Source organism: Macaca nemestrina, assembly GCF_043159975.1.
Source record: "Macaca nemestrina isolate mMacNem1 chromosome 10 unlocalized genomic scaffold, mMacNem.hap1 SUPER_10_unloc_1, whole genome shotgun sequence".
NCBI classification, from domain to species: domain Eukaryota; kingdom Metazoa; phylum Chordata; class Mammalia; order Primates; family Cercopithecidae; genus Macaca; species Macaca nemestrina.
This window is the reverse complement of record NW_027257570.1, coordinates 5,907-66,854: the sequence shown is the minus strand read 5'-3', so window position 1 is coordinate 66,854 and position 60,948 is coordinate 5,907. Positions and strand designations below refer to the sequence as shown.

The 60,948-nt window shown below is 49.8% G+C and overlaps 1 pseudogene; it reads right to left on the bottom strand.

The window, feature by feature from the left end:
* Positions 1 to 951: 951 nt before the first annotated feature.
* On the bottom strand, positions 952 to 52,633 carry LOC139361119 (SH3 domain and tetratricopeptide repeat-containing protein 1-like; annotated as a pseudogene).
* Between the last annotated feature and the right edge of the window lie 8,315 nt (positions 52,634 to 60,948).

The following is a 60,948-nucleotide window of genomic DNA, read 5'->3' as shown; positions in this document are numbered from 1 at the left end:
TATGCAGCGGAGTGGAGGCTGATAGTACTCCCAATATCCCAGAAGGTGCACACACACCTGTGATAGAGTTCCTAATATCCAGCGGGAAAGAGGCTGATTTTACTTTCGATATCGCAGTGGGTGTACACCGCCCCCAACCCTGGGGCATCGTTCCTAATATCTAGGCGGGAAGAAGATGACACGGCTGACAATATCGAAGGGGGTGGACAATTCTTCTGTGATATGGTTCCTCTTATCCAGGGGGTGAGTGGACGATATTACTCCCAATAAAGTAGGAACCTTACAGCCACCCTGGGATTTTGTCCTTAATATCCACAGGGGGGAGGTGATATTACTACCAATATTACAAGGGGTGTACACCCCTCCTGTGATACTGTTTCTTATATCCAGGAAAGGAGAAGATGGCGTTACTACCAATATTGAAGAGATGTACAACCCCCATGGGATATTGTTCTAAAGATACAGGTTGAAAGAGGTTGAGATTCCATCCAATATAACAAGGGGTGTACACCCCGCCTGTGGTATGCATCGTAAAACCTAGAAGAGAGAATGACATTGCTTCCAAAAACACGGTGTGTACACCCACCCTGTGATATTGTTCCTGTCATCTAAAGGAAGAGATGATGATGCTCCTCCCACTACCAAAGAAGGTACACACCCCCCTGTGATACTGTTCCTCATAACTTGTGGGCGAGAGTATGATATTACTTCCAATACGACAGTGGCTTGACAGCCAGTCTGTGACATTGGTTCTGCACACCAACTCCGCGCCCCTCGTTTCCCATGCGTTCTCTCCTCACTGTTGGAACCTCGGGGGAGGCTTTGTCTTTGGTTACAGATGAAGAGATGAAGGGTCTGAGAGGTTAAGTAAGTTACTGGAAAGGGGTCCCGATCCAGACCCCAAGAGAGGGTTCTTGGATCTCACAGAAGAAAGAATTCGGGGCAAGTTCATAAAGTGAAAGCAAGTTTATTAGGAAAGAAAAGAATTAAAAGCATGGCTACTCTGGTCGGGCGCAGTGGCTTACTCCTGTAATCCCATAACTTTGGGATGCCGAGGCAGGTGGATCATCTGAGGTGAGAACTTCGAGACCAGCCTGGTCCAACATGGCAAAACCCTGTCTCCACTAAAATACAAAAGATTAGCTGGGTGTGGTGGCAGGTGCTTGTAGTCCCAGCTACTAGGAAGGCTGAGGCAGGAGAATCGCTTGAACCCAGGAGGCGGAGGTGGTAGTAAGCCAAGATCACGCCACTGCATTCCAGTCTGGGCAACCTCCAAAAAAAAAAAAAAAAAAAAAAAAGAATGGCTGCTCCATAGGCAGAGTGGCCCCAAAGGCTGCTGGTTGCCCATTTTCATGGTTATTTCTTGATCATATGCTAAACAAGGGTTGGACTATTCATGAGTGTTCCAGGAAAGGGGTTCCAGTAATTCCCAGAACTGAGAGTTTCTGTCCTTTCCTTTTTAGACCATGTAGGGTAACCTCCAGATGTTGCCATGGCATCTGTAAACTGATGGCGCTGGTGGGAGTGTCTTTTAGCAGCTAATGCATTATAATTAACACATAATGAGCTATGAGGACAATCAGAGGTCACTCTCGTGGTCATCTTGGGTTTGGTGGGCTTTGGCTGGCTTCTGTACTGCAACCTGCTTTATCAGCAAGGTCTTTATAACCTGTATCTTGTGCCGACCTCCTATCTCATCCTGTGACTAAGAATGCCTAGCCTCCTGGAAATGCGGCCCAGCAGGTCGCAGCCTCCCTTTACCCAGCCCCCATTCAAGATGGAGTTGCTCTGGTTCACGTGCCTCTGACAAGTTGGCGTGGGTTGAATGTTCTCTAGTGTGTGGTTGTTGGAGCTGTTCATAGGAGTAAGAAGTATTGTCAGTAGGAAATAGGCCTCTATTAGCCCTGGAGCTGGCAGTCTGCCCCAGTAGGTCGACCTCATTTTAGTGGTGACCAAACTGGGGCTCAGAGAAATCAACTCCCTCACCCCGCACCCCCAGACTGAGTGGTGGGCTGGCTGAGGTTTGAATGTGGGGCTTGAAGACCCATCATCTCCTCTGGTCCCCCAGTCTCTGCTGCCCAAGAGGAACAGGATCCCAGGATCCAGGCCCCTCATGGCACTAGCCACGGTGGGTGGAGATGGGGAGGCACAGTTCCAAAGTCCCCCAGACTCTGAGGCGGGTCGGGGGCCGAGAGCAACCCGGACCTGCGGACCCCACCCTGAGAAGAATGGCTGCAGGCTCGGCCCAGCGGGCAGGAGGTCTGTGTCCTCAGTAAACGTGACGGCGCTTCCCGCTGCTCCAGCCAGGCCGAGCCGTCTTCATGTTTCCAATCATGCGGCCTCCAATTCCCAAGATCAACCCACAGAGACAGCGATCTGGGGTCAACATGAATGAGGCTTGTCAGCAGATCTGACCCACTGCTTCCCGCCAGCCCGGCGGCAGGTTCTGGAAAGCTCTCTGCTGTCCCCTGGTGGGGAGGCTCCGGGCAGGGCTCTGGCTCTCCCAGAACCTCCAGGCTCTGTCGTCACCTCTGCTGGGTGGAAAACCAAACCAGGACTGAAGCAGCAGATGGGTGCCTGATTCCTTCTCAGAGCTCCGCCCACTGGCAAGTCTCTCTCCGGGCCTCAGTTTCCCCTTTCATTAAACGAGGGGCTTGGGGGATACCAAGGAGGGGTAACTGCTTAGTGAGGATGGGAGGTTTCTTCTGGGGAGATGAAAACATTTTGAAACTAGATGGCGTGAGTGGTTGCACACGACTCTGAATGCACAAATGCCACCACATGATTGGCGTTGAAATAGTTAATCACATGCGATGTGAATGTCACCTCATTTAAAGTGTTTAAAAGAGGGGCCTGGGAGAGTGCAATGTATGTAAGAATCACGTGGGACACCCACAGTCTCTGAACCTCGGTTTCCTTGCTGTAAACTGGCAAAGAGACCGTGTGAGCCATGTTCCCTGGGGCCAAGAGATTCCAAGAAGGAAAACCTGGATTCCTGGGACTGGGATGAGGGCCGGGGGCCGGAAGAGGAGGGGTATGTGGGGACGGCTTGGGGGGCAGCCCAGATAAGGCTTTCAACACTGGGCAGCAGCGTCTACATAGGCAGTCTGTGTAGATCCCTGCATCTCACTTCCCGCAGGGCTGATCAGTGGCCAAAGGTGGGACTGGCCAGGCTCGGCCCAGCCAAGTCTGGGAGCAGAGGACACTGAGTGAGGGATCCCCGGGGCCACCCTCACTGGCCTGTGGCTCTCCTGACACCACAAGAGAGGATCAGGAGCTGACCTTGGGTCCTAATGGGGGACACGTTCCTGGCAGCAGGCTGGCAGGGTGGTGTGTTGGTCAGTGTACTGGGCTCTGTCTCCGCCCCTACCTGCTTTGTGACGGTGGGCCAGACACTTAACCTCTCTGTGCCTCTGTTTCTTCAATGGTGAACAGGGGCACTAGCAGCCCCCACATCCGGGCACAGTGGCCTGAAGGTTAAAGGCAAGGGTGGCATGAGACCTACAGCAAAAGCTCTGAGCAGGGAGCTGCCCAGGGAGTTCACCATCTCCCTTCTGGCCACCAAGGAAACCGAGGCTCATGGTGACCTGGCCCAGGTGTGTTGGACTCAGGGTCCTTCCCATCCCCAAGATCAGAGGGCTGCCACCAGGGAAGGAGCTGGCCCCTAGACACACCCCAGGAAGCACACAGGGAAGGATGCCCTGGGGACTTCGGTAGGTTATTGCAAAAAAAAAAAAAAAAAAAAAAAAACTTTATTGCTATTTGACCCCTGCTTTCATGCCTCCATTTCCCAGAAAATGAGCCATGGGAGGCAGGAGACCACCCTCCTTGCACAAAACCCACTCCCGCGGATGCTGTCCTCAGCGAGGGTGGCTGGGGGCCAACCTAAGGGGGCCCACCCGCAGAGTGGCAGAGGAGGCAGGTGGACCCTGCGGACGTTGAGCTCTGTGGCGAAGGTCCTGGCCTTCTGGTAGAAGAAGAGCGACTTCTCGCGGTCCAGGAGAAAGTTGTGGGAGATGGTGGCCGGCCGCGTGTAGATCTTCAGCTGTGCCTCCTTGTTGCCCAGGTCCACGGTGGCTGCCAGTGCCAGCTTGGTAGTACCTGGCTGCATCAAACGGGTCCTGAAGGGGACAGGCCATGGTCAGCAAAAGGGGGACTCAGAGTCTGTCTTCCCAGAGGGCGTTCCTGTCTCCGGGTCCTTCCATATGTCCAGCCAATCCTGGCTCACCCCATGAGCCCTGAAGCCTGTGACACTGCTGTGGTCTCAGCTGCAGTTGGGGGGGATGACCCTGACACCCCTGGAATACTTCCTGACTGTCCCTACGCCCCCACTCACATCAAGCCTCCTGCCCCAGTCCCACCCTCTCTGCAGGCAGTGGCTGCTTTTCCCATGGACTGAGGTCAGGGCCGATCCTGCCTGCTCTGAGAGTTCCATGCAGGACCCATGGCTCCAAGCCCCAGCAGGGGCACAGCGTTGAGTGACCCAGGCTCCCCTCTGGCCCCTGTCCTTGCTGACCATTTCCAGGCCCTCCAAGGGCCAGGCCAGGTACACAACCATCTCCCAGGTGTCCTCTCTGGCAATGTTCCCTGAAATATTGACGGAGTGTGACTCCCCAGACATCCACTCCTGTTTTCAATGCATCTTTGGCTCAAACTCACCATCCCTGGGTTGGCCTCCCATACCTCCTCCTTGACCGTCCCATCCCCCACCCGGCTTCTCCCCAGGTGCCGCCTCCACATGGGGGTCACCCAAGGGACCTAAGACTCGAGCCTGGCCTGTCCCCCTTTACCATCTCAAGATGGCTCCCAGGGCCAAGGACAAAGTCCAAGATGCAGCAGTCCATTCCCTGACTGCCCCACCCCACACACGGAGCAGGGGCGTGAGAAGGCCCTGAGTCACCGCCCAGCCGAACACTGGACTCTGTGCTGGGTGTATGGCTGAGCCTAACATCCTTGCTCCCAGGCTGAGGGACCTGGGAGTGAACACTGACCATACAGGGTGGCCCGGGCTGTGGTAGAGGGAAGCCCAGAAGCCTGTGGGGGGCCCAGGAGGCCCCAGACTCAGCCAGGGGTGGGAGGCAAGGGCTTCCTGAAGGAGTGGGGGCATCCCAAGTAAACAGGAAGGAGCCAGCCAAAGCATATGTCTCTGCGTATGCGTGTGTGTGCGCCTGTGTGTGTCCTCCAGGAAGGAGTTGCTCAGTGCAGGCAGGCCTGTGTGTGTGTGTGTGTGTGTGTGCCTGAGTGTGCGTGTGCCTGTACATGTCAATGTGCCTGTAGTGTGTGCAGCAACTAGTGAGTGGCAGGCTGAGCCAGGACACACCTAATCCACCCTATTCCAGGGCTCACTCTCATGTGTAGACTAGAGGGGACCCCATTTTAGAGGCAATCGGCAAGAATGCCCATTTACCCCTGCCTCTCCGCCAGCCTTCCAGGCCCCATCCAGCCCGGCTTTCTCTCCCACTCCTCTGGGCCCTGGGTCCAGAGCCTCCTATACAAGGAGGAGGGCGTGGCCTTGGAAAGACAGCCTCCCTTGGGAATTCCGAGGGGGCCTTCCTGTGGGAAGCTGGCCTGCGCTGACAGCATAGTCACAATGAGGCCCAGAGGGCTGTGCATGGGAAGGAGGTTAAAGGAGGCCTCTGCCCCTCGACCCCAACCGTGGACGTTGGCATCTCAGCTACTGCTTGGCCCTTTCCTTCCTCCTGGGCAGGCGGAGTGGGCGGCAAGCTTGACCAAGAGAGAGAAAGGCCTCTTCTGGGAGGCCCGTCCCCTGGATCCCAGGTGAGCCCCTGAGCAGTGAGCAGTGTCCCTCTGGGCCTGACACCTGGCACCTCCCTGTCTGGCTGGGACCTGGGAGGCCACCGTGACAGCTTCTGAGCACCAGGTGTCGCCAGCACTGGGCGGGGGCCTCCCGGGCAGCCCCAGGCCTGTGGTGGGGGATTCGGGGTGGGGTCTTAAGGCTGCCCCAGCTCCTCATGTTGTTCTAAGGTCCCCAAGATCTCAGTCCCTGGACTGGAGCGCCCTGGCCCCTCAGCCCATAAGGAGCACTGACACGGTGCCAGTGCGATGCTGAGGAGGGGTGGGCACCTGCTGGCCAGAGGGGTGCAGACATCCCAGGTCTGAGTCTGCCAGTCCCAGCTCTCCACCCCTGCAGGGCTGGGGGCAGAGGGAGTACAGGTCTCAGCACCTTCCCGCGAGACAGACCCGACCCAGCAAGGCCTCAGTCTGGCTGGCTTGGGCCCCACCCCATTGCACCTGCCCTGCGCTGGGGTTTCCCTGTCTGTGAAGCACATGGTAAGACACTGGCCCCACCCCACCCTTCCTGGGTGATGTGAAGATTCAAGGTGTCTCGGGACTCCAGGAAGGAGTTGCTCGGTGCAGGCTGGCACCCTGGGCAGGCTTCCTAGAGGAGGCGCTGGGATTTGGGTTGGATCTTGCAACGTGGATTCCACATGAGGATGATGCCATCCTCCTAAATGTCCTCCTCCCGACCCTGTTTTTGTTAAATGCAACTTGACACTTGATTGTCAAGACTCAGCTTTGGTGTCACCTCCTCCAGGAGGGCCTCCCGACTACGATCCCCCTTTACCCAGAGGCCACCATTGCCCGCTCATGTGTCAGCCTCCTTGGCTGAGACTGAGTTCTTGGTGGGGCCTGGCCAGCTTGGGAGCTGGGTTGTATCTGCTAACCTTGCTGGCTCCTCCAGCCAGGTGCAGAGCTCCCGGGAGGCCACTGGGCCATTCCTAAGGAAGGCTGGAACCCAGGCCTCTGGGGTCTGGGTGGAGATCCCACTCCAAGGGGGCCGGGAACACCCCGAGCCCTGCCCCTCCCACGCACCTTCAGGTCGTAGATGATGTCGCCGAGCACCAGGTACACCTTCAGGTAGTAGAGGGTCTCCTGGTCGAACTCCAGCGGTGAGTTGCAGAGCGACAGGGCCTTGAGGTAGAAGTGCTCCGCCAGCTCGCCGTCGCCCAGCCGGTGGTAGGCCACGCACTCATTCAGCTGGTCCCCTGGGGTGCAGGCCAAAGGGGCAGGTGTGAGGACGTGGCTTCCTGGGGCAGGCAGGGCACAGGCCCCTTAGGAGCAGGTATGCAGACCCCGGGCAGCCCCTGGCTTGCCTCCAGGCACCTGCAGTCACCTGGGCAGCTCTGGCCAGTCCCTTCCGGGTTCCCAGACTCGCTTTCCCATCTGCAAAGCAGAACTAATAAGGCCTGCCCCCGTCTACTGTGAGGCTTTGGCAAAGTCGGACTTGGATGGCCCAGCTCTGCCTACACATAGCCACCTGCCTTTGCTCACTGGTTTTAACCAGGGGAGCCCAAAAACCATGCAGTCCAGGTGCTCCCGGGCACCAGGGCTCCAGGCAACCCACAGACGTGACATCCGACTCCTGGGTGTGTCACGATCAGAGCCCCCTACCCTGGGGAGTCACTGCGTGCCTGAGCTCCAGGTCCCCCCACAGATGTGCAAACCCACCTTGGCTGTCTCTGATATCTTTCCCTTTTCAGGGCGAGTGCCGTGGAGCCTGCATTCAATGCATTCCCACACAGCTGCACACCTACTGTGTACTGGGCCCGGAGCACAAGGCGCTGGGGCATGCGGCCTGCCCAGGGCTCCCTGCCTCTGGAGGCAGACAGACAACCCTGGCACAGCACCAGGGGATGCCCGACCTTAAAGGGCAGGCTGCTGGAAGGGGAACTGGGACTTCATCAGCCAGAGAGCTCTGTGCTTGATGACGGTGGGAAGGGCACAAGAGAAAGGGAATATGCCATTCAGCCAGGCACAGGGACCAACGAGATGCCTGGCATGTCTGGAAGGCACAGGCCACACTGGGCAGCCCTTGTGGTCAGCAGCGGGAAGAGGCAGAGGAAGCAGAGCTCAGCCAGGCAGGGGGCTCAGCACCGCGTGAGAGACCTCGGGATGTGCCCCACAGCCAGACGGGGAAGCCAGCTGGCCAGATCTGCCTGCCTGGGCAGAAGACCAGGAAAATCTGGCAGGTGTTTCAGCTCCTTCCCTGAAGACCTGGAGGCTGGGCTCTGGCAGAGTGTGGGTCCTGGCAGGGTGGGGGCTCAGGGGACTTACCCAGAGTGATGCTGAGTGCTAGGGCCATGTGGGCAAACTCTGTGCCCTCCTGGGCTTCCTCCAGCGTGGCCAGCAGTGCCACCAGCTTGTTGCACAGCCACAGCTCCGCCTTGCAGTTGCCGGTAGTCACTGCTGGGGCAGGGCCCGGTCCTACCACACAGGCAGGTGGGGTCAGGCTTCCCGCAGCACCCACCTTGCCCAGCGCCCCCCTCAGAGCCCGAACATGTGCTTGGAGCTTCCCACGCCCCAGCTACCCCTGGATCTCGACGCAGCTCTGTGCTCTCAGATAAAGCACAATTCAAACACACAAGTTGGGGGCTGAAGAGTCACCCGAGGTCCATCCAGCTACACCCGGCAGCCTCAGACCCAGCCTCTCCCACCTGGGCACCGGGGGTCTGACGGGGGGGAGCCAGCACTCCTCTCTAAAAACATATTTATCTCTGCCCAGGGCTGAGCCACACCGTGAGCTCAGAGAAAGGGAGAAGCCGTCCCTGCTTTGGGATGCATGCAGTCCTGGACCTCCCACTGACATGCTGTGTCCTTTGACATGTCCCTGTGCCTCTCTGAGCCTCAGTTTCCTCATCTGTAAGATGGGGACAGGACTTCCTGCTCGTGGTTGCTTGAGAGCATCAGGTGCAAGGGTAAGGCCATTGCCATGTCCAGGCCCCAAGCATTTGTCCCAGGCACAGTATCATTCCCGGTGAGACCACTAGGAAACCAAGCATGTGCATGGGTGGCCCTGCCTCCAGGTGCGAGGCCTCTGCCCTGCCACACCTGTGCCTCAGCCCTCCAGGTGCCCCCTGAGGCTCACCCACATCAGCCCACAGGCCAGCTCACCCGGTAGAAGGACACGGCTTTCTCCCGCTCCCAGGCCCCATTGAAGAATATGTCTCCAGCTGCCTCAAACAGCTCCAGCCCCAGGTTGGGGTCGCCTGTGTACAGGGCCACATTCTGTGCCCCCTGAAAGGAGGCAGAAGTTCCCTCAAGACCCACACCTGGCGAGGTGGCCACGCCCACCCTCGCCAGCCTCCTTCCTGTCACACACTGCAGGTACACCTGAGCATTTTTCAGACCCTGGGCATTAGGGCTGCCCCCACCACTGGATGAGGACAATGAACTGATGAACCTGAGTGCCAGGAGGTGACTGAGCAGCTGCAGCCCGGGAGCCCGACACCTGTGAATCCTACCACCAGGGCTAGCCCTAGCCCACTCTCCCTGCATTCAAACCAGTCTCCGTGGCCCCCAGCTTGCTGGGAGCCCATCCCCTGGCTCCTTTCTGCATTGCCACATCCCTGCCACAGCTCCGGACTGCACACCAACAGTGTTTGTGGGTGGGCCTGGTCCCCTCTTGGCCATGAGCTCTTGATCCCTCTCCTCAGCTCAAGGAGGTATACAGCAGGTGCTCAATGATGAAAGCTTCACCAGGTTCATGGGCTTCACAAGTTGTTCCAGATCACACTGTTTGGGAAAGCCTCTGAAAACAGCCGCTACGATAGATGCATTTTGTAAGGAGATGTGCCACGTGTCGCCTGGAGCAGGTTCTTCTGTGTGTTAACTGAGTGGCCACATTATTTGAGCATGTGCTGTACACCAGCAGGTGCTGGGCACTGTGAGGGGCCCCGCCTCTGCCCTCAGGGAGAAGATGCTGGCCACTGGGGGAGGATATGAGGGAACCAGTTGGACAGAGGGAAAAGGCATACAACAGATGCTCAGTAGTGGCTTAGGAATGAGTGGATGGATGGATGAATGGATCAATAGATGTATAGACATGGATGGATGCTTGGATGGATGGATGGACAGATGAATGGGTGGGTGGTTAGAATGATGTGTGTATGTATGGGTAGGTAGACAACGTATGGATGGGTGGAGGGTAGATGATGTATGTACATATGGATGGATAGATGGGTGGATAGACAAATGTATAAACATATGGACAGATGAATGGAGGGATGTATTAATAGGTAGACTGGTGGGTAGATGAATGATGGATGGATGGAATGATGAAGAGGTGAATGGATGGATAATGGAAAAATGGATGAACAGGTGAACAGAAGGATGGATAGAAGGATGAACAGTTAGAAGGAGGAACAGTTGGATGGATGATGGAAAGACAGATGGAAGGATGGATGATGGATGGACCCACAGGTGGATGGGTAGATGATGGAAGGATGGATGGATGAACAGGTAAACATGATGGACGGATGAATGGATGGGTGGATGGACAGGTGAATGGATGGATAGACGGGTGAATAGATGGATGATAAAAGGATGGATGGACAGAGAGTGAACAGCACAGGGGCCCTCCTGCAGCCCTTGCCACTCACCTGGATGTACAGGTCCACCAACTCGCTCTGCTGCAGGATGTAATAGATCTTCCCTGCTTGCAGCCAGGCATGTGCCGCCACCTCTTTCTTCTGGAGGTCAATGAAAATCCCCAGACTTCATTTGGTGTAGTCCAGAGCGGATTTGTAGGCCCTGGAATCAGACACAGGTGTCAGAATAAGGGCTCTCATCCTCCTGGAACCAGTCTGCCTCCTCCCATAGGTCTGGTGACACATGAATCTGGAATGTGGGGACTGGGAACGGCCCTCTTGTGTGTGCAGTGTTCTGCCCTTCCCAGGCTGCTGGGAGGGCCAGGGTGAACACACACGGCATGGAAAAGATGAAGGACATCCTTCTGAGGGAATCGAGCATCATGCTGCCCTGTGGCAGGAGGAGTGTGCTAGTCCATCTCCCCTGCCTCCCAGACAGGGCCTCTGTCTTCTCCAGACGCACCAGGAGCCGTTAGTATTCAGAGGCTATCTAGGCCGATGGTTCTCAAGATGTGCAGGCATCGCAGTCACCTCGAGACCTGTCTGTATAGCTTGCTGGCCCTGCCCCCAGAGCTTCCGGCTCCACAGGCCTGGGGCAGACCCTAGAACTCCCACTTGCCACAAGCTCCTAGGTGACATGGATGCTGCTCTGCTGGTCCAGGCACCACACTTTGAGAAGCATGGCTCTAGCACACTGGCCCATTTTCCTTCTGTGAACCTGAGGCCAAGACTGCAGCCAGTCTCCCAGGTCCCCATGGAATCTGGCTCCTTCTCTGCTCTCTCAGTAAGTCCGACAGTCGAGAGGGTGTGACTGCAGCAATGTCACCGGGCCCTGTGAGTGGGGTGGCCAGGGCCATGGTTACCCCACCAGGTCAGGATGCTCGGGGGAAGCCAAGTGGGCCACATATGGGACGTGAGACCTTGAAACCCTGCCCCAGGGAAGCGGGTGACACAACGGGCTCTGGCTGCTGTGGTCACATTTAAGGGGACAGATGAAGGCCAGGAGTGAAGACTCGGGGCAGGCAGAGGTCAGATGATGAAAGCCACCCTAGTAGGAAGAATAGCCCAGACTGCACGTACTGCCTCTGCTGGGGTTGAGATGACCTTTGGGGAGATGTGCAGGCAGGGATGGGAAGACGTGTCACCCAACGAGAGGCTCAAGCTGGGACTCGGGCCATCCGCAGCCCTGGGACGACCCCAGGCCCAGCAGCTCAAAGAATCTGATGCCAAGAAACCAGATGATCCCAAGGACAGGGGCTGCTGGGGCCCTGGGCCAGCTTCCCTGTGCTCCCCTCCCTGCCCTGCCCCCCCCCCCGCCCTCTTTGTGCCCCTCCCCGCAGTGGGGGCTTGGGCGCTGGGTTCCTGGAGGGTCTCCTTCTAGTCAGAGAATGCCCCTGGGGAAGAAGCCTGGGTCTGAACCCCCCACCCCTCCTTGGGCAGATGTGTGGGACCGGGGCCCCTTCACACGGTCCTTTCCAAAATCTCATCCCTCCTAGGGCCAGGAGTGGGTGACAGGCCTGTGCTGGGAAATGGGCAGATTTGGCCACAGCCCCTGGGGCTCTGGGCCAGGCCACAGGAGGCACCTCTGAGTGGTCTCACTATGCCATGACGTCCATCCTGGGAGGATGGACAAAGCGCTGCAAGGCAGAGGGGATCCACAACAGCATCCCTTGTCTTGGTCATTTCCCTAGACTCAACTTCCTCATCTATCCTATATCCTATTCCTGCGGCCTAGCTTTCGGACAGCCCTGCCCACCTACTGTCCGTTCACTGCTCAGTCTGCAGTGACTGTTCTATAGCACTCCATGGCTCCCCAGTGCTCTTGGGGAAAAGGCCAAGCCACAGCCTGAGGCCCCAGGCCCTGCTTAGCTCTCCAGAAGAGCTTCTCACCATCCAGCACCCAACCCACCCACTCCCAACTCTGCACCTCCCTGTGTAAGCCCGGCTCACTCAACCCTGCTCACACTCCCGCTCACTCACCACCATTCACCCACCGCCACTCATCCTCACTAGCTCACCCCTGGGCCTTCACACAGGCTACACCACCAGCCCCTCTCCCCTACCACCACCATCTATTACTTGACTAAATCCTCTCAACCCTCTGGTCCCACACTAAAGAGGCTTCCTTAACCCGGGGCCAAGTGCTGCCCCGCCATCACGCCACTCACCCTTTTGTGGCTTCTGTGGCCTGAAGCTCACATTCCCACGTTCAGCCCCTGCCACCCAAGGACCCCACAAGCCCCATTTGTGGGTGGGGCCTGGCCCACTCTGCACAACAAACTGCTTTTGCATGAACCGCTCTGCGGCTTTGGGCAATCACCTCCCCCGTGTCCTCTGTGAAGTGGGATGACAGGTGCACAGGCTGCCGATATACCAAGCAGATAACATGGGCACAAGAACCGGCGTTCCAGGCCTGGCTCATGGCGGGGCCCCAAGTCCCAGCTCAGCAGAGCCTGCCTCGACCCCAGGGTTATGTCTAGGGATTCCCAGCATGCAGGACTTTCAGTGCTCAAGGCAGGATGGTCCCTGGGCAAACCGGGAAGAGCTCGCTGCCCCAGTAGGGCACAGAGGGCCTGCCCCTGCATGGGAACGGCCTGTCTCCAGGGCGCTTGCCAACATCTGCTGTTGGCCATGACGCAGCACTTTCGATGGTGGAAAAACCATCACTTGTTTCTGAATCACAAACCCCAGGTGTGCCCTGACCCAGGTGGCCCCAGAAGGTGCACAGGAGGAACTGGGGCACTCACTCTCCACGTGGCCCATCTCCACGGCGACCAGACGGGCCCACTCATAGTAGCCCTTGCCCTGCTGAGCCGGGCCCTGGTGGGTGCAGAGGTGGCCCAGCTGCAGGAGCACATGGGTGAAGTCCCGGCCACACTCTCCACAGGGCAGTCTCGAGAACAGCCTCATGGCCTCCAGGAGGTCGTGCTGGGCCAGCCTGCTGGCACCCGCATGCAGGCACCGGGCCCCGAAGTTGGCCAGCACCACTGCCTGGTTCCTCCGCTGGCCCAGGTCCCGAGCCACCCGTAGGGCACGGTAGTAGCCCTCGGCTGCCTGCCTCATCCGGCCCGTCCTCTTCAGAGCCACGGCCACCATGTTGGCAATCACGCCCTCCTGGTCCTCGCTGGCCACCACTGGACAGACTGCAGGATGTCCAGGCCACTGGGCTCTGCCCATGAAGCACGTGCAGGCAGTCCACGATGGCACGGACTCCGGCAACAGCACTAGCTTCCACCGCCTGCGTCAGGAAGGTGATGGCCGGGCCGTGGTAGCCACGGTGGCTGTACAGCTGGACCAGGCTGGCGTGGAGAAGGCCGCGCAGCGCCTGGCCTGTGCCCGGGGTTAGGGAGGCCAGCGCTCGCCTGAGGTAGTGGGAAGTCTGGGTGGGCAGGCTGTGGGGCTGGAGGACGTTCTGGAGCACCAGGTTCACACTCCTCAGCAAGTCCTGTGTCCTCAATGAGGCCACCTTCACACAGCTCAGCACCAGGTGGGGCAGGCACTTGCAGCTGTAGATGTCAGCTAGGAGTAGGTGACAGTCTGAGAGCCACGAAGCCTCTGGGGCTCCCGAGTCCCTGTGCAAAAGCACCAGCTGCTCTAGGAAGGGCAGGGCCTCCTCGGGCTGCTTGAGGTGCACGTGGTGCCTGGCCAGCAGGAAGCAGGCCCGGGCCTTGGCCTGCAGGCTCTGGCCACCCACCGCCTGCCGCAGCACCAGCTGCAGGAGCTCTCCCTCCACCTCAGTGCTGCAGATGTGGCCAGGCGTCCCCAGGAGCAGGGCCACAGCTTTGGGAACCACCTGTGTACACTTCTCCCGGTTCTTCTGCTTCCAGTAAATACTGGCCAGGTTGGCGGACACAGCCACCACCAGGAACAGGTCCCCAAAGCTGCCCTCCAGGGCCCCCGGTGCTTCCTCAAAGTACACCCAGGCCTGGGACAGCTTGAGCCTCCTGCTGCACAGCCGCCCCAGGAGGAAGCAGAGCCTGGCCAGGGCCATGACAAGGCCAGCTTTCTTGGCTGCCCCTCGGGCCTGTGCCAGACACCCAGTCAGCTCCTCGTCGCTAAAGCTGCAGAACACGCTGCTCAGCCATGGCAGCGCCACGTCAGCTGGCCTTGTACCCGGGGGCATTCAGGAATAGCAGCAGTGAGCTCAGGGCCTCTGGGTCCTCCCGGTCGTCCTCAGCTTCCAAGCAGAAGGAGGGCTCCTCGGGGTCCTGCAAGCTCACGTTGCTGGATGCTGGCTCCTGGGGGCAGCCTGGGCAGGTCTTACATTGTTCCAGAACATTCTTCATCTTCCGCAGGGTCTCCTGTGGCTCCGGGCCCAGGCAAGGTGGAGGTATTTCTGCAAGTCACAGAAACACCTAGACAGATTAGAGTCCAGCAGTGAGTCCTTGGTCCACTGGGGAAAGGGTCCCCGCATCCCTGCCCCCTGTGTCCCTGGTGCAGCTTGCCATGAGCCCTTGAGAATTATGCGCAATACAAACCCGGGGCCTGGAGCACGTAGGAACTCCGGCACTATGGGGACAGAACACGCAGGCCCGAGGCCCGACTATCCTACAAAATCACCCTCCCGTCCTGCTTTGTCGCCCACCTGACAGCACGGTTTTAGGGCACTATGTCAGCTCAGTGATCCCTCAGAGATGCCTTTCCCTTTAGAAAGCAAGCCTAACTGGACCCATGTATATGCAGCACTACAACTACAAATGTAACTTTTGTCAGCATATCCGGCCCCCCGATGGGGTAAAGGAATCCATGAAATCCCCAACAGCCAATCAGCTATTGATCAGCTCAAAAGTTGCTATGCAAAATTGGTAAAGCCACCGACAGCACAGGACAGAGATGTTGTACCCATGTACCCAGCTCCGTGCACGGAAACGGACCATCCCTGCAGGAAGGATGGGAAAGCTTCCAGGCCCCTGTGGCCACCTTCACCTTGGATGGTCTGAAAACCTGAACCCCACAGTTCCTAAAGGGTTAACAAAGGCCAGGCTGCTCAAGCAGCCCGCTGGCATCTGCTGACTTCTTAGCCAAAGCCCCCTCCCAGAGGTGAGCAAACAAGCGCATTTCCTGTTGGAAAACCTGGGATGAAAGGAGGCATTACTGGGAAAGAAAAAACCTAGATTTAAACAGACTCTGTTTCAAGCTCACATGTAAAAAGTATTTTCAATACAAACTGTCTCCTTATTCAACTGTAAAGCCTTGGAATTAAAAAAATAAATATGATTTAGAGACAAATGTCTGACTTGACTACACTAGATTAGCTAAGAAATCTCCCCCACCCGGCAGAGGCACACAGCCCCTCCCAGCCACTACCCTGGCCTCGAGGGCAGCTGGAAAGCCACGTGCCTTTGTTCCAGGGACTTCGGCAGAGGGTGGAACCACCCCCTCCCCGAGGCAAACCTACAACAGCCTTCCCTTCCCCACTGGCTTCGCGGGCCGCCTCTGGGACCTTGTGCCTGCATCCCAAATGTACTGGGATGGATCCCATTCCCAGGGAACTTCCAAGGGCCCTTGGGGCGTCCACATCACCAGGCTGTCCACATGCGGACCCTGTGTGAGGGGAAGAGACAAAGCCGTAGAGGGGAGACGGGAGGGCCTCCCTGAATCAGCCCCTCAGGAAGGAGCAGACCCTTCAGGGACCTCAGTTGAGGCCCCTGCAACCTAAGACTCTGAATTCTGCCACCCACTGAGGGCAGTGTGGCCTCCCACCTCTGAGGCAGAGCACAGGGCGAGCTGCAGCTTCTCCAGGTCATGAGAAAGGAACCCACAGCTACACGTGGGTCCCAGCAGTGGAAAGGATGCCCCGCCTCTGTCGGGGACCAGCATGTTCACTGGAAGAAGTGTGGGAACCCACAGCCTCCAGTGCCAGAGTAGATGGGAGGTTCAGGCCCACTTCAGGCGACGTCCCCCCAGCCCACACCACAGAAGGGTGACAGCCGGATCCAATGCCCACCGTACTCAGCTCTGTCACCTCCCCCGGCATTACCCCAAGGCCCAGCTCATAACCAGAGGAAGCCTGAGCCACGGGCAAAACCCACCTCGTTCCTGCGGCTGCTCGGTCTCAGCTTCCTCTACTGAGTCTGGCAAGGGAGAAAAGAGAAGCCATCAACACCCCCAGCCAGCGCCTCTGGTCCCATGTCAGCTTGAGTTGGTGTCGGTGTTGCAGGGTGAGAGCATTGCAGGGTGCAGGGCTTGAAAGTAATATCATTCTCTTCCCTCCTGGATCATGGGAACAACATCACTGGGGGGTGGACACTTTCTGCGATATTGGGAGTAACATCGTCTTCTGTGCCTTGGAATATTAAGGACAATATCACGGGGTGGGGGGATGGGGGCGTGTACATCTTCTGCAATATTGGGAATAATATTATCCTCTCTCCCCCTGCAAATTCGGAAAGCTATCACATAGTGGGTGTTCACCTCCTGCGATATGGGGATTAATACCATCTTCTCCCCTTCCGGATATCAGGAAGAGTATCACACGGGGGTGTACAGTGTCTGCGATACTGGGAGTAATATCAACCTCTCGACCTTGAGATATTAGGAACAATATCCCAGGCTGGGTGTATGCCTCCTGCTCTATGGGGAGTCATATCATCCTCTCCCTTCCAGGATATTAATAACAACATCTCATGGCGAGTGAACACAGCCTGCGATACTGTAATTATTATCCTCCTCTCCCCCTCTGGATACTAGGAACAATATCACAGAAGAGCTGTACCCTCCCTGCGATATTGGGAGTAATATCATACACTTCTGTGAATATTAGGAGCAATATGACCGGGTGGCTGTCCATTCATTGCTATGTTGGGAGTCATGTCATACTCTACCCCCTGGATATCAGGATCAGTGTCACAGGGTGAGTGTACACCTACTGCAATATTAAAACTAATATCATGCTCTGTGTCCCTGGATATTAGGAATGACATCACAGGTATGTGTACACCCCCAGCGGTATTAGAAGCAATAATATTATAAATTATTAAACATCAATGATTGATTTTAATAATTATCAGTCTGGTCTCGAACTCTTGACCTCAGGTGATCTGCCCGCCTCAGCCTCCCAAAGTGCTGGAATTACAGGCATGAGTCACCGTGCCCGGCCAACACTTCTTGATATCTCTTTTTGGACCTCAAATTTAGCATGCCCAAAACGCACTTTTGATTCCCCCTGCTATAACCCACTCCTCCCAGTCTTCCCAATCCCAATAACAGCATCTCTAGTGTTCCAGTTACTCAGACTAAAATCCTTGACATCATCCTTAAAACTTCTTTTTCTCTCTCTTGTCATCCAACCCATTTAAACTCTCCTTTCAAAACATATGCCAGACCTAACCAATTCTCACCTTCCTCATCATTTCCAACCAGGTCCAGCCCTCATCATACCGCTCTGGGTAACTGCAAAAGCCTCCCAATCGCCAGGCACAGTGCCTCACGCCTGTAATCCCAGCACTTTGGTAGGCCAAGGCAGGTGGATCATCAGAGGTCAGGAGTTCAAGACCAGCCTGGCCAACATGGTGAAACCCCTCTACTAAAAATACAAAAAATTAGCCGAGCATGGTGGTGGGCACCTGTAATCCCAGCTATTTGGGAGGCTGAAGCAGGAGAATCACTTGAACTCAGAAGGCAGAGATTACAGTGAGCCGAGATCGTGCCATTGCACTCCAGCCTGGGAGATAAGAGCGAAACTCCATCTCAGAAGGTTAAAAAAAAAAAAAAAAGCCTCCCAACCCACCTCTCTCCTTCTGCCTTTCACCCTACCCTGCATTCTACCTTCCACTCTCAAACATTTCAGAAAAAAAAAAAATTATATCCACAGAGAGAGAAAGAGAAAATACAAATGGGGTGAAATGTTTGGGGAATCTGAGGGAAGAGCATATGGGAATTCTCTCTACTATTTTTGCAACTTTTCCAAAATTCTGGATTATTTCGAATTCAAGAGTTAAACAAAGAAAAAAAAACAAAAAACAAAAAAACCACTATCTCCTTTTGTGAATCCATCCTGTCTTTCCCCTGGCAACTGAAGGACGTTCTCAACTAAACACATCTATTTTTTCATGAACAGTAAAAGAATCCTTGCCTAGTTTTGTCTTTCTGTGCTTGGCAGTAGAAGTGTGTGTGAGTGTGTGTGTGTGTGTGTGTGTGTGTGTTTCATATATATGTGTATATACGTGTGTGTGGTGTGTGTATATATAGAAATATATATGTGTGTGTATATATATAAATATATGTTGCATATTGACAATGATAACGTGTATATATATAAATATATGTGTGTGTGTATATATATGTAATACATACCCCATAGCCTGTCCTTAACCAGTTCTAAACTTAGTGGGAAAAATACATACCTAAGCAGAGAATTTCAAAATAATATGATGAATATTTTGACAGAGGGATGCGTTGCTATGGAACACGCTGCTAAGACACAAAACCTCCTAGATGGGACAAGGAATGAACTAAGTTTTGCACCTATAGGCACCCCCACTGATATCCTCACAAACTTTTATAGTTATATGCATTTGCTTCCCCCGGAACCCCCGTTTCATAAGGGTTAGTCCTAGAGCCTAGTAAGTTCCTACTACAGCTGGCACACGTATGCCATTCAAGAAACAGTGGCTGAGTGAATGACGAGTTAAGAACCATTTGTCAGCCAGTGCTCAGTAATACAACACGCACTGGTATGCAAATTATATTTGTGTTGAAAGCAAGGGCAGGATCACAAATTGCCTTTCCAGAGAAAGCAAACCTCAAAAACTTCTTTGCCCTAGTAAAGCACGTTATAAGAAGCTCCCCTTATATAACAGAAAACCTCCTCATTCGTTACCAATGGCACGTAAACCTAGTACGCCTCCGCCTCTGATGACATCTCTTCCATCCCCAGGGCTAGATAAAGGAGGTTCTGGAAACCCTGGTAGTTGTGAAGGTGGCTCCCAGCTCTGACAGTCTTGAACCCTGCGGCGCGGAGGTCACACAGCAGAACAACAACCGAGGGAAGCATCAGCAGGCTCCGAATATGTTTGAACCAGAGACGGCAAATAGGCTGCAACCAACTGAAAACACCAGAGATTCACGGTGGCCACCTGAGGGGTTGTGCTCTTAAAATACAAAAATTAAAAATAAAAAGTAAAAAAGTGAAAAAGGAAGGGGTCAAGAATCCATCAGGTCTGACTGAGACATGTATCAGTGACTAACACCACATATGGCAAAAGCACTCCGGTACGCTTTGGGTCCCCACAGCTTCAGCAGTATTCAAACGCGTGTGCTGCCCTAAGACTAAGCCATGGGAATACCCCCAGCAACTCTGCCAGGAGAAACAGCTCACATGGATTTGGCTAGAAATACAGTTGTCTTTAACAAATTAACACTGAATAAATCCTGACTTATTAGAGCCTGCGAGAATGACATTCTCAATGATAACAGTTATCACTACAATCTCCAAACATCTGCAATCCTGCAAGGAGGAACTGTGACAGCGCAGGCCACATGTCCAGAATGCTTCCCAGACTGCCTGTTACAGAATAAAAGAAATGAAACCCCCCCTAAGAATGTCTTCACTCACATTTAGCCAGTTGTTCCTTTGTGTGCATCTCTGTGCTAAAATGGCCATTCTTCCCCACAGCCTGAAGTCCTATGCTAAAATAAATGAGACTCACATGAAGCCAGAAACGTTCAGATGCGAGGAAACCAACACAAACGAAATGGGCTGGAGAGTGTGGCCAGGAGGATGGTACTTCCCAGGAAGCAATTACTCCATCTCTGCCCACGAAGCAGGCAGCTGTCACTGTCCCCCAGGCCCACGCCAGCCACTCGCAGTAGGTTCTAACCAAACTACCTCCAACAATCAACGTAAATACACCACACAATTGGCTTCTGAAAGGACACCTTGCAACCAACAAGAAACTGTAAGCACAACTTTGAAAAACTGTGCAACTAAAAACCTTGGAGAGGGATAAACACTGCCACATTTTGACTCAAATACTGTTACGTGGTAGCACTGCAATAATTCACTGAAACGAAAGAATGAATGAGGAATATGTTTACATAGGAATCAGGGGAAGCATGACTAATCATTTAAAGAAACAGGTCAAGAAACTGCTAGGTTCAGATGCTACCGTGAGACACTGTCAGGGCCTTAGGCAAATTCACTTCTCTTGGTCGTGTTTCCAGGCTCATCAAAAACCAGCTTTGGACTAGGGAACCTGTTGCTTTCCAATGCCTTCCTTCTGCGATTCCAGCCCAGATTGTAGGACTGCTCTCCCACTTGGTATATGAAAGCGCTTTCAGTGTATAATAGCAAGAGTACATTTCTGTGTTGAAGGCGGTCTGGGACCTACTCTATGAGGAACAATATCACCATGTAACTTTAAGCATCATGACAAGGCGCACTCTAGAGAAGGATAACACATAGGATGTGGCCTCACGCCTGTGCATGCCTGGCAGGGAGATGGGGAATAAGATGTGGCCACACGCCTGTGCGTTCCTGGCAGGGAGATGGGGAAGTCTCATTTAGTGAGGCCAGGGGGGCCGGTTGTACCTTAACATCCGCAGTCCACGTCAAGTTCGCAACGTCCTTCTGACATCAAACCACAGGTATCACATACTTTTCCATCCTTTCCACCCAAGATTAAAATATGCAGAGCATCGTGATAAAGACGCCTCCATCACCAGCATGTTGGCTCTCGTTCTGTAGAATTACATACTTTCGGTGCAAAATGATCCCCAGGCTGCAGCGGCAAGCAAGACTGGCCTCCATGGGGACAGCAGGTCCTGCAGCTGCCACCACTCCTCTCGCCACAGTCTGATGCAGCTGCAGAGAAGCTGTGGCTGAGGCCATTCACTTTGTAAGAGAACCGCACAGGAGGGAAAAGGTAGGGAAGGTAGGGAAGAGGGCAATGTGGGCCTCTGAGTCCAAGCCAAGCCATCACACCCCCTGTGACTTGCACGTATATGCCCAGATGGTCTGAAGTAACTGAAGAATCACAAAAGAAGTGCAAATGCCCTGCCCCACCTTAATTGATGACATTCCACCACAAAAGAAGTGAAAATGGCCAGTCCTTGCCTTAAGCGATGATATTATCTTGTGAAATTCCTTTTCCTGGCTCATCCTGGCTCAAAAACCTTCCCCACTGAGCACACTGTGACCCCCCCCCCACTCCTACCCGCCAGAGAACAACCCCCCTTTGACTGTAATTTTCCTTTACCTACCCAAATCCTATAAAACGGCCCCACCCTTATCTCCCTTCGCTGACTCTCTTTTCGGACTCAGCCTGCCTGCACCCAGGTGATTAAAAAGCTTTACTGCTGACACAAAGCCTGTTTGGTGGTCTCTTCATACGAACGCACATGACAGGCAGGTGCAGAGCCAGGGAAGGACCTGTGATGAGAACAGAAAGGAATTCGCCTCCCTGTACGCACACTCGGATTTTATGACAATGTGGGCAGGGGGCTGAACTGGATGCCTGAGAACATTCCTCCAAGTTCTTTTGCTGATTTTCTAAATATTGATGTAAAATCTGAACTCAGACAAAATTTTTTTAAATCGCTTTAATCAACATCTTTGTCTGGTGCTCAGCATCATGTCCACATGATCATCTAGAAAACCAACTTCTGTTCTAAGGCTCACATCTTCCTATAAAGTCCCAGGGATTTTACAAGGGAATGCACCTCTCATTCGCATCTAGAACACACACAACTACCATTAAAGAAATGCTTAATTTGCTTACACGATTTTTTAAACACCCAGATTTGAAATACAATAGAGAAGATAACTTTTTGATAGTTCCGCTTTTGAACTGCGAACTGCGAACTGCGAGTGGAGAAAATAACCTACCATGATTTCTAACCAGTCAACAACCTGTCTTCCCTGGCTGCAGTAGGAGTAGTGTTTCTGAGCTCTTTCTGGGTTCTTTCTGAAAAAGAACCCAGCTGGTTAGGGGACAGATAATCAGCAGTTGTCAGCGGGCTTCCCGGGTCCCACATCCCCACGTGATACATGGAAGTAAAAAGCTATCAATGACCAAGCATCTGAACGCTTATCCCACCTCCCCATCTGCTTCTTCTGCCACGCAAATTTAAAATTAATAAGCCTGGTATTAGAGAACAGAGTTGGTGCTGCATCCGTCTTCCTAAAATTATGGATAATTACCAGCCCATAATGGCTTCAAATCAGATTTGAGTAGTCCCTTAGACAGGAAGCTAAAGTGCCTCAGCCCTAAACTGAGAAGAAAACAGAAACTGGAAGGCTCTAGGTTTGATTTTTTCCCCCTTGTTCTAAAGTTGCTGTTCCCAAATCTCCTTCTACTGTCTTGTTTATAAAATGTATGGGAAACAGGGAATTTAAAGACATTATAGAAATGGCCACTTTTTCTAGGTACAAACTTTGTGAACATGATTTTCAGCTGCTGGGCTTTTTCTCCACAAACTGTGAGCCTGGAGTACATTTTCTCCCTCGTGGTTACACATTCAGAGTCAGGGAAGGTGGCTTTAGCAGTAAAGAGGGGACTGCAGTGAGAAGTGACTGGGCACTGAGAAGGGCAGACAGGGACTCTACCTCGGTGGCCTGCAGTGCTCCCGGGCCTCGGCCTTTACTTTTCTATCTGTACAAGGGATCTAAAGGCCCGTGATTCTAGGCCACGACAGCTCTTCATACACACATACGCAAACATCACACGCCTATGTCAAAAGCTGTGACACGCGGCTGATTTCCTGAAGAAGTTATCTTGTATCATTTCTACTCAAGTACTCCACCTCCTTCCAGACAAGTATCTGAGGATGATGGGCTATCCCACAGCAATGTGTGTAACTCTCCTGCTCACGATCCCCGTTCACACAGCGTTTTCCAAAAGCATTTGGCGTGAAGTGACAGAAGAAAGAAGAATAAGGTTCTTTCAGCCCATTCATTCATTCATTCATTCAACAAATATTGACTATCTACGTGCCAGGCACTGGTATATCACCAGGGAGATATATATAGATATAGATATAGATATAGATAGATAGATAGATAGATCTCAGATATAACAGGGAACATATATTTTTGTAGGTGGAGACAGACAACCAAAAAGCATGTTCAAGAGTGATCAATGCTGTAGAGGAAACACACCAGGAAACAGGAAAGAACAATACCCCTAGCCACCCTACACTGGGGTGATGCTAGCGTTACAAAATGGAAACAGCGGCCGGGCGCAGTGGCTCACACTTGTAATCTCAGCTCTTTGGGAGGCTGAGGCAGGCAGATCACCTGAGTTCCAAGATCAGCCTCACCAACACAGCGAAACCCTGTCTCTACTAGAAACACAAAAATTAGCTGGGCATGGTGGCACACGCCTGTAATCCCAGTTACTCAGGAAGCTGAGGCACAAGAATCACTTGCACCTCGGAGGCAGAGGTTGTAGTGAGCCGAGATCGCAAGGCTGCACTCCAGCCTGGGCCGAGACCGCACCACTGCACTCCAGCTTGGGCTGTGATCGCGCCACTGCACTCCAGCCTGGGTGACAGAGCAAGACTCTGTCTCAAAAAATAAAAAATAAAAATACAATGTAAACAGAGAATAAGATACCAAAAGAAAGAACATGAAAGATTAATTGTAACAAAAGGCTTTGTAAAAGCTGATACTTTCCTTTCTTGTCCCTTACAAATGGAAAAAAAGGGCGGGTAGGGGGTAGCATCAAAATGATGGTGATGTTTGAAGCTGGCTTCGGGTTTCAGATGTCTGACAGCCACACTCATGTACTTCAAGGAAAAAGCTCTGTAAGCCATCTGGGCAATGGTTTAATGTCTTTTTTTTTTTTTTTCCAGAGAGTTTTTAAAATACAGGAAAACGTGTGTGTTTCTTTAGCTGCCCTGTGCCCGCACACGTGCAAACTGTGCTAACAGATTTTTCCACGTTTTGCTGAATTTGCCAGCTTGCCATAAACAGGCTTCCATATCTTTTCTTAATTGTCTATAAATAGCACAAACACCCAAAAATGCAAATCAAGACAAACTGTCCCTTCAACTGCTGCTGCCATGATGACAGTGAGCGACAATTGGCCAAATCAATACGCGGAGACTGAAGCTGTTGGGCAGAGAGCACAGGGCCGACTGCTTTTCCCATAGCGCTTAAAGAAACAAGCAGAAACGGCTCTCCACACAGGACAGACACGTCCTTTGTTCTTTGAATAAATACTGCCAATGCCCAAAATACTTTCTCCATCACACCATCTATATGGAATTCAACTTCCTTCCAATACCACGAGTAACGCCAGTGATAGACTATGTTTAGCCATAATGACCCATTAGCATTCTTTTTCCTCTAAAATGTTGAAAGAATAACATTGAGTGTGCACTCACGAGGTGCCAGGCTCTGAGTTTTATCTCGTTTAGTTCTTGTTGAAATCCTGTAAGATCAGTACCATATTCTCTCATTTTTCATCAGTGAGGAAACTGAGGCCTAGAAAGGCTAAGTAAGTTGTCCATGGTCACAGGTTATTTAGGAACTTTTCTCCAAACTTTCAAAAGTTAACTACTGTCACTATTACAAATGGGTTTCTCTTTGTTTGTTTGTTTTGAAACAGGGTCTTGCTCTGACCAGGCTGGAGTGCAGTGGCGTGATGATGGTTCACTGCAGCCTCGACCTCCCGGGCTCAAGTGATTCTTGCATCTCAGTCTCTCCAGTAGCTGGGATTACAGGCATGAGCCACCACACCTGGCTAATTTTTTAATTTTCATTTTTTGTAGGGATGGTGTTTCACCATGTTGCCCAGAGACTGGTTCTGAACTCTGGGCTCAAGAGATCCTCCCATGTCGGCCTCCCAAAGTGCTGGAATTACAGGTGTAAGCCACTGTGCACAGCTCTACAAATGTGACTTATACAAAGTCCGAGCAGTGACAGGAAGAGAACAGAGACTTCAGCGAAGTCTCCTGACTGTTGCAACACCATATCCCTCCTCCATACCGTAACGTGTCTACACCCACCAAGCTCCTAGACGTTGAAGGCAGGCCAGCTCAGAGACGAAACAGCAGTAAAGAAAGAGAAGGTGCAGACATGTGTCTTGATTTCAGCGCCAGCGTGCCTCTCTGCCCTGCAGCTGCACAGGCAGAAACCAGGGGCCGGGAGTCTGAGACAGTGCGTTTGGTTCCTGGCAGGTAATATTTTGGGAGACCATCCCATACAATTAGTGTTACACTTCTCAGAAAGGAAGTGTGACTTTTATAGAAAAATCGCTTCCATTTGGGAGAAAGGTTTAATAAAACCACAAAAGGATAATACATTCATACAACAAATTAAATTCATCCGCCACAAACTGAAATCCCAAAGCTCTCTGGGCCGCTTTTCTGAGCTGAAATTCAACTCCAGTTGAGAAACAGGTCAACTTTCCTAAAAAGATTTCTTTTTCACATGTCTTAAATAAAAATTCCTTTCTCTCACTTGTCATTTTCCAGATTTAATGGCTCTGTTGGCCTTCCTCTCATTTAGGCCATGAGCACTGACTGCATGTCGGCTACGGCCAGGACTCCAAGGGAGGCACCCTGGGGAACACAGATGACCACAGCACAGTGACACCCTCAGGGAACACACACGGGGAAGGCAAGATGATACAATCGCAGCCTTCACACAGAAAAGAACTTGGCATCCATACCCCGTCCCATTTCTAGAAAACAACGATGCTGAGTCAGAAACATTTACCGAACAGCCTGCAGTGTGGAGGCAGCACCAGGGGGTCCATGCGGGGAAGAGCACCTTCAGAAGGGGGCATGCAAACAACCTGGAGGCAGGAGACGCCCCCACGCACAAGGGCCAGCCTGGGGCCCTGCGGAAATGCCCATGCATCTGGGAGGAGGGAAAGAGGACAAGATACTTAAATGCTCCAAAATGAATAGAAACCTCCCAAGAACCTCCTCCGAAATGGGGCAGGGATTTACAAAAGACCAAAGCAAGCATGCGCAGTTACCTGAGCAGAGCGCCACGAGAGCGAGCTATCGAGGAAGAAACAGGGTCCCTAGAAGCCTGAGCCTCTACTCCCAGCTCTGTGACTCATTCACCCTATGACCTTGGTGAAGGCTCTTAGCTTCTGCGAGCCACAAGAGAATCATGGGAAAACAGAAGATATGAAAACTGCTCTTTTTCACAGAACTGCTGAGGGAATAAAATCAGATAATGGATTTTAAAATTCTCTGTGAATTACGAAGCAAAATACAAACATATGAAATCATTCTTACCATTAATAACAGCACTGTAAAATTAAGAGCAGAGTTAAGACTGCAGCACTTTGCACCCCCCGACTCCCCAGAGAAATAGTGAGTCCAGCCGATGTATTCGGGCAACCCCAGTATCTAGGCTTCGAGAGCCTCAAACAGCTCATGAACTCTGACAATATCACTCCAGCCCAGTGCTCATTAAGTTCTCCAAGACAGCCAACTGACAGAAAATACTACAGCTTTTTCAGCTGGGCTTGAAGCGCTGCAAGCTCACAGCACAGCTAAACAATGAAGAGGTTTTCTGCCACTAGACTCAAAAGCTGGCTTTTGTAGATTCCCATAGAAAGAACATTCAAGGCCAGGCGTGGCGGCTCACGCCTGTAATCCCAGCACTTTGGGAAGCCGAGGCCGGAGGATCACCTGAGGTCAGAAGTTCAAGAACAGCATGGCCACTATGGCGAAGCCCTGTCTCTACTAAAAATACAAAAATTAGCCAGGCATGCTGGTGGACACCTGTAATCCCAGCCACTCGGGAGGCTGAGGCAGGAGAATCGCTTGAACTCAGGAGGCCGAGGTTGCAGTGAGCTGAGATCACGCCACTGCGCTCCAGCCTGGGCGACAAGAGCGAAATTCCATCTCAAAAAAAAAAGAGCATTCTTTTTTGCTGATGTTAAATTTCCTGTGCTTAACACAGAGAAATCATACAACACTGAAATCCTGAAAAACTTATCATAAAAAGCATTTAGTGACTGAAAAGACATTCAATATAATCTGTAACAGTGAGTTCCCCTCCTCTTTCCAGCCAGCTCCACTAACGCTGTGACCCTTAACAATGCTTTCACTAACACAGAGGAAAATTAATAGGACCGCTTACCCCTCTCAGCTGACAGTTAAAGCAGTGCTTCTCCCTGGGCTCACTAAAGATGACCTTTACCCAAAACCAGGCTGCAACGACCCCGTAAATGTTGACTAACAATTTCAAAATTCCCATGTTCTTTGTCCACTCCTAAGGAAGATGAACTAAAGCCAGGTGTCTCCAAGTCAGAACTAACAGAGGCCTTAAACATCAGATGGCCCATCCCCTTCTTTCATAACCGGGGGGATCTAAAGCCAAGATTATGGAAGAAAACAGCCTGTTTAGTAACAAAGCAAAAACCAAAGCCTAGTCACCTAACCTCTGGTCCAGAACTCCTGCAGCAGTCCAGCACCCACACAGGATGCGTCTCCCTAACCAGAAACTCCGAAATCCACAACTTTTTGAGTGCCGACGTGATGCTCAACGAAATGTTCATTGGAGCAGCTCAGACTCTGGAGTTTTGAATTCAGGATGTTCAACTAGCAAGTATAATACAAATATTCAAAAATCCAAAAATGTAAAAAAATCTGAGACACTTCTGGTTCCAAGAAGTTTGGATGAGGGATATTCAGCCTGCATTTTTTTTTCCCCCTCTAATGAAGGAAATTAAAAATGAGGTCCGAGCAAAGCCATTCAATCCATACTAAAGCCATTGAATAGTTTAATTAGTACCCATTGAAAGTTAAGTGCTACCCACAGATATTTGAAAGGATGAATACATACATGCCCATAATCCCAGAATTTGGAAGGCCAAGGCGGGAGGATCACCTGATGTCAGGAGTTCAAGACCAGCCCAGCCAGCATGGTGAAACTCCATCTCTACTAAAAATGCAAAAATTAGCCGGGCCTGGTGGCTCACACCTGTAATCCCAGCTACTCGGGAGGCTGAGACACGAGAATCGCTTGAACCTGGGGGGAGCATGTTGCAGTGAGCCAAGATCACACCACTGTACTCCAGCCTGGACGACAGAGCAAGACTCTGTCTCAAAAAAAAAAAAAAAAAAAATTAATTTAAATTGTGTTTTCACATGGAGCGCATGTTCCCAGAACACAAGCCCTGCCCTATGCTCCAAGGGCACACAGGGTGCCCCTTTATCTTAATACTCACCATATTCTATGGCAGCCGTTGGCGCGTGTCTGTACGTCACACTAGACTTCCTGCGCATGAGGCAGGGATCATATATTATTACCTCTCTGTCCCCAATGTCTGGCCTAGAAGACACTCAGTAAATGATTACTGAACTAAGTCAGTTACTAAGACATTTTAAACTTGTATTAACAAAATTGATTTAGGCCGGGCGCGGTGGCTCAAGCCTGTAATCCCAGCACTTTGGGAGGCCGAGGCGGGCGGATCACAAGGTCAGGAGATCGAGACCACAGTGAAACCCCGTCTCTACTAAAAAAAAAAAAAAAAATACAAAACATTAGCCGGGCGCGGTGGCGGGCGCCTGTAGTCCCAGCTACTCAGGAGGCTGAGGCAGGAGAATGGCGGGAACCCGGGAGGCGGAGCTTGCAGTGAGCCGAGATCGCGCCACTGCACTTCAGCCTGGGCAACAGCGTGAGACTCCGTCTCAAAAAAAAAAAAAAAAAAAAAAAAAAAAAAAAAAAAATTGATTTAATAAGTTTGCCAATGCAGCGTTCATACCACACAGCTTAAATCTCAACCTGCAGATTTATCTTGTGTTCTGCTAGATTATCACCTATTAACATTCAGAAGACACCTAGTGTGTGCTAGGCATTACTAATTGCTGGGGACCTAGCAGTGACAAAACAAAATTCGTTGTTTAAAGAGAAGTTCTAGTGAAAAGAGGAATAGAAGGAACAGGCTAGATTGATGAGAGAGCTAAGAAAAGGACAGGCTGCCATGGGAAGCACCTGGTCTTGTGTGGATGGTACACAGTTAACGAAGTCTGAGTGCTTCGTACAGCGTAAGATCATCTCCTCCAAAGAAGCTAATGAAGCTTTGATTCCCCAGTACCACAAGTCACCACAAAGGTGCGCACAGCCACATGCTTAGTGTAGGAAGTGAAACCAAACAAACAAAGTTCCAACTTCCAGAGGCAACGGTCCAATTATGAAATCTTCTGGCTACGTTCAATTGAAATTCAAGGTATTCAAGAGGCCAATATTTAAGTGATAAATTAACTCAATCACTTAAAACTAGTCTTTGGTTCAAGAGGTAAGGGTATACTACCTTTTACAAATTTATTAGCTCTTAATATTTACATTTAAATATGATGATGACGGTGTAATAATAACTTCACTGATAGTTTCTATGTGTTAGGCACCAAACTAAGCACTCTACACACACATTTGCACAATCCTGTGAGATGATAATGACCCCTTGTCATCCCATTTCACAGATGAAAGTCAAGTTTACATAAGCTTAAAAACTTGCCCCAAATGACATAGCTAGTTAGCAAAACCCAGGCAGCCTGACTCCGTAGGCCTTGCTTAAAGAAGTAATATTTATAAACTGTCCAGCACAGCGGTGGTACAAACAAGAGTTTAATAAATGCCTAACGAGCACTTCATACCCAAAATCATTTCCTGCCAATCAAACGAGACTTACTCTGGTTCTGCATAACCAACTGTCAAATTATTGTTCCATGAAGAAAAGGTGGAATGGGTAGAGGTCACAACAGAGTGAATAACTGGTAAATATACTTCATGGCAGGTAGTAACAGGATGTGGCATTTAGGCTATTTCCACATTTGTTTGCATAACACTTTTTTTTCACAGTTCTAAAGCACAAGAGCCATTTTAAGCTGGTGAAAGCATAAGGCATGTCTACGATCCAGGACTCCAATTCACTGTGGATCAGTGGATCTCAACCTTTACGGTATATCAGAACCACCTGGGGGATTTTAACAACACTATAGCTGCCCAGGCTCCATTCCTGCAGATTCTATTTCAACTGGTTGGGAGTAAGCAACGCATGCTTTTTTCACAGCCCACCAGATGCAGCTAGGATTGCAAACCACTGTCCAAGACGCTCTCACACTTCCGCTCAGTTCAACACACACTCGCTGAGATTCTAAGCACTACGAATCGGGCTAAGTTAACAAGTCAGGCTCCACTCCCTAATAATATTGGCAAAGAAACCAATATCAGAGATTTATTCCAGTCCAAACCAAATAAATTGCCAGGTGAAAAAAAAGCCCTGGTATAGTTTGTCATACAAAACAACTTCCTGTATCTTCCCAGTCAGTAGTCTAGGGACTGACTCTGAGCGATGAGAATTCAGAACCAGGGGAAAATGCCAGTCTGAGGCATCTGCCACACTCCTAGCACACCCCCAAAAGCGCCCAGCTACACTTCACATCCACTGTCCTAACAGGGGTCAAAATAGAGAAGAGCAGTGCAATACAGAAAACAGAGCCTGCTGGACATCAAAAGGCTGGGGAATTCCAGTCCTAGCCCTGCTACCAATCAGTCTGGTCACTTCTCTCTGGTCTTGGTGTGGCCAACAGTTACGCGAGAGGGTGAGGCATAAAAACACAGACGTTAGGCAACCTCCAGCATCCAAAATACATAGAAATTAAAAAGCATTAAGGTGATATCAAGGAATGTATGCCATCAACCAGAAAAGTAACTGAAGTATTCCTTTTCCCTTTTCTTTTTTTGAGACGGAGTCTCGCTCTGTCACCCAGGCTGGAGTGCAGTGGCCAGATCTCAGCTCACTGCAAGCTCCGCCTCCTGGGTTCACGCCATTCTCCAGCCTCAGCCTCCTGAGTACCTGGGACTACAGGCGCCCACCACCTCGCCTGGCTAGTTTTTTGTATTTTTTAGTAGAGACGGGGTTTTACCGTGTTAGCCAGGATGGTCTCGATCTCCTGACCTCGTGATCCACCCGTCTCGGCCTCCCAAAGTGCTGGGATTACAGGCTTGAGCCCCCGCGCCCGGCCCCCGCTTTTCCCATTCTTAAGAAATCAAAAGTGGAAGCAGAAAATTGAGCAATCAGCCTACCAAGTTGACTGGGGCAACAAAATACACTCACGGATTCTGCTCATAACAGCGGGGGTGACAAACCAACAGGAGAATTGCAGAGCGTCCCTCTCTCCTCTGTCCACCCATGCCATGAGCCCGTGAGTGCGTCCACATGCATCGCCCAGTCTCCTGTTCCACTGACGCCAGTGTCCACTCACCGCAAGCCTACTATGTGCCACATGTGCTATGATGCTCCCTCGTCTCATCACCATAGACATCCCTGCTGGAGGTGAGTATGTGACAGACGAAAATCACGGAGGCCTAGGGAGGTTGAGACCAGCATTCCCACTGTGGTGAGGGCGTGCTTGAGAGGGGACTCCACGGCTGGGCCCTCCATGCCGCTCTCCTCAGTGATCACTCCCAGACCAGAGGAGCCAGGGTGGATTGTCTTCCTCTCACTATTTTCAGCCCCTTGGCTGACCCAGTATTCCCCAGAAAGCTATGGAGTCCTGCCAGCTCTGAGGCCACAAAGCCATAAACGCACGGGACACACAGCCCATCTGTCTCTAACGGGTCTTTTACTTGTCATGCTGGTCATTTCTAAGAGCAGATGGGTTAAGAAAGACTTGGCAAGTTACCATGAAATGACCCCTCCGCTCCTACTCCCTGGGGGAAGGCTGACTAGCGAGCAGTCAGGCCGGCTTTCTTCCCCCACTCCCTGCATTCCTGTCCCCAAGGAGCCACAGACAATCTCACCAAATATAGGCAGGAGACAGCGGCCTCCTTCCTACAGCTGGAGTGGGGAAGGGTCCTCTCGGGCCTTTCAAACTTCATGAGAACCAAACTGTGAGCTGTACTGACCCGGGCCTCGCCCATGTTGCAGGCATGTACAACACAGGCTGTCAGTGGTATCATCAGGCAGAGCTACGAATGTGCTTTCCATTGTTTTCATACAATGATTCCAGAACCGCTATCCACACAGCTCCACTTCTCACACATACGACGTGCTTCACGGATTACACAGCATGTTCACCATGCCCCTCATCCGCTCCTCCCAGCAGCCTTGTGTGATCCCTTGAGTATGCTTCCTCATCTCCATTTCTTAAGAAATGGAGTTTCTGAGGTTATGAAACCAAAACTTTCCCAAGAACATCCAGCTAGAATTAGAACCAGGATATGAGGGCTTCTGATTCTAGAACCAGTATTTGTGCCACTGTTCCACATGGGCCCCTCCAGGGATTTCTGCCTGATCTTAAAATGCAGACAGCAAATCCGTCTCTCTAGAGTCCTGGGGTTCCCAATAGACAAGAAGTAAAACTTCTAACAGAAAGCTTGTACTTATTTGGAAGGCTACCTGGGATATTTCTTTTAAGTTAGTTTGTTCATGTTTTGGAAAGATTGTTCCAATGGCAATGCAGGGAATGAAGTGTAGAAAGGATTCCATGATGAGGCAGAGAAACAATTCGGTGGCTCTTACAACAGTCCAAATGAGGCATGAGGCGCAACCAGAAAGGACGGAGGGAAAATGCATTGGAAAGAAATGCAAAATGAAGTCCACTCAGACCCAGGATGGAAAAAAGGAGATTAAGCATGATGGTGGTTTCTAGTTTGAAAGACTGATGAACAAGGATGTCACTAACTACTGCAGAGTGGTATCTGGGGCCTGGGTGCACCAGTTTGTTTAACCATTCACCTGCTGAGCAGTCTCCGGGCTGTTTCCAGTTTCTAGCCTTTATAAATAATGCTGCTATGAACAGATACATAGAGGCTTTTGTGTGAACATAAGTCTTCATTTCTCTGGGATAACCGCCCATGAATGTGAGTGCTGCATCCTACGGCAATTGCACGTTTATTTTTTAAGAAACTGTCAAACTGTTTTTCAGAATGGCTGTACCATCTTCCATTCCCACCAGCCAACTGTAAGTGATCCCGTTTCCCCGCATCCTCACCAGCATTGGTCTTGTTACTACTTTTTATTTTAGCCATTCTGACACTTGTATAGTGACTTGGCTTTAGTGTGCATTTTTCTGATGGCTGATGGCGTTGAACATCTTTTCATGTGCTTATATGTTATCTGAAATGTCTCTTCTGGTCTTTTATTCATTTTCAAAGTAGATGGTTTGGTTTCACTGCTGAATTTTGATCGTTCTTTATAAATTATAAATATGAGTCCTTTATCAGACATGTGGTTTGCAAATAGTTTCTCCCAGTCTCTAGCTCCTCTTTTCATGTTTATTTTGCATTTTACATTTTGGTCCATGATCCATTTTGAGTTAATTTTTGTACGAGGTATAAGGTTTAGATAAGAGTTCAGGTTTTTTTCCTATGAATAATCAGGTAGCCAGTAATTTTTTTTAAGAGACAAGGTTTCACTCTGTCACCCAGGCTGGAATGCAATGACAAGATCAGAGCTCACTGCAGCCTGGACTCCTGGGCTCAAGTTATCCTCCTGCCTCAGCCTCCTGGAGTAGCTGGGACCATAGGCAGGTGCCACCATGCCCAGTTAATTTTTTTAGTTTTTGTAGAGACAGGGTCTTGTACCATGTTACCCAGGCTGGTGTGGAACTCCTAGGCTCAAGTCATCATCCCACTTATATGGGGCCAGGCAGTGGCACATGCCTGTAATCACAGCACTTTGGGAGGATGAAACAGGAGAATCACTTGAACCCAGGAATTCCAGACCAGCCTGAGCAACAGAGGAAGGCCCTGTCTCTGCAAAAAATTTTAAACATTAGCTGGGCATGGTGTTGTACACCTGAGGTCCCAGCTACTTGGGAGGCTCAGGTGGGAGGATCTCTCAAACCCGTGAGGCTGAGGCTGCAGTGAGCCATGATCACACCACTACACTCCAGCCTGGGAGACAGTGAGACCCTGTCTCAAAAAAAAAAAAAAAAAAAAAAAAAAAAGCTAGAGCATCACCCATATTAAAGACAGGTATTGTCTTTTTGAAAATTTATTACTGTTATATAATGGACATGTAAAATGTCCAGTTTGAAAGTCTGAAAATATATAAGTCTAAGTATTCTTACCTTAAAATTCTGATTCCTATCTAAGATATCACATACTGTTTACATAAGTATCACAATGCCTGGACAACAACTAAAAATGTGTACGAGGGAGAAAAATGAGCATGTATGCCTATTAATTAAGGTACATTTCCCCCTTATTACATAAAAAAGTCATCACTGCAAACCCCTGTGACTGTATCCAAAGCAAGCCTACAGTTTTACTTCTCTGTATTATAAAATGCAAGGCTAAAATTCAAATACTCTACATTTCCTGAAGCCAAGGGTAGTTTACTTAAAATAAATGCCTAGGGTCTATATCAAAAATATGAAAAAGCTAGCTACTTCATAGCCATTCCAATCTAAGTTCAGCTTTTTCTTTTTTAATTGACATGTAATTGTGTCCTGTACATATGTATGGAGTACCCATAGTGATGTTATAATACATGTAATGTATGTGATCAGCGTAATTAGCATATCCACCATCTCAAACATTTATCATTTCTTCGTGTTGGTAACGTTCAATGACCTTCCTCCAATTATCTGGAACTATATATTCTTTTTTTTTTTGGAGACAAAGTGTCGCTTTGTTACCCAGGCTGGAGTGCAGTGGTGCGATCTCGGCTTGCTCACTGTAGCATCCGCCCCCCGGGTTCCAGTGGTTCTCATGCCTCAGCCTCCCGAGTAGCTGGGATTACGGGCGCCCGCCACTGCACCCGGCAAATTTTTGTATTTTTTAGTAGAGGTGGGGTTTCACCACATTGACCAGGCTGGTCTTGAACTCCTGGCCTCAAGTGATCCACCCACCTCAGCCACCCAACAGTGCTGAGATTACAGGTGTGATCCACTGCGCCCAGATAATTTTTGTGTTTTTAGTAGAGACGGGGTTTCACCATGTTGGCCAGGCTGGTTTCAAACTCCTGACATCAGGTGATCTGCCTGCCTCGGCCTACCAAAGTGCTGGGATATCAGCGTGCGCCCCGCGCCCAGCCAGCTGCTCTAGCTTACACTCCCCTACAGTGTGTAAGAGCTCCCTTGTCTCCATATCCTCGCCAGCACTTGTTATTTTTTGTCTTTTTGATAATACCCATCCTAACAGGTGACATGATACCTCACTGCAGTTTTGATTTGCATTTCTCTGATTATAAGTGATACTGAGCATTTTTTTCACATATATTTTGGCCATTTGTATGTCTTCTTTCAAGAAATGTCTGTTCGGTTGGGTATGGTCACACAAACTTGTAAGCCTAGCACTCAGAACGCTAAGGTAGGAGGACAGCTTGAGCCTAGACCAGGCTAGGCAGCATAGCAAAACCCTAGCTCAAAAAAAAAAAAAAAAAAAAAAAAGGAAGAAGAAGAAGAAGAAGAAGAAGAAGAAGAAGAAGAAGAAGAAGAAAGAAGAAAGAAGAAAGAAGAAAGAAGAAAGAAGAAAGAAGAAAGAAGAAAGAAGAAAGAAGAAAGAAGAAGAAAGAAGAAAGAAGAAGAAAGAAGAAGAAAGAAGAAAGAAGAAAGAAGAAAGAAGAAAGAAGAAGAAGAAGAAGAAGAAGAAGAAGAAGAAGAAGAAGAAGAAGAAGAAGAAAGAAATATCTGTGTCTGTTCAGCTTTTTGACCTCCAAAAATTAACAGCCCATTTTAGAATTGGATGACCTGTCTGATTCAGAGACAATCTGTGTTTGGTTCTACTCTGCTACTTCCTATGTGACTTTGGGAAGTTCCCTTAGCCACTTTGAGCTCAACTTCCCCAATATTAACCAGGAATAAGTACCACCTGCCTCTGCTGGTTAACGCTGAGGACTGAAAGGAGAACCTCCACAACGCCACTTGACAATGCCGCCTGGCGGAAGCCCCTCAATGCGGGACTGCTAGGATCATCTGAAGCCAAGTACAACTTTCCTTTCCACTTTCCCAGGCTCACTCTACATACGATTAGCAAGGAATAGCGAATAAAGGAAACCAAAATAATTGCTTCATTTTTAATAAGAAATTTTTTAAAAGTGGGGGTGGTGTAAAAGTAGGAGGGAGAGGAGGGGAAGGAAAAGCAGCCAGTCACAAGTTCTAGTCCAGGGCTCATCCCCGGCCTCCTGACTCAGGTAATCACCAGTCCCCACCTCCTGGGGAGGGGTACTTTCTCGGCTGGCTTCAGCCACATGGAAGGCACTGCCACAGGTGTTCAGAAACCATGAGCACCTTGAAATGGGCAATGTGCTTTGGGTAGCAATTTCCCTAAAGAAACCACGGCACAAAAGTGACCCACATAGGAGGCACCAACGGCTGTAAATACTTGGTGGCAAAAACTGATGTCATACCTTCTGTACAGGAGATACACACCCAAATAAAACTTGCCAAAATAGCAGAGAAAAAAATACAGCAGACATCCAGTGCCATTCTGTTACAGAAATATTTATATCCCAAAGCCAGGGACCTCTCTGGAACACTGTCTTTATTTCCACGTTTCATGGAAGATGTTTGAGTGCACTCACCGGTGTCTCAACAAACTTCTAGCCCCTGCTCTAAACCCTGTGGCTCCTCAGCAAAACCCAAAAACAAGTACCAGTTTTCCTTCCAAATGGGAAATTTCCTGACCTAGCGAAACCAGCATCAAAACCACTTATGAGATAGCTGATTCCAGGCGAAGCCCTCTAGTCCAGGATGACTCCCCTCCTGCAGGAGCGGGAATGGTGGGCACAGCACTGGCCTGCCAGACCACATCTCCAGGCAGTTTGAAACCATGGCTGCTCAGGTGAGCCATGACAAAAATCAAAACCAAGTATCTCTGAAAAGTATGTATGTCAAGAACCAGACCTCGGACCAGACTCAGCAGAAATGGATGTTGCAAGGCTTGTTCAGACACCTCCTCTCCATGCCCCCTCTCCCCGGGACCTCCCTCCTTTCACTACGGGCCCAGGGCCAATGGACCGCTCCCTTTACCTCTAGTCCAGTGCAATTTCAGGCTGTACCAGACCCTGAAATGTATTCACTGAATGCACTATTTCTTGAAATGATCGTAAATCACCTGACTACAACAACAATTGTTTTAAAAGTGTTCTCTCTCTCTCGGGAATCGTGCCATGAGTTTAAGCAAGCAGCTTTGCTTCTCTCTACTGCAATTCTATCATTTGCAAAATGTTCACAATTACTGTGTTCACCCATAGCATTGTTGTAAAAAGCCTTAAGACCCACTTATGTAGCCTGCCTGGAACACAGACCCTGTCACACGGCAAACGTCCACTGAAGGTGAGTTATCTGTAGCTATTATTACCTAGCACTCCAGCGAACAAAAGGAGTCGATCAGGTCTCATTGTATCACCATGAAAGGATGTCCACGTAGACTGCGGAGTGGGAGTGGGGGGGACTCAATGTTTATCAGGTACTATTTTGTTTTTTACAAAGTGTACATATACATTTGTAGGTACACTGGAAAAGTTCTGGAAGGAAATACACCCAGTGTTAATAGTGACTACCCCAAAGACACATTCATCCAAACACACAACAGAAAAACACTTTCTTTCTGTCTTCCATATCATTTGAACTATTTTCAATAAGCATCTATGGCTTTTGTAAAGTTTTTGAAAGGAATTTATTGCATTTTTTTCTGGAGAAACAAGCAGGAGCATGAAAAAAGTGGAAACAGAAGGTAAAATGGAATGGGACTCAATGGAATGGAGTCCAAGCCAGGCTCAGCAGGCACACGAACCACACACCTCTCACTACAACTCAACACCAGCTCTCTCTTCTCTTGGTCCAATGGCCCAAGACTTAGAGATAAAATGTCTATTGTGATCACATCAATCACACCAAGGAGCTTGGAACCACCCTTCCAAACTCCTGTGGTTCTGTGTACCTGCCCGGGGCTGTTAGCTTTCCTCCTGTGTCTTCGGCTGGCCTGTAGCCCCCTAGTGGTGGAAATGCACCCTGACACTTACCATCATCCCCACAACACTCAGCACCGCAGAGACCAGGGCAGTGATGCCCACTCGGACTGTGATTCTACTTATAAAGCAAAGGACCAGGGGCCAGATGCGACTTGTCTGTGGTAACTCACCAGCTGTTGCTTGAACCAGAACAAAGCCAGGTCTCCTGATGCCCAGAAAAGAGCTAGTGCCTGTTCCGCTAGAAACGTGGTGAAAATGTTTTGCTTGCTGTGAAAAGATGCACTACTGGAGAAGATGGGTGCAACTTCTCATGGAGCCGCTCGGCCCAGATCACCAGGCAACAGGGCTGCCGGATGAGACACTCGGCCCAGATCACCAGGAAACACGGCTGCCAGATGAGACACTCGGCCCACATCACCAGGAAACATGGCTGCCAGATGAGACACTCGGCCCAGATCACCAGGAAACAGGGCTGCCGGATGAGACACTCGGCCCAGATCACTAGGAAACAGGGCTGCCGGATGAGACACTCGGCCCAGATCCCCGGAAGCAGGGCTGCCGGATGAGACATGGGGCCCAGATCACCCGGAAACAGGGCTGCTGGATGAGACACTCAGCCCAGGTCACCCGGACACAGGGCTGCCGGATGAGACACTCGGTCCAGATCACCCGGAAACAGGGCTGCCGGATGAGACACTAAGCCCGTCCACCGGAAAGGAAATCTGGCTGGGCAGTGGAGGGAAATTCACACAGGTTACCCCGGCCTAACAGCAGCAACAACATGAACAAAGCAAAAAATACCTGACTGGAAAGTCGTAGCCTGGCTAGCAAATTCGAAACAGAGCCACAATCCTAGCAGCACACATCACTGCAACACAGAGCTTCCATCAGTGTGTGCACACTTCAATTAGAAATGTAAAATGTCCATGTTTTTGGAACAAGGGGGCTATTTGTGTGTGTGTGTGATGTTAAACAAAACAGCTCAGAAGAAAGTGTTGGCAAGGAAATAGAAGTAGGCACCCTTATACGTTGACAGTGAGATAACGGTATGGCCCTAACGGAAGGGAATCCAGGAACACCCATCAACATTTAAAATGCGCAGAACCCTGGATCCCACAATTCCATTTCTAGCAAAGCATCCTATGAACATATTCACGTAAATATGCAAGAATTATGTACAACTCAGCATTGATTAATCCAAATGGCTGGGAACAACCTAAATACTTACCAGTGGGGAACTGGTGGAGAACAGTGTTTATCTTATGCCAACATCTATGTTTTTAAAAAGAAGACACATACGCTGGGCACAGTGGCTCACGCGTGTAATCCCAGCACTGAGAGGCTGAGGCAGGCGGATCATGAAGCCAAGATATCCAGACCATCCTGACCAACATGATGAAACCCCGTCTCTACTAAAAATACAAAAATTATCTGGGTGTGGTGGTGCACGCCTGTAGTCCCAGCTACTCAGGAGGTTGAGGCAGGAGAATCGCTTGAACCCGGGAGGTGGAGGTTGCAGCGAGCTGAGATCATGCCAGCCTGGTGACAGAGCAAGACTCTGTCTTGGAAAAACAAACAAACAAACAAAAACTGGCAACAGTGGTCACAGGGCGGTGATGGGAGTAGGACTTCCTTTCACTCTCCAGGACCTTTTGAATGCCGCTCATATTACATATTCAAACTATATGACTACAGTAAATATTTTCAAAGTAACTATGAAAAACTGGGGGAATAATAATATCTAACACACAGGACTGCTGTATAAAGGATGAAAAACATTAAGCACTATCAGAGTTCAAAGGAAGCAAGATTAATTCTAGCTTGGATGTCAGAGCGAGGATCATGTAAAGGAAGTATTTCAAGTCTTGAAGGAGGGAGAAGATTTAAAGAGGCAGAAGTGTGAAGAAGATGTCCCAGATGGAGATAAGAACACAGGTGAAGAAGATGAAGAGATGAGAAGGTATAAATTCTAAGTGCAGTTTTCAGGCTGGGCTTCAGAACAGGGCTTAGGCAACAAGCTGGAGTGCAAGGCTGATGGTGGGAATGGAAACACTGAAACCCAAACTTGCATATCACGCCCAGATCATGAGCCTTGAATGCCAAGCCAGGGAACCCGTCCTCGATCATAACAACAAAAAAGTCACTGGGCCGGGTGCGGCGGCTCATGCCTGTAATCCAGTGCTTTGAGAGGCTGAGGCGAGAGGACTGCTTGAGGCCAGGAGTTTGAAACCACTCTGGACAACACAGCAAGACTCTATCCTTACAAAAAATTTAAAAAGTAGCTAGGCAGGATAGCAAACCTGTAGTCCCAGCTACTCAGGAGGCTGAGGCGGGAGGATCACTTGACCCCAGGAATTTAGGGTTACAGTGAGTTGTGATGGCACCTGCATTCCAGCCTGAGCAACAGAGCAAGGGCATGTCTCAAAAATCAAATAAAATGAAATTAAATCACTAAAAGTTTGTATAGACATAAAGTATAAAATCATACCATATATGATTTAATCCAGATATATAATATAAATTAGACGGGGAAAAGAGAAATTAGGAAGCTATTATAAGAAGACAAGACTCAACTAAGACATGAGCAAAGGCCCTGGGCTCACAGTGCTATCTTTATATAAAGGAATGAACTACCACATTTATTTTCATGGCATCACCAACTTAAATACAGACTACATTATTCTGGAACCATCTCTGCATCAGTCAAATCAGATGGCCATAATACCATAGGCAAATACCATAAAAAACACCATAGGCTGTGTGGTTTAAACATTAGTTTATTTGTCCAAGATCAAGGTGTCGGCCAACTCAGTTCTGGGACAGGGACCTCTTCCTGGCTTGCAGACAGCCACCTTTCTTCTTGTTTCCTCACACCAGGGCAGTGGGAGCTCTCTGCTTTCTCCTCTTCTTTTTTTTTTTGAGACAGAGTCTCGCTCTGTCACCAGGCTGGAGTGCAGTGGCACAATCTCAGCTCACTGCAACCTCTGACTCCCTGGTTCAAGCAACTCTCCTGCCTCAGCCTCCCGAGTAGCTGGGATTACAGGCACGTGCCACCACACCAAACTAATTTTTGTATTTTTAGTAGAAACAGGGTTTCAGGATGGTCTCAATCTCCTGACCTCGTGATCTGCCCACCTCGGCCTCCCAAAGTGCTGGGATTACAGGTGTGAGCCACCATACCTGGCCTGGTTTCTCTTCTTCTAAGGACACTAATCCTGTCAGACCAGGGCCCACGCTCATGACCTCATCTAACCCTAATCACCTCCCGAAGGTCCTATCCCCTAATACCATCACACTGGCAGTTGGGGCTCCAGTACAAGAATCTGGGGGAGACATAAACATTCAGTTTATAGCAAGGTCTTTTCAATCCTGTTGAAAAAACAACCAACTGAGTAGGCAAAGAAGTACCTTATATGTAAGCAAGTCAGGATTTTTCATAATTCTGCTAACACATTAAGGTCAATTTAAAATGTCTGATAACAAGAGTCAGAAGCAGAGATAAATGGAAGTTAGTTACTCTGCATTTTAGGCCCACATTGAGCTGTCTTTCAATGACATTGTGGCACAAAGAACATTACTTTCTATTCCTGGTTTTGCCACCAAAAAAGCTGGAACATTTCCCTGTATTTCCATTTATCTCTAAAATCACTGGGCTGACCTAGCAGACCTCCAAGGTCCCTTCCATTCACAAACTCCACAAATAACTTCCTACCAACAGAGGCTACACAAATAAACTACACTGACGAGGGGGAAAGCTAACACTAGCAAACAATGAGATGCACACAAGACAAGACGTATAGAGAACTGGGTCAACCACAAACTGGTGGACGATGAGCCGGCGGTGGATAAAAACACATTCCCTAACGATGGACAGAGAGGCAGTGGCGCCGAGGTATTATTGTTGAAGATTTCCTGTTTTAAATCTTCAAGATAAATGGCCCAATTGTTTATAGTCATTCTGATTAAATGTGAACGTGAAAACTTCCTCCAGGGGACACAGACATCTAAAAAGTTCCCAATGTATCCAATCCGTCATTTGATATTTTTACTGACAAGAGAAATGAGGGACTGAATATACAAACAGACCATGCCTGATCATATGTATAAAGACAGAACTCAGACCACAACCTGCAGCTGCCCACCCAGGAAACCAATCCCCTATCTACAGTCAACAGCCAGGAGGCCAGCCAGGCTAGCACATCAGACAGGAAGCCAGACTGCTCTCTCTCCACAACCCAGAAACTAAACCACAACTCTGTCCCACGTGGCCAGGACTTGACTCAAAACTAACAGCCACCCTAATTTTGGCTCCTGTTTCCCAGGTAGGATCATTCAGAGAAAGCCAAATACGCCCCTAACCAATCACATAGGACACCCCGCTTCTGCACAGCCACGTCCAGCCCCCACAACAGCCGCCACTGGGAGCCGTTCTTTTCCATCTTGAAGCTTCCCCGCTCCTCATCTGCCACTCACTTGCATGTCAGTCTCTGCCACACGCAAGTGACGGTGCCGACTCCCTTACCACAGCAGCTCTGAGAAAGTCGCCTCTGCCTGTCTCATGTGGGCGGCCTTCTTTTTTTTCCCCCAAAGAGTAAGTCTTAAATGAGGGGCTTCTCTCTATATGGCCAAGCTATGGCAGATTCCAAGCCTGGAAAGACCATACACCCCTCAGGTCCTCTTTCCACAAAACACAGCTTCCTTGAGTTCTTCAGTCACTCCCCACCAACCAGGGAAGGAACCACGTGTTATGGGAAGATCAAGGGCCTTGAAGTCAAACTTCTAAGTTCAGCAAGTACTTCATCTTTCCATTTAATAGATTACATGGCCTTGGCCAGGCATGGTGACTCACACCTGTAATCCCAGCACTTTGGGAGGCTGAGTCAGGCGGATCACCCGAGGTTGGGAGTTCAAGACCATCCTAACCAACATGGAAAAACTCCGTCCCTGCTAAAAATACAAAATCAGCCTGGTGTGGTGGCGCATGCCTGTCATCCCAGCTACTCGGGAGGCTGAGGCAGGAGAATCACTTGAACCTGGGAAGCAGAGGTTGTGGTGAGCTGAGATTGCACCATTGCACTCCAGCCTGGGTAAGAAGAGCAAAACTCTCTCAAAAAAAAAAAAAAAAAAAAAAAAAAAATGACGTGACATTGAATAATCTTCTTAACTTCTCTAAGCCTCTATCTTCATCTTCAATAAAATAATTTTACCTCCAAGATTGCATTAAATGGAATCCCACATGTAAAACAGCTGATAAATATCAGGGACCTAACAGCTGTGCGCTCCTACTGCTGCCCCACTTTACCACAAGGGAGAAGCGCAAGACGTCCAGAAAAAGCCTGTTGACCCCTACACCTCAGCATCCTGTGTTCACACAAGGCACAGTGGCATCCAGACTTACCGGGGTCGCCCAAATACAAGACATGTTTTGATTTTTCAACTTAGATACACATGGCTTCTAACGTTCACCATATATGATCCATAATTTAGAGGAGATTTTCCTACACTACCCTGCGGTTCTATTTTAGCAGACTTAGATGTGCCATAATAGCTCACTCTCTTAAGCCCTCTTCAGTATCAAAAACAAAACTTTAATCTGTAACACAGTTATCAGCAGTGAAAGTGGAAAAGGTACCTATGAGTCAAAATGACCCTCTGGCCCGCCCCGCCCCACCGTACAAAAAGCCGTTCAGGAGGATTTGGGCCGATTAAGAGAATGCTGTCTGTATTCCCAGGGACAGACAAACGCCTACCCTGGTTAGAAGCTGTGCTGCTCAGCCTCCAGGGTAGAAAGCTCCCCACACCCTCTACCCAAGGAGAAGAGAAGCACATGGGGTGGCCAGGCTCCAGCATGTGGACTGCTGAGTGTGGTTTCTGCAGTCCAGGTCACCGCCCTGGGTGAAGCTCTTCCTTCCTTCTTTTCCACCCAAGTGGCCAAGGTTGTACGGCTGCTGTAGGGCCTCTTCCCTAGGATGAGTCAGCCCAGCCATTCCCCTTCCCCTTCCTTTTTTTTTTTTTTTTTTTTTTTTTGAGACGGAGTCTCCCTCTGTCATCCAAGCTGGAGTAGTACAGTGGCGCAATCTTAGCTCACTGCCACCTCTGCCTCCTGGGTTCAAGCAATTCTCCTGCCTTGGCCTCCCAAGTACCTGGGATTACAGGCGCCCGCCACCACACCCAGCTAATTTTTATATTTTTAGTAGAGACAGAGTTTCAACTGGTTGGCCAGGCTGCTCTCGAACTCCCGACCTCAGGTGATCCACCTGCCTCGGCCTCCCAAAGTGCTGGGATTACAGGCATGAGCCACTGAGTCTGGCCGAGTCAGTCCAACCATCCTAACTTTTTGTTCTGGCAAAATTACTCTCTTCCACGTCTACCTTCCAAGTAGCTACATCAGAGATCTGGCCTTGGGGCAGGCTTGAAGAATCCCCGTTTTTGGTCCTCAAGAGGTCCTACCAGGGTCTGGGACAATTCCAAGGCTTGTGTTCTTAAAGAGGAAAGAAACCTCACATACACAGCTCTCACAGAGCTCAGGCGAGCCCGTATCGGAGGCAAGGCTTGGGAGGCGGCCCTAAGGTTTGGGTGTGCATCTATGATAACAGCTAAGAGATCTGAAGCCAGCTGTCTGGGTTCAAACCTCAATTCCAACAGCACTGGCTGTGTGATGTTAGACAACGTCCCCAGCCTCTCTGTGGTTCCGTTTCCTCACTGTAAAAGGGCCACAATAATAGAGCTGCTCTAAAAATTAAGTGAATTCGTGCATATAAGGTATTCAGAACAATGCTTGGCACATGGAGGAATTCAACACACACGTATTGAACAGAGTAACTTAGCAATTAGTAAATATACTCATGCAGGCCAGGGGCGGTGGCTCACACCTGTAATTCCAAAACTTTGGGAGGCTGAGGCCAGAGGGTCACTTGAGCTCAGGAGTTTGAGACTAGCATGGGCAACACAGCAATATTCCATCTCTAAAACTGTGTTTGTGTAACATATATGTATATATACACTCATATATTCACAGTGTATTTATAATATACAAAATAGTTGGAATACAGACTTAACTATTCACAATGGTTACTTCTAGAGAAGGGGGAATGCAAATTTCAGCTTTTTATCCCACACATATATTCTTGTATCATCTGAAATATTTAAGCCAATTGTATGTATAAATTTGCCCCGAAACACATAGCAGAACACTGTAGTTTTGACTCAAAAATCTTCAAATCATGATGGAATTGTTCTGTGAAAGTAAAGTTAGAGAGATGAAAAGTCTCCCTCCAGCCTAAATGCTCTTTCATCTGACCTATATTACACACACCAATGCAGACGCCCCAATCCTTTCCCCACTGTCACAAGAATTTTTCAGAGAACTGCATTCCCCTTTACAAACTAGATGATAGTTAGAGTTACCAGGCAAGAACGTGGATCCAGTTCTGCTTTTTCAAAGCCCAATGTTCCTCACATAATAGCAATGCATTCTTCAACCGGTCAACTGCCCCCAACACCTGAGCTCTCTGTTGTACACAACTCAACCAGGCCTGGGAGAAAGCAGGTGCAAATTTCACTTACTCAGTAACAACACATCCCGCCTGATTCTTCTGCTGGGCTAGTTCTCAAGTCATCTTTTCCTAAGCTTTCATTCGGTTCTACCACACGTACCCAGGCTGGGTCAAATACTCTACCAGGTTTTTTTTTTTTTTTTTTTTTTTGAGACGGAGTTTCACTCTGTCGCCCAGGCTGGAGTGCAGTGATGCCATCTCAGCTCACTGCAACCTGTGCCTCCCGGGTTCAAACAATTCTCCTGCTTCAGCCTCCCAAGTAGCTGGGACTACAGGCGTGCCACCACACCCAGCTAATTTTTGTATTTTTAGTAAAGATGGGGTTTCACCATATTGGCCAGGCTGGTCTCAAACTCCTGGCCTCGTGATCCACCCGCCTCTGCCTCCCAAAGTGCTGGGATTACAGGCCTGAGTCACTGCACTTGGCCTACTTTACCAGTTTTATTCCTGAATTAAACCTGTTATTACTATCAATAATGTCAATCAGTGCCATTTCATTCACCGTATGACACACACACACAAAGCACTTCATACTCGCTCCACCTATCTGCTTTTCTGCAATGGCCACAGTCTTCCCCATCTTACATGAGAGGCACAGAGAAAGACAATGACTTCTCCAAGGTTCTGTAATTCACAATCAGTGGCAGAACCAACATGCCCAACCAGGTCTGGCCAAAGCCTGTGTTTCAGCCACACCACCTGGTTGCTGCCCCGAAGGTTCAGTGGGCAAGTAACAGATCACTCCGATGGCAGAGGCTTCAGAAATGCCTTCCACCATGGTACAAGGGACGGTTCGCTCTCAGGAGGGGAGGCAGGGGTGGGAATCAGCACACAGTTCTGCTAGGTTTCTCATGCAGGGCACAGACTACGTATTTTGTGCCTTGCTTTGCAGGTGAAATGTCTCCTGCCCCCTGTACAACAGCTTTCTTTGTCCTCTCCACATAAAAGTACAACTGAGTTCCTCAGGGGCAGGCAGTGATCACTGCCCTGTGCCACACCTGACTGATGTCCAAACAGGAGGACACACAAGCTCTTCTCTTATGGCCCAGGCTGCCCCCATCTGCTAAGCATCGAAAACTACACACAGGATTTGCAGAACATGAATGACATGGAGGTGACTGCTTTATCTCTGTTGAAAACTTACTGCACTATAGTAAAAAAGAGAATTCAGGAAAAGCTGAGCATTTGAGGCTGGCTGGCTGTAATCTTCAGCTGCTGAGAAAGCCTCAGCTGCTCGGTTCCACTTTGGAAATCCAACTCCTCCCTCAAAGTCCAACTCAAGTACATCTCCTCTGCGATACCCGCCCCCTTCCTCCCTTTCACAAGCATGTGTTCTCTCTGCAGTCCCAGAGCATTCTATCGTCACCTCTGGAGCCACACTGTCCCAGCCCACAGCCAGCTCAGTGCACAGCTGCCTCTCCCTGTGTGTACCTGCAGGCCCCACCTGGGCTGGAAGGCTGCCTCCTTCTCCTCCACACAGAGGCGGCACTCAGGAACTACTGAAGGAGGGAGGGAGTGGATGAGGAAGATCACCCAAGGGCCACAGGGAGTGGCCTGCAGCTCCCAGCAGGAACAGCCCCTGCCCTGCCAATCCGGAGGTGCTGGCTCTGTTCTCAGCAGGGCCGCTAAAAGCTCCGTTATAACAGCTCTAGGCCACAACGGTCAACTTGGTGTCAGGCCCTAGAGACACCAAAACTCCTAACAAATAAAGAGGCCGCGTATGCAGCTTGCTGGTTAAAAGCACAGGCTTTGGAGTCAGAGCTTCAATTCCACTTATTATGTGACCTTGAGCAAGTTACTCAATGCATCAATCTCATTTTGTCACTGGCAAAATGAGGACATTATCTGCCACACAGTGTTGCTGAAAAAGTTAAGAGAGGTGACAGACACAAAGTGCTTGGCACTTACTTACTCTTACTGGTTTATTACAAAGAAGAGAACACAGGAACAGCCAAATGTAAGAGACGCACACGGCACACCACGGGGCAGAGAGGTCGGGGCTCCCATGCCGTCCCTGGAAGTGCCGCTGTCCCTGGAAGTGCCACCTCCCCAGCACCAAATGAGTTCACCAAACCAGAAGCTCTCCAAACCCAATATTTAGAGGGTTTTATGGAGTTTTCATAACATAGACATGATTAAGTCATTGGCTACTCGTGACTAGCTCAATCTCCAGCCTGTCTCGTCTCCCCTCCCAGAGGTAGGGGTGGGGCTGATATGTCCAACTCTTTACTCATGACTCATCTTTCTGGCAACCAGCCCTAATCCTGAACCTGTCCAGGGGCCCGAAGCCACCTGTCATCTCATCATACAAAAGACACTCCTAACACCCCAGAGATTCCAAAAGTCTTAGAAGCTCTTGTGTCAGGTATTGAAACCTAAGACCAAATATTATAACCAATGATGTTCCTATCACTCAGGAAATTACAAGGGTTTTAGAAGCTCTGGGCCAAAAACCGGGAAGAATACTAAATACATACACTATTGTACTATGTAGCCCACATCACAATAACTTTTTTTTTTGAGAGAGTCTACCTCTGTTGCCCAGGTTGGAGTACAGTGGTGCAATCTCAGCTCACTGCAACCTCCACCTCCCAGGTTCAAGCAATTCTTGTGCCTCACCCTCCTGAGTAGCTGGGACTACAGGTGTGCGACACTACAACTGACTAATTTTTGTATTTTTTAGTAGAGACGGTGTTTCACTGTGTTGGCCAGGCTGGCCTTCAACACCTGGCCTCAAATGATCTTCCTGCCTCGGCCTCCCAAAAATCTGGGATAAGTCACAAGCCACCATGCCTGGCCTCACTACCACAATAATTATACTGAGAGGATGGGGGAGAAAAACGTGGGCGCCGGGCGCGGTGGCTCAAGCCTGTAATCCCAGCACTTTGGGAGGCCGAGACGGGCAGATCACGAGGTTAGGAGATCGAGACCATCCTGGCTAACACGGTGAAACCCCGTCTCTACTAAAAAATACAAAAAAACTAGCCGGGCGACGTGGCGGGCTCCTGTAGTCCCAGCTACTTGGGAGGCTGAGGCAGGAGAATGGCGTAAACCCGGGAGGCAGAGCTTGCAGTGAGCTGAGATCCGGCCACTGCACTCCAGCCTGGGAGACAGAGCGAGACTCCGCCTCAAAAAAAAAAAAAAAAAAAAAACCTGGGCAACAGGAGCAGTGGGGAGGGTAAGCAACCTGAATCCTTGTCTTCCACAGTAGGACATCTCCCTGTCTTTCACACAATCTAGAAGCACCAGCTAAAACATAAACATAGTAACCTCCAAGGAGCAGGGATCAGGGTGAAGAAGGGTAAGGTAGGGGATTGCTGGGTTTTGTTCTAAGCCTTGTTAATTTCTGATTCTTAGAGCTGTATGCCTGTACACCTTTGCTAAAAATGAGTATTTACCTGTAATCCCAGCACTTTGGGAAGCCAAGGTGGGCGGATCACGAAGTCAGGAGATGGAGACCATCCTGGCTAACACGGTGAAACCTCGTCTCTACTAAAAATACCAAATATTAGCCGGACGTGGTGGCGGGCGCCTGTAGTCCCAGCTACTCAGGAGGCTGAGGCAGGTGAATGGTGTGAACCTGGGAGGCAGAGCTTGCAATGAGCTGAGACCACGCCACTGCACTCCAGCCTGGGTGACAGAGCGAGACTCCGTCTCAAAAAAAAAAAAAAAAAAAAAAAAAAAAAAAAAAAAAAGAGAATTTAATGTTTAAACAAAATCTGATACTTGACCAACAACAATAGTATATTAAGTGATATGGTTTTTTGTTTTTGTTTGAGAGAGGGCCTTGCTCTGTTGCCCAGGCTGGAGTGCCGTGGTGCAATTCTAACTTACTACAGCCTCAAATTATTGGGATCAGGTGATCAACTTCCTGAGCAGCTAGAACCACAAGTGTGTACCACCACGCCCAGCACTTTTTTTTTTTTGGTAGAGGTGGAAGTCTCGCTATGTTGCTGGTCTTAAACTCCTGACCTCAGTGGATCCTACTGCCTCAGCCTCCCTAAGTGCTGGGATTACAGATGTGAGCCACCACACCAGGCCCAAGTGGTGTATCTAAAATTTTTTGGAATCCAACCACTTTGAAAATGTATGGAGAGCTATAAATAGTCTCCCCATAAACACACATGGATGCATATACACAAAATTGTTGCACAGGATTTTGGGGACTTCATAAATTTCTGAAAGCCAGGTTAAAAACCTTAGGATTATAGATTCTAGTTTCTCTTTTTTTTTTTTTTCCTTTTCTTTGTTGTTTTTCTTTTTTTTTGAGATAGAGTCTCACTCTGTCGTCCAAGCTGGAGTGCAGAGGCCTGATCTCAACTCACTGCAAGCTCCGCCTCCCATGCATTCTCCTCCCTCAGCCTCCCGAGTAGCTGGGACTACAGGCGCCTGCCACCTCGCCCGGCTAATTTTTTGTATTTTTAGTAGAGGCAGGGTTTCACCATAGCCAGGATGGTCTCAATCTCCTGACCTCGTGATCTGCCCTCCTTGGCCTACCAAAGTCTGGGATTACAGGCGTGAGCCACCGCGCCTGGCCCTAGATTCTGGTTTATTAAAGGAAATGTATTTCAAGTCAGAGCTTGTCATTTATTGCATAGGAAAATAAAAACTTAGTTAAAAAAATCAAAAACACCCACATGATAAAATGAGGTCCTGCTTGGTTTTAAACTACTTGGTGACCATCAGTTGTTTTCTTGACCTCGGGATGCACCTAATTCCTAACTATGAATAAAGGTACAAACATTGTTTATTGGGCTTTTGGCTTCAGCCTTGAAACAATCAGATTCTCTCAAACTCAAGAATGTGAATCGCTGTTGGGTTGATGCAGCTGTTTGCATTCTAGAAATGGACCTGGAATCGTGTACTTTTCGCCCATGAAGAGTCCTTTGTGTAAAACTTGAAAAGGCAAGGTCCCAAATTCCCCATATGGGTGTTTCTTCCAGTAGAGGAATTACTCTAATGACTTCTTAGCAAAACTTACATAATCAGAGCAGGCCATCAAAATACTCCAAAACACAAAGTTTAGCTCCGTTTCTGATGGACCTCTCTCCACTGCTATGAATCTCACCAACAGCCTCACATCAAGTCAGAGGAATGGTTTTTCATTTAAGAAGGATCTTCCTGGCTGGGTGCGGTGGCTCACGCCTGTAATCCCAGCACTTTGGGAGGCCAAAGTGGGCGGATCATGAGGTAAGGAGTTTGTGACCAGCTTGGCCAACCAAGTGAAACCCCGTCTCTACTAAAAATACAAAAATTAGCCGAGCTTGGTGGCTCGTGCCTGTAGTCCCAGCTACTCAGGAGACTGAGGCAGGAGAACTGCTTGAACCCGGGAGGTGGAAGTTGTGGTGAGCCAAGATCGTGCCACTGCACTCCAGCTCGGGCAAGAGAATGAGACTCCGTCTCAGAAAAAAAAAAGAGGGATCTTCACGTTCCTGCCAATTTGCAAAAAAAAAAAAAAAAAAAAAAAAAAAAAAAAAAAAAATTGGTATCTCTTAACCAGAGGCAATGAAAAGCACCTCCCAGGCTGCTGTAGTAAGTGGATCGGTAACTGTGGTGGGAGATTCCAACCCCCTAGACCTGCGACTATGTCACACAGCAAAAGAGCTTTGCCACAGGCCTTAGGAGGAGTATCCTGGGCTATCCAGGGAGGTCCAATCTAATCCCATGAGCCTCTAAGAGCATAGAACTGGCCAGGCACGGTGGCTCACGCCTGTAATCTCCACACTTTGGGAGACTAAGGCGGGTGGATCACGAGATCAAGAGATGGAGACCATCCTGGCTAAAATGGTGAAACCCCATCTCTACTAAAAATATAAAAAGTAGTCGGGCGTCATGGCGGGCACCTGTAGTCCCAGCTACTCAGGAGACTGAAGCAGGAGAATCACTTAAACCCGGGAGGTAGAAGTTGCAGTGAGCTGAGATCATGCCACCGCACTTCAGCCTGGGCAACAGTGCAAGACTCCATCTCAAAAAAAATTTTTTAAATAGGGCATAGAACTTTCTCCGAGTGGAAGAAGAGAAATGCACACACGGGAACTGGAGAGCCTGACCAGGTCCCTGGCCTAGCTAGTCCTGAGCTGATGGGACCACATGCAAAGACCAGATAGAGGCCTCAGGAGCTGAGGGCAGCTCCCAACAGATGGCCAGCAAGGGAACAGACACCTCAGTCCTGCAACCACAAGGAACTATATTTGGCCAAAAGCACTTGGAAACAGTTCTATAGTGAGGAATGCAGCCCAGCCCACGTGGTGATTTTTGCCCAGTGACACCCACGTCAGACTTCTGCCCCACAGAACTGTGAGATGATACAATTTCGATTCTTTTAAGCCACCAAATTTGTGGAAATGTGGTAAAGCAGCAACAGAAATGAATACAGTGATTTACGTGGAAACCCCTAGAAGTGTGTCTGGCACGGTGTTGACACCTGACAAGCGTTTCCTGATTTCCTTACATCGCAAGGCAAGGCTGGCCACACTCCATCCAAAACAATAGATGATAGACTTGTTCTGACAAAACAGATTCAGTGAATTATAAATGGCCCAGAACACCTACAGATTTTAGGTTTCAGGTCAGTGATTGCCTTTCCTTTCACTTAGAAACCTCCCAATGCTCATCTTACTGATAAACTCTAAGTACCATGCAGGAGACTAAACACCAGACAAACCCAGCCCCAGATGCCCCGAGGGAGCCCATCCCAGCACTCACTCCGTTGCACTGAAATGATGTCCAGGTCAGTTGATCCCACTAGAACAAGAACTCCAGCTCTCCATGTGTGAGTCACCAGTGCTGCCTCTGCATCTCTGCTTCTAGGATGGTGCTTCTGCACTTCACAGGAAATCTGTATCAATGTTTGTCAACACTATGTATGACAGTGTCACTTAATATCTGCACAGAAAACATCAATTCTCTGAGGACCAGGGCCGGGTTTATTAGCCTTTGTACTCCCACTGCCACTGTCTGGGACATCAGAGGCACTCGGTAGAAGTAGGTGAAGAGAAAGAAAAGGCAGAGGAGAGAGGAAAGCAGGACCAACACTGCAGACACAGATTCTGAGGTGGCTGGAGGACAGACAGTGCAGAGAAACTTCCTGGATGCTGGAATGGGGTTCACTGTGATACCTGCTGCTGGATTTCAAATGTCAAAGGTGATGCTTTGCTGACCTTGACCTCTGACTGCCCTTCAGCTTTCCCAACCTCAAGACAGGGCACTTAGAAACTGCAATGTCAAGAAATTATGCTTCATTAAAGCATGGGAATGTTATTTACATGGACGTTCATTACTTCATTTTTTACGTGGGAATGTAAATAATTGAAGAGATTGTTAAAGACTAAATCATGCACATTCAATAACTTTGTAAAATATTAATGATACCTGAAACACAAATTTTGATGTTCCCCAAAAATGCTAAAATATAAAACAATACTGGCCAATTAAAGATAGAAAACAATCCTAATGAAGCTCCCCAACAGACACATTAAAACTTCTCTGTACATTAAACACTTGGGATTTCAAAGGAAAACCCAGATTCATTCCATTCTTAAATACAGTGTTTTTGTTTTGTTTTGTTTTGTTTTGTTTTAATCTTAGGTAATACAATATTTCATTTAAAATTTACAAAATTCCATTACATTCATGATTTCATTTGATCCTCAAAACAATCTCCTGAGTTAGGCAGAATAGATATTATTAACAACTAACTCCATTTTATAGGTAAGGGATCTGAAGTTCAGAAAGTATTTGGACTTAACAAAAGCTTTAATAGGGCCACATATCGAAACCAAATCCTCTGCTCAAAAGAACTAGAGTAAGTTTTTTGTATTTTTAGTGGAGATGGGGTCTCACCGTGTTAGCCAGGATGGTCTCCATCTTCTAACCTCGTGATCTGCCTGCCTTGCCCTCCCAAAGTGTTGGGATTACAGGTGTGAGCCACCACACTCGGCCACAAGTGGTAATTTTAAACTATGCTTCAAACCATTACACAAAGCCAAGTACATCTACTCAAGGCACTCTCAAATTTCCATTTATTCCCATTTTACTCAACCAAATAAAATGTTAAATTAGAACATATTTCACATGACACTTAAAAGGTCAACAAACTGCTCCTGAAAAGTTCTGAGCTCAACAACTCCATTAATGAGAAAAAAACAAACCAACTGGATATAGTGAAGATGCTGCACATAAAACACAATTGTGAAGAATATGCAAGATATTGCCAAAAAGCTGCTTAAGCTTTCATCATAGATACTTGTCCTTAACTCCAAGATAAAGTATATACTCATGTAACTAAACTCGTTTAAAAGGAAAAAAAGGGGAAGAAGAAAAAGAATTTCCATTTTAGAATCCACATTTTCAAAGGCCTCCATTACTTACACCATTGCCGGGAAGAGAATTTTTCTCTGCTATATTTGCTTGAAAGAATTAAAGGTGTAGGGCAAAGATTCTTGGAACTTATGTAGTTTGCCATCCTCAAAAGTAAGAAAAATGAAGCCCAGAAGAGAAGGCCTTCCAGGAAAATTCCAGAGCCGGAGGTAGACCCAGTACATTGTTTTTGTTTTGAGACGACGAAGTCTCACTCTATGGCCCAGGCTGGAGTGCAGTGGAGCCATTTCGACTCACTGCAACCTCCGCCTCCTGGGTTCAAGCTATTTCCTGCCTCAGCCTCCTGAGTAGCTGCGATTACAGGCGCCCACCACCACGCCCAAGTAATTTTTGTATTTTTAGTAGAGACAGGGTTTCATCATGTTGGCCAGGTTGGTCTCGGGCTCCTGACCTCAAGTGATCCGCCTGCCTAGACCTCCCAAAGTCCTGGGATTACAGGCGTGAGCCACAGCGCCCGGCAGACCTGGTAAGTTTTAATCAAGTACTCCGAACTATGCAACAAACACTAGGAACTAATAGAAAAAAAAATTAATCTAAAAGCCCTCTGGAGAGTCAAAGAATTGCAGATTTAAAATAGCATGAATACTTGGATTCATGGTATTGAAAAAGGACCTCGCATTTACCCGCATGTACAAACTGCCTGCCCACCTCTATCAGAGCATTTTTCAAGCTGTGCTACAGTTAACTATGTACTACCCAAAGCCAATCTGTCCCTGCAGATCATAAGCTCTTAAAGACCAGGACTTCAGGAGAACAAGCAAAACTTCAGAGAGAAGGGAGCCACCGAAACAGAGTTCATAGCAATGGGTCCGCAGGAGCTGATGACTGGAGGTGCGCGTAGTGTTGGGGTCTGGGACAGTGGAGGGCAGAGAAGGCAAAAGGGTCTGCATGACACGCTACAGGGCTAGGAGCCACAGCTGCGGTGATTAGTTCAGTTTTCTCTTGTATGCCTGTTATTTATACACCATCTCTTGTTCAGAAAGAACTTCAGGTTGAGTATTTGGACTCCTTGAACCTTCTGCTGTTTGTCTCCGGGACTTTTAACACTCTTAAAAGGGGGAAACTGTCTAGTTTGATTTTGCTTCCTGGGACATTACAGGTTTTTCAAAAGTTTGATGAAAGCATTCACTAAGGAGTGATTCCACTTTCTTTGGTGGCTGAGAAATACAGCGTCTGAGGGGCAGCATCAGGTCTTCCCATCAAGCTGAGGTCGGAGTCTCCCCACCCATGGACCTCACCCTGGCTCTCTCCTCATAAATCTGACCTCTAGCTGTAACTGCCTTGGCCTCATTCCCTGCGTGTGGATGCTCCTGCTTGAAACGCATTTTCCGGCCCGCCAAATTTTTGGGAGAGTTTCTTCCACTCTCCAGGCGCTGAGAGCTACAAAGTTTAATCTGGCTTTCCAGATTTTTTTTTCTTCCCATTACTAACGGAAGAAATCAAGAAGCGCCAGGCAGAAGGGCCCTGCTTCCTCCAATCAGAGCTCAGCCCGGGGCCAGAGCTGGAAGCGCGGCGGTGGGACGCGGTGACAGCCCCTCGCCCCCCGCCCCCCGGACGCGCCAGCCAGGGCAGAGGTCTGTGCGGCCGCTGCGCGACAGCTTCAGGCGCGCGCCTCTCGCTTCCTCCCGCCCGGCAAGTGAGAGGATAAATCACGGGTTGGGGGCAGTGCGCCCCGACCAACAGCGCCCCCAGGGCACAGACAACCACTACACCCGCGTCCCAGGTGGGGTCGACCCAGACGAGCCACGGGGCGGCGCACAGCCCCACTAGCAGGGCGGCCAGGACCCACGCGCGCGGGTCCACGCAGCCACCTATATAGGTGACAAAACACTCAGGAAGCCGTCATGCGGGCCGAGAAAGAGCCCCCACCCAGAGTCACGGACTCCCTCGTTCGAGGGTCCTCGCAGTCCCTTCGGTGATAGCCAAGCAGTCTCGCTGCGAGGGAGGGCGGGGAGGGCGACGGAGTGTCCCACTCGCGGTGACCCGGACCCGTCCCACGAGTGGGTCCTCGCAGGACGCCCTCTGCCGCACACGGGGACCAGCCACGCCGCGGGGGTACCGGGCAGAAGTCAGCGCCCGGGTCCATGCAGTCCCCTCCGCGGCAGACGCGGGGAGCCGGGGAGCAGTGGGGACCGGCCCCCACCCGCAGGGCGACCGGGACCACCGCGCGGGCCCACGCGGTGTCGCAGGAGGCGCGAAGCCCCCGGTGGCACCAGAGGCCGAGACAAAGCCCAGGCGCACGGACCCCGGATCCCGACCCCGGACCCTAAGGAGCCCAGCTCGAAGCAGCCACGCCTGGGGCAGAGACCCCCGCCCGGTCCGGAGACCCGGTCGCCGGTCGCGCCGTCTCACCTCAGGCCGCCGCCTCGCAGCGCTCGCTCCTAGCCGCGGCGCCTGGGCCGACTGGAGGGCAGCTGAGCAGCCGACAGAGCCGCGGCAGCCTCAACAATGAAGCCCCGGGGCGGGGCCGCAGCCTCCGCTTCAGCCCGTGTTCCCCGCTCAGGATCCGGCTGGGATCACTGAGCTGCAGCTGGCGCTGGGCTGCCGCGGGGACACACACTCACAGCGCAGGCCACACGGCCCCGACCGCCGCCCCGCCCCCAGTGGAGCCGGGCGCCCAGGGCCCGCCCCCCGGCCAATGGGGAGCGAGCTGCGCGGAGAGGGCGGGGCCTGGGGAACAAAGGGAAGTTGGGAGGGGGCGGCGCTGGGACTGGGCGTGCGGGGTCCCTCGGGAGGACCGGACCCTAGAGCTGGCCGGATTCTGGCCTTCTAGAAGACCCAGCTCAACGTCCACTTGAAGTCTGCTCTACGGGACCCGCTCATCTCAAGCCCAGAACTCAGGCTTTTAGGGCAGAGAGCGAGATACAGGCTTGCTTTACAAAAAGGGAAACTGAGGTCCAAGGAATAGGATTGCCTGCTGCCCAAAGTCACCTAGTCCCATTCACTCGTTCACCTTGTCATTCAGCAAACATTTGGAAGCACGTATGGTGGGCGTTAGGAGTGAAATAGGGCCGGGCACGGTTACTCGCGCCTGTAATCTCAGCACTTTGTGGGGCCGAGGCAGGTGGATCACTTGAGGCCAGGAGTTCGAAACCAGCCTGGCCAACAAGATGAAACCCCGTCTCTACTAAAAAGACAAAAACTTAGCCGATCGTGGTGGCACGTACCTGTGGTCCCAGCTACTGGGGAGGCTGAGGGAGGAGAATCGTTTGAACCCGGGAGGTGGAAGTTGCAGTGAGCTGAGATTGTGCCACTGCGTGCACTCCAGCCTGGGCGACAGAGTGAGACTCTGTCTCCAAAAAAAAAGAAAATTAATAGATGGGAAGTAGAAGCGAACTTAGGCCTTCCCTGAAGGAGCTCGGCCAAAGAGTACCTGAAATGTCTCTGCATCTCTTTAAGGTCTGATAAAGGAACGAGGAGCGAGCACTAATCACCTCCCTTTCCTGCCTCAGAGCTTTCATGTGTTTGCTGTTCCCCGCCTGAAATGCCAAGTACCAATGATATTTATTTGTTTATAGAAATGGGGTCTCCCTATGTTGCCCAGGCTGGTCTCAAACTCCTGGCCTCAAGCTATCCTCTTGTCTGAGCCTCCCAAAGTGTTGGGATTACAGGCATGATCCACTGTCCCCAGCCCTGATCGTCTTTAAAACCTCTTTCCTCATCTTATTTGAGCTTCCTGCATCATGTGACCCCACACCCTTGGTTTTCCTGTACCTCTATAGCGGCTCCTCTGTGGGTGCCGGGGACCCACCCCTTTCTCTGCCCAACTTGTATATGTCTGGGCTCAGGTCAAATGCCCTTCCATTTGCAGTGGGCACTGCTACAGGAAATCTCTTGCCCTTCCGGGTTTCACAAACCATCCACATGCTCTGCTGCCTGCCAGAGACATCCATCCCAGTCAGATGCCCAGCCCTGACCTTTCCCAAAGCCCCAGCTGGACACAGGGAAGCATCTCAAATTTTCTGCGGGCCAAAACAGAGTGCTTTATTAGTGCCCTAACCTGCTCATCCACATTCTTGTGATTCTCTGTAAACAGCCCCTCCATCCACCCACCTGCTCAGGTGAAAAATCTCACATCCTCCTTCAGTCCTTCCTCCCCGAACCTCTCAGCAGCCCTCTGCCTTCCTAGGACGCTGAGCACCCCTCACTCCCAGCGCCAGCTGGGGTGCTGTCTGAGTGGCTGCCTCCCACGTGGCATGAAGTGTGACCTCTTGCCCAGTGTGGTGGCTTACACCTGTAATCACAGCACTTTGGGAGGCTGAGGCGGGCAGATCGCTTGAGGCCAGGAGACTGGGACCAGCCTGGCCAATATGGTGAAACTAAAATACAACAATTAGCCAGGCATGGTAATGCATGCCTATCATCCCAGCTACCCTACCCAGGAGGCTGAGGCAGGAAAATTACTTGAACCTGGGAGGCAGAGGTTGCAGTGAGCCAAGGTCACACCACTACACTCCAGCCTGGGCAACAGAGTGAGACTGTCGCAAATTAAAAAAAAAAAAAAAAGAAGAAGAAGAAGGAGAAGTGTAAGCTCTCTAAGGCAAGGCAGTGTCCCACTCTGATTCACTTCCATGTGCAAAACAGGACCTGCACTCTGAAGGCACTCTCTCAGGGAGGCTGCTGGGATGGGTGGATGCACAGTTAAGGTCTTCATGGTGGCTGGGGCTGACCCCATCCCCATCGCTCTTCCCACACACACCTGCACACTCATCACTGCCACACTCACACCCACCACTGAAAGCCTGGCCTCTAATCTGATTTGCCTAACAAAGTCCCCGGATGAACAACACATGCTTCCCTACATCTCCCCTGCTAGGGCGCCACCGTGTTCTGGGATGTACTCAGGGATCAGGAGAACAAAACCTCAGGGAGTGAAAGGACATTCCAGGGTGCAGGCCTCTGCATCCCCCTCCATGCCCTCACCCCTGCCTGACACACCCTCACCCCTGTACCTGGCCAGCTCCTACCAATCCTTAAAGTCTCACCAAATTCAATGGTGGCAGCCACACCCTGAAGTGACTGACCCCCCAATGACCTATGCCCTTACATAGTCTTCCTGACCTTGGGTACGAGCAAAACCGGTGACTGGCTTCTAACCCACAGAGCCTGGCAAAAGCAATGGGATGTCACTGTCACAGTGCATCACCTTCGCACACTAGAGAGAGAGGTTCCGCCTGCAGGCGCTGCAGGAGGGAGATGCTGTGCTGAGAAAGGACGTTTGAGGGGGCCCCGTAGGCAAGGAAGCAAAAAGCTGGGCACTTGCCAAGCGGGTCCGAGGAAATGAATTCTGCCAATAACCTCAGCGGACCTGGAAATGGATTCTGCCCTGGTTGAGCCTCAGATGAGGATGCAGCCCAGCTGCTTAGCGTGAGATCCCAAGCAGAGGACCTGCTAAAATGTGCTCAACTCCTATCTTGCCAAAATTGGCTTAAAGGTGTGTGTTGTTTTAAGCTTCTAAGTGTTTAGTTATTGCCTATGAAAGTGTTAAAGCATGAGACAATAACTTAGGTCCCCTCCCCATCACACACACTCTTCTTTCTGGCATTCATCACAGTTATACTTATTGATTTAAAATCTCCCTCTTGGCTGGGCACAGTGGCTCAGGAGTTCCAGACCAGCCTGGCCAACATGGTGAAAATCCATCTCTACTAAAAATACACAAATTAGCTAGGCGTGGTGGTGCATACCTGTAATCCCAGCTACTCAGAAGGCTGAGGCAGGAGAATTGCTTGAATCCAGGAGGCAGAGGTTGTAGTAAGCCGAGATTACACCATTGCACTCCAGCCTGAGTGACAAGAACAAAACCCTGTCTCAAAAAAAAAAAAAAAAAAAAAATTGTCTCTTGCCACTAGCATGAAGGTCCCATGAGAAGAAAAATGGAAACTCTTGCTCATAACAGTGCCCCAAATGCCCAACACGGTGTAGCTCTAGGGCAGTTGGTCGATGGTGGACGCTGCTGGTTGGAGGGCCCAGCTGGCCCTCCCAGCTGCCTTCTTCCTGGTCACATTCCATTATAGAGAACAGAATAGTTTCTTGCCTTTCCAGAGTCCCTCTTAGTGGGGATTGGCCAAGTGACATTGTCCTGCCCCGGGAGACATAAGTGGAAGTTGGCTGAAAGGTTTCTAGCTGTGGTGTGCTGGGGCGATTTGAACCAGGACATGAGAGCTGACCGTCCATTGTTCGGGAATTCTGCAAGTTGGCTGTTCAACACATTCAGTACTTAAAAATATTAAATAATATAAACTCACAAACTAAAAAATGCATTAGACCAGATGCAGTGGCCCACGTCTAACACATTGGAAGGCTGAGGCAGGAAGATCAGTTGAGCCCAGAAGTTTAAGACCACCTTAGGCAAAAAAGGAAGACCCTGTCTCTACAAAGAATTTTAAAATTAGCTAGGCATGGTGGGGTGTGCGTGCAATCCTAGCCACTCAGGAGGCTGAGGTGGGGGCATCGCTTGAGCCCTCTGTTCAAGGCTCCAATGAGCTATGATAGTGTCACTGCACTCCAGCCTGGGTGACAGAGCCAGACCTTGTCTCAGAAATAAACATATTTTATATATTAATAAATTTATAATAAATGTATTTTATATATACATTTGTGTATTATAATTATATATTTAGACATAAATATATATTGTTTGTTTTATTTATTTATTCATTTCGAGATGGAGTTTAACCCTCTTTGCCCAGACTGGAGTGCAATGATGCAATCTGGGCTCACCGCAACCTCCATCTCCCGGGTTCAAGTGATTTTCCTGCCTCAGTCTCCTGAGTAGCTGGGATT